This window comes from Homalodisca vitripennis, chromosome 1 (assembly GCF_021130785.1).
Source record: "Homalodisca vitripennis isolate AUS2020 chromosome 1, UT_GWSS_2.1, whole genome shotgun sequence".
Taxonomy (NCBI): domain Eukaryota; kingdom Metazoa; phylum Arthropoda; class Insecta; order Hemiptera; family Cicadellidae; genus Homalodisca; species Homalodisca vitripennis.
The window spans coordinates 105,066,242-105,138,330 of record NC_060207.1 but is presented as its reverse complement, the minus strand read 5'-3'; the positions used below and the strand labels follow the sequence as shown (position 1 = coordinate 105,138,330).

Sequence of the window (72,089 nt, the reverse complement as noted above, 5' to 3'; positions counted from 1 at the left end):
AAAAAGAAGGGACTGTAAATTAAGGTCAATGAAAGAATTGATTTCAAATTTGAAAAACAAATTTAAAGCACCAGATTCGTTAATCGAAATTGTAGAAAACAACTTTACAGGGTTGCCTTTCGAGTTATTGTTGAGTAGCCTGAAAAACAAAGGAAAAAAGTAAAAACAAACATACTTTCACAGAAAGTGTTAAGGAGTTTGCCTTAACACTATATTTTTATTCACCAAAAGCTTATAGATACTTGCGGGCTTCAAATTTAATTTTACCACATCCTGCCACATTAAGAAAATGGATTTCAAAATTTAATTGTTGTCCAGGGTTTTTGGAGGAGGTATTCATGTATTTAAGACATAATGTTAAGGAACAGGAGCACCTAAGAAATGTAAGTTTGGTATTCGATTCCATGAGCATTAGAAAGCAGATAGTTTATGACGAGCAACTAGGGAAAAATGTAGGATATGTAGATGTTGGAGGATTCAAAATAGACAACAACGAGGAGATTGCTACAGAAGCTTTAGTATTTCAAATTGTTTCTTTGAGAGGCCACTTTAAATGTATCGTAGGGTATTTTTATGTAAATAAAACTTCATCAGTTTTTCTGTCGCAGCTAATTAAAGTGGCTATAGTTAAACTAAGTGAAGTGGGCGTTAATGTACAGAGCGTGACCTTTGACGGAACCAGCACGAATCTTAGCGCATTGAAACATTTAGGTTGTAAGTTCCCTGAAGCGCCATTTTTCAAACTCGATACTATGAATTACGATATTTGTGCCATTTTGGATCCTCCACACATGTTAAAACTAGCAAGAAATGCACTAGCGGACATAAAGGTTATAGACTCCGAGTCAGGGAGAATTTGTTTTAAGTATATAGAGGATCTTAATAATTTACAGAACAAGCTAGGTCTGAAAATGTGTAACAAATTATCAGACAAACATGTTTTCTACAAAAATAGAAAAATGAATGTAAAGGTAGCTGCACAGACTATTAGTTCCAGCGTAGCAGACGCTTTACAATATTTGAACATTAAAGAACATCCACAGTTCTCAGATTCAGATTGTCTAGCAACTGTAGAATTTTTAAGAATAGTTGACAATCTTTTCGATTTTATGAACAGTAGGGATCCATTTGGAAGAGGCTACAAGGGCCCGATGAAACTAGAAAACAAAGCAAATGATGATTTAATGCTTAAAAAAGCAGACAACTATTTGTCAAAACTTAAAATTGGAGGACAATCAATTTTAAATCATGCAAGGAAGACGTTCGCTTTAGGTTTTCTAAGTAATATTAAGAGTTTTTGTATTTTAAGAGACAGATTGTTAGTTTTAGAGGATTTTAAATACTTGTTGTCATACAAATTTAGTCAAGACCACCTGGAATTATTTTTCTCCTGTATTAGAAGTAGGGGTGGGAATAATGACAATCCTAATACAAAACAGTTTACTTGGGCAGTAAGGCAACTAATGTTTAGGAACAGTGTCAGGGCATCTGAAAATTCCAACTGTCTTGAGTTTGACCCCAACTCACACTTAGGCCTTCTTGAGTTAGGCCATGGTTTATGTGTTGTAGATGACATAGATGACGAGAGTGAAATTGAGAGCGCCATATGTGTAATGGAAAATTATGATGACTCTAGTTTTAAGGATGAAATCTTGTATTATATCTGTGGAGTCATTGTTAGACGAATGGAGAAACAAATCAAATGTAAAGATTGTTGTTATGTACTCCATGCTAATGATTCTGATCTTAGAACATATACACGCCTTACTGATTTTAAATCTAAGGGCAAATTAATCAGATCAAGTGAGGGATGTATTAAAGGTTGTTAAATATGCCTATTTGCTCAAGCTATCTGAGACTAATTTGACTACTGTAAATTTAACAATGAGAGTTTGTAACCATTTAACAGGTAGTGTATTCAAAGGACATTTAAGTAACGATGAATTTACTGGAAGCCATGAATTATTGTTAATAAAATCTGTAACTCAATTGTTTTTGAAAATAATATCTCATCACATTGCAAAACAAAAAACCTTGCATGTGACGAAGAAATCTAACTTGGGCATAAGACAAAAACTTAATAAAATGATTTTGTTTTCCAACACTTAGACTAAGTTTATCATGTTTGTGAATTGTTTGTGACATGAATTGAAATATACCACAAGTAATAAGAAAACATGTAGCCTACTATTTTACCTAGACTTTATCTTGTTCTGTTGTGTGTTAGTTTACTGTCGTTTGCTACGGAAATTTGATAAGATTAACAGGTTATTGGTTTATAGCGAATTTACATACACCTCAAATGCTTAAGAAAAAAAAAAACGCTGTGCTACAGTAGTTAGAAAATTATGTTGTAAAATTTTAATCATATTAGAGGTCTACCAGCGGGCGATATAAAAATGCGCGAAAGCAAAACACTGCATAGCCTGCTTGTACGAGGAGCGTGTTCTTGCCCATCTCCGAGCGCTGCAAACGTCAGGACGCAACCCGGGAGTCGGCCCGGTTCTTGTTATAGCCCAGGCGCGTTCCAGTAGTATAGTTCGTTGGTTAGAATCATGCGGATTCAGTTCAAAGGCTGCCAAAACTTCGGGTGCCCTAGCGAGCACGGCTTCTCACTTCTCACGGGTCTAGCGAGTTCCTTTCCTTTGTTGTGGTCAGGTTGAACATGACCTGTTTCACGAACTCGACTAGCAAGTCTTTGAAAAAACGTTCCTGGAGTGATGTTCACGGTCTGGGTAACGTTGGGCATAAAGAAGAGCGGCAGCTGAGTAATTTTGGAAACATCCCCCTAATACCATAAGCATCTGGAATCCCTCCTCATTTGAGAATGGCATATTAGAACAAACAAAACTTACACTACGTACTTATATCAACAAAACTAATATCTACCTCATACCACGTGGTCACAAGAACAACTGAATAGGGAGACGATAATAACAGAGATTAGATAAGAGACCAAGGAATTGGTTCCAAAATTCTTCCAGGGGCAACTCGTGTATTTGGGATTATTAAAACATGAACACCACGGTTAGATTGCTTTTGAAACGTGTTACACTGATAGAAATCCTGTTTTTTTATTACATTATATAAAAACAAATTAAACTTAAAAGTTCAAATTTTTTCCATTTTTTTATTGGGTTTTGATATTAAAATTCAAACTAACTCGGTAAAATTATTAAAAAAATCTATTTTTGTACTACAGTTTTGAAACCATTGGAGATAGAGACAAACTTTAAATGTAGAAAATGTTTTATTTTTTAAAGACCTTTCTAATGATGTACAACACAACCTATGTTGCTATTTGAGTTTTTTTAGATTGGGGCTGTTAAGTATTTCAAAATTCTATGTATTTTTAAGATGTGTAAATTTTGGGGTAGTGTGGCGTTTGAAGATATTTTTTGATAAGCCGTCTCATCATTAGTTGTGATTAAAAATGTCGTCTCTCTACATTTGTGCAGGTAATTGCAATAAATTTACCCACAAACCCCTGATTTCTTAACGTTTTGGTGTACCCTGTACATAAGCGGCCAGATAGGTTCTTTTTTGCATCAAAATAATCAGTGAAGAAATACCTTTAAAATAATAATAATAATAATAATAATAATTCTTTATTGATGCTACAAAACAGATATAAATCCAATAACATTGCAGCATTTAATACAAATAATTTTACAATATTATATTATTAAAGCTCGTACATATAAATTATTTTTAGCAATATTAATAAATAAAGCATACATTCAGTAATATATTATTGAAGACATTTTAAACAAATGGTAACACAATATAAGAAATGAATTTATAAATAAATCAGGACATAGTCAAACCAAGCAAAATTTAAATTAGTTTCTAAAAATTTCAATATTATTGTACAACAAAAAATTCTTGTAAATTAATAGTATAACTTTAAGCTTATCCAATGTTGATTCAAAATACAATTCAAAAGCTTATTCAACATACAAATCAGGTAAAATCACTCCAATTCTGCTGACAAAAGAAGCCAAGGTCGACGAGCATAAATCAATGTTTTGAGGTAGAGTATTACCCAGCCGCATCATAACATTGACAGGAGCGTGAGCCCCGAGACTGGTGCGTGCAAACTGAGGACTGAATAACGCTTGGACTCTGGACACGGGCCGAGGCACAAGGAAGTTAAGTTGAGATAGGAGTTCACCACAATCTATGCGACCATTCATTAACTTGTGTAAGAAGACAAGCATACCCAAGTTCCTGCGTTTATGGAGGCTGTGAATGTCAAAAAGCGATAGTAATTGAGAATAAGGTATTAAAAAAGTGTACACTCCAGAGCTTTTGAAATACAAGAACCTCAAGAACTTCATTTGAATATGTTCAATCATATGAGACAGGTAATGTTGATGAGGATACCAAACACTAAATCCAAATTCCAATTTAGACCTAATCAGAGAATAGTATAGAAGTTTGAATGTGTCAATATGTCTAATGAAACTGGCCAGATCTCCATACAAATCCCAGGGTTCTATAAGCCGATTTGCATGATTCAATGATGTGTTTGAGAAAAGTACAATTTTTTCATCAAAGATCACTCCAAGATCTTTAATTTGGGATTTTTGAGATAAGAAGTTATGTCCAATATGATAGCGAAAAATCAATAGATCTCTGGATACGCCCTGGTGTAACCGCACCACTTCGCACTTATTAACATTAAATTGCAAATTATTCTGACTCCAAACCACCAGGCGATCCAGGTCACTCTGAAGCCTAATACAGTCACCTAGAGAGTTAATTTCATGAAATATTTTTCATATCGTCGGCATAAAGAAGAATCCGACTATTTTGAACACAACTAACGACATCGTTAATAAATAACAGAAACAATAATGGACCCAAATTTGAACCCTGAGGTACACCCGATTGGACTAAAAACTCTTCAGATAAACAATCAGAATATTTTACCTGTTGTCTTCTATTGTGAAGATACGATGAAAAGAACTGTACCAGGTCGTTTGAAAACCCAAAGTGATTCAACTTGTTTAGCAACTTTAAATGATTAACCTTATCAAAAGCTTTCGAGAAATCTGTATAAATAACATCTACCTGGCCTCCTTTGTCTAAGGAAGAAATGCAAAAATTTGTAAAACTAAGAAGATTGGAATTAATTGATTTTCCTGGGAAAAACCCATGTTGATTGGGAGTGATATGAGTTTTTACATGATTAAAAATTCGGTTGTACAAAATTGACTCAAATATTTTGGCTGGTGTTGAAAGAAGAGCTACTGGTCTATAATTTTTTATATCATTTTTTGGAACCCTTTTTGAAGATTGGAACGACCTTTGTCAGTTTCCAGCGTTGAGGGAAAACATTGTGAGATAGTGACAAATTAAAAATATGGTGTAGAGGTTTAATTAGAAAATCCGAACAACCTTTAAATATGAAGGAAGGAATGCCGTCTGGACCAAAAGATTGCTTTGATTTAAGTTTTTTAATAGCGTGAGAAATTTCACTCTCAGATATGTTTGGTAACAGTAAGACAGCTGATATCAGAAGGGTCAGGTGAACTGAGCGCACCGCTTATCAGTTGATCCAAGGTCAGAGTTGAAAGAATCATAGACGGACTTGAAATACGCTGCAAATGCCTTCGTTATCTCCTCATTCCCCTCCACCTCCGCCCCGTCCAGTGTCATTGATGATACACAATTATCATTCAACCTTAACTTCCTTAAATTACTCCAAAAAGATAAGGGATTATTTACTATATTATCTTCTAAGTGTGAAGTGTAATTAAAAAAATCATTTTTAATTAATTGTTTTGATTCAGCTCTGATTTGTTTATATTCGTTCAACACATCAATGCACCTCAATCTTTTATACAATCTTCGTTTTTTTTTCTTTTGTCCTTATACTTTTAATTGTATTGTAAGAAAACCAGATAGGATATTTACTTTTCTTATGTTGTAAAAGTGGAACACTCTTATCAATTGTCGAGTACAGAATATTATAAAATGAATCCACACTATTTTCCACATTGCAGCTATTCATAACAGATTCCCAATTAATATTTTCAAATGAATAATAAAGTTGTAAAAAATTAGCTCTTTTGAAATTATATTGATTTTTTTCTGTTGCGAAACATATGACCTTGTTTTGTATTAGAGCTCTCTCTTCCATTTCAAAATCTATTCCCAAAACAGGATGATATAAATCTATTTTGACCAGAGGGGGCTCTTCACTAACAACTAACGTTTTCTATATCAGTTAAAACCAAATCTAAAGTCCCTGCCTGAACAATTAAGAATATTATTCTTTAAACTAAGATTAAACATTTCTGTAAAAAATAACAACCGTCTACAAGCTTCTCCCCCTCCAGCTAAATTGAACAATGGACCAGATATAGGTAAATTAAAATCTCCCAAGATGCATAGTTTCTCATTTTTTAAAATTATATTGTTCTAATTTTTCGAAAAATGAAGTATAAGAAAATAATGCAGAGATTTGGTGGAAAATAAACCAAGCCCAAAATGACCGAAACAGTTTTTTGAAAAAGTTATTTTTATCCAGACATTCTCTCCCTCAGTTTCTAAACTAAACAGCCTACAAGATCTAAAACAGTTTTTCACAGCAATTAAAACTCCTCCACCTCTAACACCCAAACCAATTCTGTCCTTCCTATATAAATCATAGTCACTTGTAAAAATCTCAGAATTGTTGATTGATTCATTTAGCCATGTCCTCAGTAATTGCAATGACATCGTAATTATTTCCTATAACACCTAGCCTGAATGCTAAAGTTTTTGTCCTGAGACCTCTTACATTCTGATAGTAGAAACTTACATTATTAGGGCTATTCATAAAATAATTTAGATAATAAAAAATAACAATAACAAATGTTCAACACAACTTAGGTAATAAATATATAAATTATAACAATATAGTTAAACTTTGAATTACATAACAAATAAATTAATAATAAATAATATGCAGTGTGACACACCTGGGTGGTAGAAGCGGCTGAGTTGAAGCGAATGTTTATCACTGGGTAGGTTGGTGTTGTTTTATGGAGGGTTGAAGGCGTAAGAGATCCGTTTCGTCCTCGATTAGAACTGCTGGTCCCTTTTCAGTCTTCCGGAGATGAATTTTTCCTGAGCTGGTGATCCAGGCAAACTTGTACCGGTTGTTCTCCTTGAACCTGCGAACCGCTGCCCACAGGATGCGAGTCTCTCGTGACATTGCCAGGTTCACGTACACAGTCTTCTCACTTGACAAGCCCAGGTTCGATGCTGAAAATCCCCTCTTCTGAATGGCTTTGCGTCTCATTTCTTCCATGTCAATTCTTCGACAGAACTTGACGATGATCCCTACAACCTCGGTTAAAAGGTAAAAATGAGGTATAACCCAACATACCTTTACATTTGAAAATTTTCCAAAAACCACCTCTATCCCCCAAAAAATAAAAAAAAACTAACCCTTTTGGAGAGTTTTAGAGATTTTTCAAAATAATTTCTTTCTCCAAATTCTTTGAGGTGGAAATAGGGGGATTTAAGTTGTTACGAATAATCTACCTCGTTTGGTCTGGCCGCTATACGTACTGTACGGGTGGTCTGCCTCACCCCTGTATACAGTATTTAAAAGGCATTGAAATATGTGATAAGAGAATACCATTGAACGGTCTCATTGCTATAATAAACTCAATTTCTTTCACTTGCTCACTTGTCGTCCAGGCTGGATTTCACATATTCTGGATCATAATATGTTCGGAAACAAACCTGACGTGAGAAAACTTGCGTTTTTCTCTCCAGCTTGAACTAAGTGCATTAAGGTTGTCTTGTCATCTAAATATTACAGTGTTTCAGAGGTAGCTTTTAATATAAATATATAGATTATTTAATACCTTTGAGCCAATCATTTTTAAATCAGGACATTAGATTCAAGATATTAGTCACCCTATTGTTAAAATAAAAGTAACGTAATCTTATTTTTAGGAAGTACTGCTAGCGAAAACTTGTCTCTAATCGAAAAGAAGCAGATATTATATTGAATTCAATATTAAGGAAGATTTTGAATTGGGAAAACATGAGTGCTATAAATTATAGAAACTATTTTACATTGTAGAAATATCAGCACTAAAGGTATAACAATGTTTGGGACAAGAACAAATAATTTTCAGAGGTGATATCATTCAGCAATCTAAAACTACTTTTCATCCAATCATTGTAAACATCTACCAAACGGTTCCATTTAGATCATAAAATATATTTCTGTAAAAATGCAGTAAAACAGTTTCAAATACTGCCGAAAAGTGTAATTGCCACTTTTGAATGTGGGCGTACTCTCCTCAGCGACCGGTATTAATGGAAGTACGTGGAAAGTACAAATCAAGAACATATCACGCGATACAACTTTCTAGTAATATATACTTACACTACACTTCATATGATTTTTCATCAAACTAATAGCATGAGCTTTAAGGGGAGCCACTTCGCTCCTATCTTCGTAATGTTAAACATAGGTACACTTATCTCAAGAAACTACTTGGAGGTATCTTCATTAATTCTTTTTTTTCATTTAAAGAGGGCTTCTAGTGGGAACACGATGGAACCAAAAAAAAAAAATTTTTTTTTGGCACTTATACCCTAAAAGTTATATATTTTTGTTTTAACGCTTGTCAAAAAGCCATATATAAATATGTGTATATGTATGTCATTATAAAATATTGAACTCAGTGAAAATTGTGATGTTTTTTTAGTGGTTCCACATATGTTTAAAAACAAGTGCTATCAAAACATACAAAAAAAAAAATTTCATATTCCTCGACCATTTGTAGTTTTTTTGAGGAAATAAATGTACTTTTTTTGTATTGAAAACCCCACGCGCAACTTTCGGAAAAGAAAAACACAAATAAAACGGAAAAAAGTATATGTCTTTATTACCTTTTTGTCAGTACTATTCCAGTGCATAGGCTGGCTGATCTCCCTTCCTGCTCCTCATATTTCATCCTCCAGACTTCTTTTTAGTAAGTTTTTCTTCTGGTCTAATTTTTTTCTCTATATCTTCTTGAGCTTTCTCTGCCTTCTCAAATTCGCCGCCGGTCAACTTTTTTTCATTGCTGTAATAAAAATGCTGGGGCCCTGGGGACACCTCCTATTTTTCTTGAAATAACTTTGCATTATGCCAAATGTAGCCCATCATATAAAATGCTGTTAACAGCTTCCATATATGCCAAATTTTCAAAGTTTTAAATCTCCACAAATGTTCTTTTAGGTATGTAGGTCCAAATGACATTGTTGAGGGACTGCATTGGGATTTTGAGGTTTTTTCCCTTAGTACATTTGCCCAGTTAGAGTTTGGATTGGCTAGATATTGAAAAATAGGTTTATTAATAAATGTCATTAGGTTTTCAGGCAAGTGAAAATGGCCTGCCATGATCATAGTTTTCATTGGATTTTACCGGGCTTTGCGGTACTTACACCAGGTTTTCTTCATTCATCTGGACTTAGGTCCATGTTGAGGCACTTTCATTAGAAGACATCACATGGAAAAAACTCTAGCCCAAATGGCTTTTTTCATGTCTTCTAACAGAGTTTGTTGCTTGTGTTGCGTCACTAAATTGCCAATCCGTAGTATTTTTGGAGCTGAATAATGGCAGAGAATCTGTTTGCTTGTTCATTTGCCGCCAAGTCGTGAGCCGTCAGGGAGTGTTTTTAGGTCTTAGCTTTTAGAATTTTATTAATCTCGATCCCATCCGTTTACTGGGACATGGCCTATTGCATTTCTATCTTTGTTTATGGGCAGTATCACCATAGGGCTTGGCTTTCGCATACACCTGGAGTACGCCTTTGCTGTCTCCATCACCAAGGTATTCCCAAGGTAACGAGCCTCATTACAATGCCCTGCGAGCGCTGAAAAATTGCGGACTGCTCCAGCAACTTCCATGGGCTCCACTAGAACCTTCAAAGGTTTGCGATACAGCCTATCACCATGCGTGTTGTTTAGTCTATTAGTGCATCTGCAATATTTTTTTACAGATAAAATCTCCGATAGTCTAGGACCTTACCCGGGTTGATTAAAAGATGTCACTGATAACAATCCGACTCCCCATTTAGTGAAAGGTGACCCCGCTTCTGCCTCATGAGGCCATCAGCAGCTATAGCTGAGGTCTCCTGCAACCATCATTATCAGCGATAACTGGCTTCTTGCACAGCACTTTGCATTGACTATCTTACACACTAAACTCAGCAATTGAACCCAAGTGAATTGACCTCATGTTCATGATATCTCAAAGGGCGGGAGGTGAGGAGTAAGGATTCATAAAAAGCGCAAATTTTCCTCCGCAGCCAACTCTACCTTTCGCCTATGTTACGCATAGCATAAACCAAACGAAAAGATTTTAGTGGTCATAAAATGTGTTAGGCCTAATCAGGACTTTTGCTTCATTCTGATTAGTGTTAGGCCTGACTGAATTCAGAGTTTTGTCACAGTAATTAGTGTTTTCACTTCCACAATCCAGAAACAGCTGACTATAATTTTTGATGCTATGGCCCTGACAATCGTGTTTTAAACTTTGTAAACAAGTTGGCCATGGCAATTTTTACACACTGAAACGTTACTAAGAGCCTCATTTTCAACAATCCTATCAGTTTCAACTATACAGTTTTTCAGGACTCAGATATCCAAAAAAAAAATTTATTCATTCAAGTTGGTTACTGTTTTTCAAAAAAAGGACTGACCTGCTCTTAGAAGATTGCAACTTTGAGGTCTTGGCCTATCCACATTTGGAGTATTGGTACCTCGATTGTTACTTGATCCTGAGATTAACTAGGCCTAGGACTAGATTGGAGGGTTTATGTTGATTTCCTTTGAAAACGCGTTTCTTGAAAGCAGGCTTGTGAACGTGGCAGGCATTATAAAATTCACTACACTCTATAACAAAAAAAATACTCAGAAACTCTCCACTAAACTCACAAAAAAAGAAAAAACGCATAATCAATTTTTACGTAATTTTTCACTCTCTAAAACAGAAATTGTCAGTAACCAAAAACATGTATGCTACCCTAGGTTATAAGCAATGGTTTATAAAACAGGATGTTTTGTTTGGTTAGTGTAAGTTGTTTGAACATAACCAAACTGTCAACCTGCCAACCAATATCATGGAACATGACTGCAACGAAGTCAGTCACTATAACAGCACCCATTCAAACGTGATGACTGCTAACAGGCCCGAAACTGCCTGCATGGCCTATTTAAAAAAAAAATACTTTCGGACACTTCTAGGTCATCATAAAAAAAATTTAATACCACCATTGTTATAGGGAAAAGGAAATTCTCAAAACTTTAATAAAAAAAAAAAAAAAAAAAAAATTTGTAATTAATTTTGAGATTTTTTTTACGAAGTGCTCCCCTTAAAATGTCGTTGAAACCATTTATTCAAAAAGTTTGAGACTGAATTTTCATCGTAATCTCCCTTGAAGTATATATTTATAATAGTAGATATATAAAATATGTGTGTTTATTATGTATACCTTATTCTAAGAAACGTGTAACGGAAAAACAAAATTCCTTTGGGGAATTAAAGGAAAGGCCCCAAGTAGGGACTTTGAAATAATACTTTTATATGACGATGGAGGAAGCGATTTTTAGCTAAATAAAGGTATTTTATAAACATCATATTAAAATTAGATACCTGGTTGTTTTCCTTCGATGTCTCAGCAAAGAATCGTTGGTGGGGGGGGGGGGGGGTGGGGGGGGGGGGGGGTGGGGGGGGGGGGGGGTGGGGGGGGGGGGGGGTGGGGGGGGGGGGGGGTGGGGGGGGGGGGGGGTACTTAATCTTTCTTTACATTGGCAGAGACAGATATTTTGTTGAAGTGAAACAAGATCCTTTTTAAATTATTAAAGACATTTGGAATACAAGTTTTAATTTATTCAATCAAAATGATTTCTATTAGTTAAATTTAAATCTAAACATTCAAACATTTAACGTCAATAAAGCATTGAATATAATTCTTTTATATCACGTACGGAACATCATAATATATGATTCCTTTTACAATCCAATAAACCTATGAATTGATTAAGTTCATATTATTTTCTTTAAAACTTTAAAAAAATAGAAAAAATGTTATATTTAAATATCTCTTTGTCTTCTCGTGATCTAGAAAGTTTCCATGCAATTTTAAAGAATTTGTCGTTTTTTGTGCGGACATTATATGTATACACAATCAACCACATAATATTATGTACGGTATAATTAACCACGGCGTCAAACGGAAATGTTATTTTAGACTAATTGCTTTTAAACCTCACACACAGCATTCAATGTCTGAACTAGTTGGACGTAAATTAACGGATGGTTGATTCATTCCTGGATACAAAAATCAAAATACTCAGAAATGCGCTGATCTTCTGAGCTAGTGCCTTTTACAATTTAATATTTACTTATTAATATTTTTTATTTACTTCGTATATTTGCTATTTTAAACATATGCATTTAGAATGAATTATGATTTAGAATGAATAATGATATCCACTAGCCATCATCATTGGTAAATTATTTATTTACTCCATGTAGAACACGTATTGATCGCATGGTACCAAAACAGATCCTTATTTGGAATAAATAGTCGTAAATATGTGCTGATTTGTAATAAAAATCTGAAACTTGTTTATTTAAATTTGTACGATTGAAATTATCTTCAAGTTAGATTACGTTGTGGTTTGTTTTCTGATTAACTTGAGAGGCTTCTACTTCATTTTGGTTTATATTCTTTTTCTCCTCTATGCTTTAAGATTACTATACTGCAAATGGATTATTACCTGTTCAGCAGGGTTTGATATTTTAATCAAACCGTTAAAATTTTTATACAATTTAAGTTTAAAATCAAGCACTTTTCCTGAAAAATGGAAATTGACTAAAGTAACGCCTATTTTTAAAAGCGGGAAGGAATACCAAATACAAAATCATAGACCTGTAGCCGTTTTGTCAACACCTGCTAAAATATTTGAAAGCATTATTTACAAATATTTATTAAACTTTTTTAGTAAATACGTATCTCCAAATCAACATGGTTTCTTGCCTGGACGCTCAATTAACACAAACCTATAAATTTTACGAATTACGTCTCCTTGGGGTTGGACTCGTTGACCCAGACTGATGCAATATATTTTGATCTGTCCAAGGCATTCGATACAGTGGACCACTTGATTTTATTGAAAAAAACTGCACCATTATGGATTGTCAAGTAACTTAATACATTTTTTTCATTCTTATTTAATAAACCGAAAACAGTATGTATGTTATAAGGGTTATTTGCATCTAATTTGTTGGTGCAATCTGGGGTACCTCAAGGGTCAAATTTAGGTCCTTGTTTATTCTTAATTATGATTAACGATTTGTGTGACCACCTTAAAACAGTAAATTCTTTGTTATTTGCCGACCATTTAAAACTTTTTTATTACATTTCTTCAATAAGGGACGCTGAAATACTAAAAGCTGATCTGGATAATGTGTATTAATGGGCTAGCCAAAATAAAATTAATTTTAATATCTCAAAGTGCCATGTAATGTATTTTACCAAATCAAATAGTTCCATAATACACAACTACAATTTAAATGTCAATTACAAAAGTCAATTTAGTTAAAGACTTGGGCGTTACAATTGATAACGAACTATCGTTCAGTACTCATATAGAAACTTGCGTGAATGCTGCGAGTAGAATGATGGGCTTTATTATGAGACAAGGTGCGAATTTTAGAAACATCGGGTCTTTTATGGTGTTGTACACATCCTTGGTCAGATCGAGACTTGAAAGCGCCGCCATTGTATGAAATCCTACACATTTAATTTATAAAGATATGCTTGAAAGAGTGCAAAAGAAGTGTTTGAGATATTTATATTTCAAATGTTTTAATGTTTACACGTATTTAGTTCCATACAATGAGCTGTTGGAGATGTTTGGGTTGACGAGCCTGAGCCTGAGGAAGCGGGTCTTGGAGCAAGTACATTTGTGGGGCCTGGTCCGGGCTCGGGTGGATGACGCGTACTGCTTGGGGACCCTCAGCTATCGCATACCGAACTTTAACAGCAGAAACAAGTTTTTGTTTAATTTACCTCACTCACGCACAGTGATGCGATCGTCTTTTCCTCTGTTGCGGATGATGAGGGGTTATAAACGTAATGCTTTTGGGTGGATCCGACATTGATGTTCACTTTGACAGTTTGAATATCTTTAAAGAGAAATGCATTTCATTAATTTTGTATACCAGTCCTTCATAGTATATTTTTCCTTTTACAATTTCTTAAATTCAAGCTATATTTATTAAATGTTGATTTAATATTAATTTATGAATTAAAATTCCATTAATTTATGAAACTAATTTCCTGATATTGTCATTACCATATACTGTATTTGTTGTTTATCTGAATGTGTATTATTTATTGTTTATTTATTTATAGTAGTGCCTATGTAACGTTTAGAATAATATGTATTTATAGTTATTTTGCTTATAAATATTCCAGTGATACAATGGATATGGGACTTGGACTCAAACCACTTATTTAACATTTTGATTTGTTTGTACTGCTATAATGTAATTGGGTGTATTTCCTGTTTTATAGCATGAAAATAAAATAAAATAAATAAATAAATTTCAGCAATGACTTCTTGTACATTCCATTAAACACGACTGTATAATTGAATATAACTTTCACCAATGCAGATATTTTTAAGAAGTGGTCTGCCACCCAGTACGTCAGGTTTTTTTGTCTTAAGTAGTAAGTCTGCCTTTTAAGAGGCTGTCTCCTATGATTTAAAACTGGATACTATGATTGTAAAACCTAGCAGCTTCCTCTAGGTTTTAACATTAGGCTTTAATAAAACTTTAGTTCTCTAATAAAACTCTCGTAATGGCCAGGATGGCTCACTTATGGCTAGTTTATACCTTCCAGGAACCTACACAGGATAAAGTAAAAACGAATGTTCCACCGATGTTTAAATTAAATCTAGTCAACACATGGATGTCCGGGAGCGGTATATCACTAAAGGCAGATGTCAAAATATTGGGATGCAAGGGTAAGTAAATCAATAGGTCTAGTCTACTGCGGTTGATGACTGATGGAGTGGGGTTTCCGACGTGTTTGACTGCTAGCCCAGACATAAGGGCAAGTCACGCCTGACCGCTTTGACTCGCGAGACTTTTTCAAAGATATCCTCCTCTTCTTCTAAGATTAATGCTCAAAATCCTCTTTTATCGATCTAGACAGGAGGTGTCTCTTACTCTTAACATTACACATTCAGAATATCCGGCAACAGCGCAAATGCCTTTTAAGGACTATGTGCAATATCTCAACTTTTATCCCAAGAGAACAAATAAGTCTCTTAAGAAATTAAACAATGTGACCCTGAAAAGCAAAACTATTCACAGCTGTAAGGATTATTATTACGGTTTTTATAGATACAAATAAATATCAAATGCCTGCAGCTTGGACCGTCTCTTGATATACTAATGGCAGCGACGTCAAAATGTTGGTAAATATGAGTCTATTAGTGTTGGAGGATTCAATGTGCGACTTTATGTGGAAGGCTGAGGTTGTGGAAACACCTTAATAACAGGTGTTAGGTTGCCTTGACCGGCTCGAAGTGGAAAAGTGGCAACAGCGTAGCGATCTGTAGGCTGGAGAGGCTCCGTTGGTGTTGGAGGGCTCACGATGAAGGTAGTGGAAGGAACTTAAAGACAGGTGTTACGTTGTCTTGACCGGCTCGTGGTGGACGAGTGGCAACGACGTATTGAACTGTAGGCTGGAGAGGCTCCGTTGGTGTTGGAGGGCTCACGATTAAGGTAGTGGAAGAAACTTAATGACAGGTGTTACGTTGTCTTGACCAGCTCGTGGTGGACGAGTGCCAACGACGTAGCGAACTGTAGGCTAGAGAGGCTCCGTTGGTGTTGGAGGGCTCACGATGAAGGTAGTGGATGGAACTTAAAGACAGGTGTTAGGTTGTCTTGACTGGCTCGTGGTGGACGAGTGGCAACGACGTAGCGAACTGTAGGCTAGAGAGGCTCCGTTGGTATTAGAGGGCTCGTTGTACGAATTCATGCGGTAGACAAAGGTGCGACTACGGGAAGTGGATTGCCTGCTGGTGGTGCGTGTTAATTCTGTTGTTATCCAGTCCGAGTGGACGCCTTGAGGAGCGAAGAGACACATCAGTACCCGTCGCCTCATCCGACGGAGTGCTATCTGAAACATTATTGGTTCAAATCACATCATGAATCTTTTAGGATTAATAGCTTTATAATTATTTTCATTTAAACATATATAATATATTATTTATAAAACTAGTGCACAATTAGGGTTCATGTATCCATCCTTAATTTTTATGAATTATAATGCTATACCCTATTACATTGCAAACCATCCCATCTAAGATTTCCAATTCGTGGAGTTACGCCAATAGCGTGCCCAGAAAGACTTTGTGAGGAATTTAGTAGTTTCAAGTAAATTATAAAGAGTAAATATTGTAAATCAAAAATATTTGTACATTTTTCCATGTTGAATTCCAATATATAGAATATTATCCATCCATAATTTCAATAGCAATACACCATTTATAACAGTTATTACCTAGGTTTAAAACATTATCCCAACTCAAAGGATCGTCGTACTTCAATGAGGAAGCTACTGCAATATTCAGACAGAAAAGCTACATATATTTTCACACAAATTAATTAAAGTTTCACGGAAACGTTACACCATTGTAAACATATGAGCTCTAAAAAATCCTTATATTTTTATACGTAACCTGAAATAAATTCAAACTTCATGAATTAACTACTGAGTTGTATGTATTTCGTGAATTCTCAAAACCTGATATAGCTCACTACAAAAACCTGGGTATTCTCTTAGCCCTGGAGGTCCCGGTATTGTAACTACAGGCCTCATAGACATGAGTCCGGATGTTTCTAAGGAAGTGAAGTTTTATAGATCAGAAGCAATCATTATATGGGGATTATTAAAAATGAATCAGACCTACTAGAGGCCGGAAATTCTTGGAGGTTGGAGTCTTCTAAAGATCTAAACTTCACAGAGTTGAATACATGTCAGACGTCAGAATAAGCCAGATTATGGAAGATTCCATAGGATGAAAATACCCGTAGACTGGATGAAGGCTTCTGGAGAAGAGAGAGGGAGGGAGGGAGGGAGGGAGAGATAGAGAGAGAGAGAGAGAGATATGTACTACTAGCAATATATAATTAATAATAATTTTATATTGTCTAGTTTAATATATTCAAGACACAATAATCATAAGGGAAAAAATTTCGTTATCTAGTTACTCTCATACCAAATGATGTGACATTATAAATTTATAGAAGGTGTGACACTCAAAACAGTTCGTAGGTTTAATGCTCTAAAATTTTTGTCAACCTATATATAGGTTTATGTCACACGTATTTTTCGTTTAACTCGAAACTGTAACTGTAATTTTTGTAATTTGGTTTCCTCGAACAACAATAAACACCTTTAAAAACATTTGTTAAATGATTTTATTTAAACTTTTATTTTATATCCTTCCTATTTTATATCCGTTCAATTTGATCACGTTGAAGTATAAGGCAGAGTACTTTATTAGCGTCTTCTAGAACTGAAATGGTCGGGTCCACAGATGACCTAGACCAGTCCTTGTGCCGTGACATGTGCCGAGACGTGCTAGCAGAGCGTCAACATTAGATTGTGTTTGAACAGGGGCAAACTACGCATCCAACTGCATCTCCTGTATACACTGTTTAACCTTGAGTCTGATAAAACTGATTCTCAGTAATAACAAATGCCTTGCCAGGGTATTGCCTTGTGTCGGACGGTACCTTGAGTTGGTCGTCAGTTAACAATTCTAAAGTGGATTATTATATTAATGTTTTATTTTACAATTATATTTAATTCATGTACATATTCTAGTTTGTATTATTTTTATATTCTCCTTTAATTAATTTAATTACTCCTGTCCTATTGAAAAATCTAATAGTTTATTTTAATAATTGAAAGACCGTATTACATTAAAAGAGCCAATATGTTCAGGTCATCTTACATTTAGCTCCACAAGAAACATGTCAAATCTCAAACACTTGTATTACATTATTTAATGTCGTAGAGTTATGTACGAAGTATTTTTGTATTTAATATCCATCATAAATGTTCGATATATCTTGGTGTGTTTGAAAAAACAATTCAATACTCAAAAGTGTAAATTTTTCAAGGTAATGAAAACTTTTTGGAATGCTTAATAGTTATACACGCATCTTTAAAATAAGACTTCTTCCGTTATCCTGCATCCAACAATAATTTTAAATGCAAAGGTTAACATTCCTCTTATGGGGTAAACTGAAACTCGTTTCACTACAGCCGCCCTTAAGAGAGCACGTAAGTTTGTTGTGAGCAACAATCATGTCAACCGTCATCAACACAAGGCGTCAGCTGTTTGTTGATCCCAACTTCTGCAAACTTACCTTTAAAGTGGTCCCTTGCTTATGCGTTGGGGGATTTCGTTTAAAAAATTGTTTTTATAATTGTGATACAAATTTAAAAATAGTTCGCATTTTTAACATTTTTTATAGCTGATTCAAAACAGATGATGTCTTTCAACTAACAAACTACCGGCCTTTGCAAGCAAACATCTAAAGTTTGTCATGTTCTCTTATGCGTTGTTGGATTACGTTGAAAATGTACCATTGGAATTGTTATAAAAATTAAAAATAATGTTTCGTTATTTTAATTTTAAAGAACCGTATTTGTTAATATTGAAGAAAACCACATTTTTTATTTTCCTATTATTTGTAATAATATCTGTGCAAATTTTGTCATCTGAAGATTTAGTAGCTCTAAAGATATTACTTTTTTATGGAAATACATAATTGTGGCTACAAACAATATTGAAATAACTGTTTGACTCAAAGATTACAGTGTCGAGTTTCATAGAGTGTTCCGTGAATTCTCTTCACAAATTCCTGTACATTTGGCCCTATTCATCTTCTGACAAGCAATAAATGGTTTCACTTTAAGCAATTTTATTATAATTTATTTCCCATAGATAACCATGGACAGGTTTCTTCTAAAAATTTACTCAGTATTTGCACTCCTCTCAAAATATGAGTTTTTATCAAGAGATATTTAAATGCAAACAGAAATAGCACGTGTAAATTGAATTATATTAAACTTTTCAATGCTAGTATTATATAGAAAAATAATCATCTTGATTTAAGAAATACAATTAAGAATATAATTAATCAAATTGTTATATTATTTGTTAAGATTTTCCCACCTTAATTCGAAGTACCTAACCAGAAATTAATTAATAAAAAACGCAATATTGCATGGTAACATAAGCTGAAACAAATTATAAGTGAATGAAATTCGTAGAAGAATGAACTAATTGTTTAACCCCAAATGTTACTTCTAGCTGTAAAACAATTTTGTGGTGTTATGTTAATAATATTGTAATTCAGCTGATTATACCTGTTATAGAGGACAACATTTTACTTGCTAACGTAAACTTTCCTCACATTTCTCCTCATTTCAATTCTCCCCACATTTAGGTTCATATTCTCATCTATTTTAAATATTGCTGATATATAGTATAAAACAATTTATTTCCTTAATTATTTCAGTTATACTTTACTTTCATATGTAGTACACGACTAATTACGTTGTGTGACGAAGTGGTAGCAAAACATAAAGACAAGTTATCTGCCTTTTTTATGTAAGTTGTAATGAATTGGATTATTATTAAGACGTATAAAACCCACAATGGTTAATATATTCATAATTTCATGCTTAATACTTTACACCGGAATGTAGAAAGTGAGTTCACAGGTCCAAAATGCCAGTAATTGATTACAATTATAAAACATACAGGTTATGTTATTTTTCATAACTTTAAATTTAATGTTCATTGTAAATAAGTAGAAAACTAATCAATTATGACAAGACTGTTTTAGTATCCGAAATATATCTGGTCATTTGTTAATTCTTTGAATCCACTTCTTCAAAGTTTAACATTTGATAGTAAAGCGCTCTGGTGAGCTTTGATATCTATCTTACTTTGATTTCCTTCATGCGACATGCGTAGATGTAGCTATTTGTTGCAGTCTTGCCGATCATTAGAAAATTGACTATGATCAAGATGATGACCTCTGTCATATTTCCCATCATCCACAGCTCACTAAACAAGCAGTCTTTGCAGATGAGGGCGAAGTAGGTGAAGGCTGGCAACCAGCCGATGACAGTAGATCCGAGGATCATGATTGTTGTTATGATTGCCTTCAGGTTCACCTGAAAATAGATGGATTATAAACGATTTTTGTTAATTATAACATAACTCCCTTCATCAACTTCCCATGTACCACATATTATGGATATATTTTCTCCCTGACTAAATTGGAAATAGATTTTTTATTTATATAAATTATTAATTTAAAACTTTTACATCACAAGAGCAATGTTGCCATTCCAACAGAGGAATTGACAAGAATGTTTACATTAGTATCGACCTGCTCCCAAAAATCGCGAAAGTGTGTGAGAGTCATTAGAACGTAACCGCTTGCGTAAGGCCTGTTATCTCGTAGCTTCAGATATGGTTATTATCGAGTATTTTTACATCCCCAAATGCTGTTAATCCCCAATCCATATTTCAAGCCTCGGTAACAAATATTTAGTAAGAGTGTAGGGTGTGTTTGAACTGTATTGCAGTAACTGTATTGTAGTTCCACTGATTTTGGAAATATGATAAATAACTCGTCTGGATCGTCTATCTCTACAGGATTCATATGGGACCCTAAACATGCGGTTAAAACATTTTAAAATCCGTTTTTAGCGAGGACTTATGAGATAACGCGCACATGTGTAAAAATATCCTTAATTAACATGGAGTGAGTAGCTTCGTTATTTCGAAATGAGTCAGTCAGGTAACTGGCTTTGATGTATAAGTACACATTCATGTACACCTAAGACCTCATTAAGTGTATTTATGCATATTGCTGTCACAGTTTAATACTGTAACTGTCACTATGTCACAGTTTAGTGAGAGGTTTGACTTCAGTGAACAAATAGAACACGCTGTTTCCGACATTTATTTAAGATTAGTGTTACTGGATACATTTTTAGATTTTTACTGAATGATAAAATAATGTTGAGGGAAGTCATCTTGGTTGGCTCAGCAAGTAGGGTTTATTACACTTATATCACAGTTGCATTTATTATTAATGGTACTAAGACTTATAGTAAAAACATTATCGAACAAATACTTTAAGCAGTCACATTACATGTAATAAACTGGTGTACACAAGGCAATGGTGCTATCTGAGTGTTAGTCAGAACTGTTGAGGAAACAGCCAGAAATCGTTCTTAAAACACAAAATAAGCCATTAAAACATAATAAAGCCAACCTGCCTCTGCACATTGGAGGCTTTTTGTGTCTGTGGTGACTTCAAGCATTAAAGACTCACTAATTTTATCTCAATAGAAATTACAATAATTTATTGCACAAAAAGAATCTGCCTTTAACATAGAAAACAAAGCTACCATCTCGGAAGAGATTGTTCAATTTCAGCTTTAAAAGAGCTGATTTAACCTTTCTGATTACGTTAACTTATATGTTTTACTACCGCTCGGTAAAACATTTCTGCCAATATGACAAACCTTTACACTTTTATTCATTACCTGACTGGAACTCGAGCCCCGGGTTCTGGAGCGGTTGAAGCTTCTATGGCATCTACCATCCAGGGGCCTCTTCTGGTGCTTGCATACAAGCCGATAGATATGCACGTAGATGAAAATCATCGCACCCAGAGTTCCAAAAAACGGGATGGAGAACCTCGTGCGGAATTTCGCCCTCATTAAGAATCTGAAACATTGGCAAGCCAACATATGTATGAAACAATTGTGTTAAATATATATATATATATATATATATCGTAGATTTATTGTATCTTGCTAGTTTATATCTTTTCATTATTATGTGCTGTACAACCGGCGTTGTAATACCCTTGGAAGAAATCTCGATCACGCTTCAGAGAATTTACTACGCCACAAATTGTTTTCAATTGTTGGCTCTCGCTTCAACTTTTAGTTTAAGCTTTAAAAGTATAACTTTATGTATTTTTCTTTTAAAATAGTGCATCTGACATTGTAACTTATTCAGACCTATCGCTGGTCATATCATTTAGTAAACGGATATGTTCTCTATTTAATTCAGTATGCATTTAAGAGTATAAAAAGAAACCTTCATCCGCAAAATAGTAACTATGAGAAATCGCAATGTAATGTTGAGTAAACAGCCTGTGGTAGAATTTTAATTATGTCAAAAGTTTGTAATTGGTTCTGATTTACGGCACAAAAAATAATAACAGTTTTTATTTAGGAGTGCCTAAACCCAAAGGCAGCGTGGCGGGAATTGACCTGTTCGGTAGCCGATGTTTGTGGATACTTTAACATGGAAGCCAAAAATATATATTAACAAGTTGTAATACAGGAACTAACGGAATTGTAACCATGGAAAGTGGTATTGAAAGCTCCGCTAAAATTTAAAACCATATTTGGTCATATAAATGTAGTTCTAAAATAAACCCATTTTCCATTGCTGTAATTTCGGTAAGATTTTACATCAACTTAAGTAAACAAAAACCTTTGAGTGGTGAATTTGTTAATACAGCGTAAATTAACTCATAGGTAAATTTAAAAAAATAATTCGCATATTAATTTAACTATGCAATAAACAATTCAATATTTCAACTAAATAAGCTTATAGCAATCAACCTTTCCTCGTTTCGTAAAACTAGTTTTTCCATTTCATAAACATACTTCAGAGTTTTAAACAGTTTTTGTGTATTTACAATTTTTTATTACTCGAGGTTTTAGGAAGGCGGCTATTTAAAGTTTGCAAAAAAAATTGTTCTCTTTCACTTATTCTACTTAATAACACATCGTAGAGTAAATAGAGTAAAACAGCAACAGTATATTAGAATTCTCAGGCCATTTAAAAGAATATGTATACTTACGTGTTATTTTTATGTCTGTGGAAGGTTTCAAAGTAATGGCCCTACAAAGGTTAGAGTAATTAGCTAAGCATTTAGTGAAGCGTCTCTACTATAATTGGTGAACGAATTTCCAATTTCTGTCTGTCAGACATGTTATATGTACGCACTATAAAATATGTTGAACGAAGTTAGCTAGAGAGTTGAAATTTAGAAAAAAACTCTACTCTAGTACGTCTACATTGGTATCGAGGATGGTACACATCGGTTCATTAGGAGTCTAAATCTTTGTAGGTTAAAACGTGACCCTGGTTGCCTGGGTCATACGGAAACAATGTTAGCAACGAGAAAAAACACAGAATACAAAAATTTGTAAACAGAATACACAGTGAAAATTCTAGTAACGCTAACAAGCTAACCGGTTGTGTTTTGGCTCTTAACCGACTGGGATTACCAATGAAAAATGAAATTGATGGACCATGGATCTCATCAAAATCTTCTATTAAAGCACTTGTCTGTCTGTTACCTACAAATATTTTATCAATTAAAATTTAATTAGCAAGTTTCAAATGTAGCTTATAATTGGATAATAGTCCCAAAATATTCTATTTAAGTTCTTCATTTTAAAATTCATCTATACCGTCCTTAAAACAGCGACAATAGCTTCTACCTGCCAAACATGAATAGATGTTTTCCTGAGGGTAAGGCAGTTTTTGGGTATTGATGTGTGTGTGTGTGTGTGTGTGTGTTTGAAAACAGAAAATCTTCAAGGAAATGTTATAATTAAGTTATTCATTATACAATCCAGGATTGTGGCCTTAAAATTTGAGCCCATATACTTAAATTATGCAGTGCAAAGTGTAGTTATCTGATCGATTAGCGGAGTCCCTCCCACCAGTTCATGACGAAAGCATGTTTCTATGTTTTTGTATGTCCGTATTTATACAAGGAAGCTTTAAAATGCGTTTATATAGAGAGCTAAAATGTGATATGATATTCATATCACATTTTATATACATGTGCGATTAAAATTATATACATCCGCGGACTGATGTGAATCTTCCCACATTGACCCGAATTCTGGCGTGTGTTTAACCTTGTATATGATAACAATGCGGAAAAAATGGTGAACACGATAATTCCCATTATTACTTGCTGATTCATTAAACTTGGTTCATAGATACTACTCACATATAAGTGGTAATAAATAAAAAGTTCAAGATGGCACAAGTTTGACCTCGAGTATTTCCCAAGATATATGCAAAACTGTTAAGGCCGTAAAACATTTTAAATTAATAAGTAATATTATAATGTCAGGTTTTTAAAGGAAACTACATTAACAAATACAGGGTGCATTTAAGTTAGTGTCGAAAAATGTTTTTGGTGATACTACTCAGTATTATAGACCAAAATATGAAAATAAAAAATACCTATCCCATCTATCTTTTAACTACGAACCAATTTCGCTATTTTGTTAAAAAAATCATGTTTTTGTTTCAATAAAACTCAATTTCCTCCATTATTTTTTAATGTTTTTTAATTCTGAATCCATTTTTGAAATCTACACACAAAATTGTACATGGGAATAATGGAGAAAAACTGTCTTGAAAATAAGTTTGATGCAAACAAATTGCTAATAAATCAAATTCTTAAGTTTTCGGCAAAAACATTAAAAAGATATTAGACCCGAGGAATTAAATGAAGTTAATTCTGAAGAGAGGCCAATACCACAAAAAACTTGCCCATTTTGTGGGCTTTAAAATGACATAATGTATTGTCATATCTTATCAGTTTTTACTCCTGACTATCTTATCTCTACAATCTCAAGTATGAAGGAATACCCCATTTTAATGTTTTGTTTAGCCGAAAACTCAATTTCCTCTCCATTATTTTAAATGTTTTTTTAATTCTGAATCCATTTTTTAACTTGCTTATTTTGTGGGCTTTAAAATGACATAATGCAACGTTACTTTTATTTTCATCTTCTACTCATTATTAAAGAATCAGTATTGGAAAACAAGGTCTACTTAAAATATCACGGTGCCAAATAACCAGTCCAAATTGTGTTTAATTCGATAATAAATCAAACATAGGATAAACACATAAAGAACAGTTACAAAAAAGAATAATCATAAAAGTAAGTAATCTACAAATTGTTTTTCAAATTGCCTGCCTCCGTTTCTAATGCAGGCTCTCGTACGCTTCCTCATGGCCTAACCGTCACGTTCAAAGATAACTTGTTACGCACTATTTGGGCAGCTAACTCAATCCGGTTTCTTAAGTCTTCCTCAGAGTTTACAGTGGTCGAGTAAACTTCCTGTTTCATAGTCCCCCAAACAAAGAAGTCCATAGGAGATTGGTCAGGAGATCTGGCCGGCCAAGCTACAGTTCCAGCGCGACCTATCCATGTCGGGTAATTGTCCGTTAACCACTGACGCACTTCATTGCTGAAATGAGGAGGAGCACCGTCCTGTTGGAAAACTATATTGTCCCTCTGATTGTGGTCCATATCAAGTCCATCCAGAATTTGTTTGGATCAAACTTATTTTCAAGACAGTTTTTCTCCATTATTCCCATGTACAATTTTGTGTAGATTTCAAAAATGGATTCAGAATTAAAAAAAAACATTAAAAATAATAAAGGAAATTGAGTTTTATTGAAACAAAACATGATATTTTAACAAAATAGCGAAATTGGTCGTAGTTAAAAGATAGATGGGATAGGGATTTTTTATTTTCATGTTTTGGTCTATAATACTGAGTAGTATCACCCAAAAAATTTTTCGACACTAACTTAAATTCACCCTGTATAATTTTAAATTATTGCAACTAAAACCAGTCCACTTTGTGACATAACATAACAATTTATGTAATAATATACATATATATATATATATATATATATATATATATATATATATATATATATATATATATAGATAGATAGATATATGTATACATATATAATATAATATTATTAATAAATAATTATTTATTATAATTGAATTATTAATTTTTAATTATTATTTATTTGCTTATAATTATATATATATATATATATATATATATATATATATATATATATATATATATATATGTGTATATAAACTTAGTGAAAGTGACTTGTTCTTCCGTGAATCCCACTGCAACCCCAGACGCCCTTGCCAAGCTGGAAGTTCTACCCAGCCCTTGGATGAAGCGAGGTATGAACCATATCGGTGAGCTGGCATCTATCCTTAAATGCACTCTTATACCTCATGTTTATCCCGTCCTTCCATCTACGTATGTCTCCATAATTACGTGTTATGTGCAATTTCTCTATCTAACAATACCTGATAATGGATATATTTAACGGATTAACAGGTAAATTTGTGTACTTGGATTCGTCGTACTATCAGTGTTGTACTGAGTATTCTTATAAACCAGCAATACATTTCAGTTTGATATCTCCAGCCAAACAAGAAATGTACCTTCTAATAACTAACCATTTTCATGAAAATCTAAATATAAAAATGAATGATATAGGAATATTGTAATACAGGGTGTCCAAAAAGTCCCGGGTCGGTTAAATATTTTTTCCAAATATTTAAATAAAACTACAAAACCTTACACAAAGTTACTGGACATAAAAATCTATTTTATCACAATATTCAGTGATCCGCTACATCCTCAGGGGGGCGGCCCGCTAGGAGTCAGAAGAAAATCTTAAATGTAAGCATAGGTTGATATGCATATCAAATAAAAGGTCTTCATTAGTAGAGTACAGAGCCGCAACCCTGACCTCAAACGGATAACCGAGTCAAAAGTGACAGCCGTTCAAAAATGGCTAGAGTTTGCAACTTAGTTTAGTATAAAAAATGCACTGATGAGCTTTTTGATTTTATTATACTAACCCAAAACTGTTTACAATTGAATCAGTCATTTGAGAAACACCTCATGTCCATTTTTTTACCAATAATGAGTTAGACTTGAAATTTGTAGCTGGTGGCAGCACTGTTCTTGCTAATAGTATTCTAGTTTAGAACAGCTGTTAAATAATTAAACTATGTTTAATAATTTACTAATAATTTACTTACTATTATTAAAACTATGTTTAATAATTTATTGTTGTTATAGAATAATAAGTTTCATTATTTCTGAGGGATATTCCCGCAGGCAGTAACCATTCTTGCTATAGTTAGATGTTATTAGTGGCATTCTACTCGTTAGTAAAGACAGACCATAACAGTTTTTTACTCTTCATTTGTTTCAACTTAGTTTTATTCTTGTCTTTGAACGTGAGGAGAGTTACCATATTAATGATGCGTGGTTGGGGGGATTTAACACGGTCTCACAGTGAAAGTTCAACACCTATTCAATGACTCATTTCCAAACCGAAACCCAATATCAAAATCATCAGTTACAAGAATAATAGACCGTTTTGTAACTCATGGAACTGTCTCTGATCTTCCTAGAAGTGGTCGTCCACCAAGTGCAACCGATCAGGATTCGAGTGTGGAAGTTCTTCAGTCATTCATTGAGAATCCTCATGAAACGCTCAGATCGGCTGCAGGCAATAATGATATGTCCTAAAAGCTCTATTCAAAACATTTAGTATAAAAAATGGTTTCAAGCATACAAATTGACATTGCATCAAGAACCAAACGAAGACGATTTTGACAGGCGTCTTGAGTTTTGTGAAATTATGATGACCAAGTTAGATACAAATCAAATCCTTCTAAATGACATTGTATTTTCAGACGAGGCTACATTCATGTTAAATGGCAATGTAAACAAACACAACTGCCGTTACTGGACTGATAGTAATAAGCACTGGATGATAGAAGGTCACACGCAACACCCACAAAAGTTGAATGTCCTGGGCCGGCATATTACGTGGAAGGATTGTGGGGCCGTTTTTTATCAACGGAACTTTAGAACGGAGTTCCTACCTTGACATGCTCAGAAACCGTATAATACCAGCTCTTCGAAATATTGTTGGTGAAAACTTGGCTCAAATCTGGTTTTCAACAAGACGGAGCACCCGCGCACTACAGGAATATTGTAAGGGATTACTTAAATGTTATGTTCCCTCAAAGATGGATCGGAAGGAGAGGTGCCATTGAATGGCCCGCTCGTTCCCCGACTTAACTCCTTTGGATTTCTTTTTCTGGGGTTATCTTAAAGATAGGGTTATAAAAAGAAAACCACGGGATTTGGAAGAATTGAGGAACAGAATCTTAGAAGAAAGTGGTTGTTTGGAACGCGAGGAAACAGGACTACAACACGCTGCGGAGGCCTTTTTATCACCGATAAGCTCACTGTCAAACAACAGAAGGCGGATAATTCGAGCATCTGTTGTGAAAAAGCTCTCTGTAAGTAGTAATTCTTCTATTGACTAAATCATTGCAAATAATGAAACTTATTATTCTACAACAACAATTATTAATTTATTGTAAACCAGGTTTGGGTTAGTAAAGTTAAAATCAAAAAAGCTCATCAGTGTATTTTTTACATTAACCTAAGTTGGAAACTCTAGCCATCTTTGAAACATCTGTCATTTTTGACTCGGTTATCCGTTTGAGGTCGGGTTTGCGGCTCTGTACTCTACTAATAAAGACCTTTTATTTGAATATGCATATCAACCTATGCTTACATTTAAGATTTTCTTCTGACTCCTAGCGGGCCGCCCCCCTGAGGAAGTAGCGGATCACTGAATATGTGATAAAAATAGATTTTTATGTCCAGTAACTTTGTGTAAGGGTTTTGTAGCTCTATTTTAAATATTTGGAAAAATATTTAACCGACCCGGGACTTTTTGGACCCAAACGCTAGCCATCTTTGAACGGCTGTCATTTTTGACTCGGTTATCCGTTTGAGGTCGGGTTTGCGGCTCTGTACTCTACTAATAAAGACCTTTTATTTGATATGCATATCAAACCTATGTTTTACATTTAAGATTTTCTTCTGACTCCTAGCGGGCCGCCCCCCCTGAGGATGTAGCGGATCACTGAATATGTGATAAAATAGATTTTTATGTCCAGTAACTTTGTGTAAGGTTTTGTAGCTCTATTTAAATATTTGGAAAAAATATTTAACCGACCCGGGACTTTTTGGACACCCTGTATACCAAAGAATGCTTGAATAATGTGGTCTATCGAAATCAGTCTCTGTGTTCAAAAGAGAGTTTGTCCTTTTTTCAGAAAAAAGTGTCTTTAGCGATGTAAACGTTTAACTATGTTATGCTATTAAATATATGAGCATTCAAAGAATTATTCTTGACTTTATGACAAACTGTGCATCAACAGCATATATATAGTTTGGTCATGTTTCTAAGCGTAAATCGATAAATTCTAAGCTGACTTACTCGTAAGGACATGTGTTGAAGCTATCTCCTTCCAGCAAGAACATGTAGAGGATGAGTAGGAAGGAGGGCACGATCCACAAGAAAGCTATTCCATATTGTATATTCCTCCGAGTCATATACACGTTATAGTGTAGCGGCAGACGTATTCCCAAGTAGTGGTTGACAGCTAGAGCCGCAAGATGAAACATTGTCGTCAGGATAGCTCCCATTCTGAGAGCTTCTAACAGTAAATGCACGCAGGGAGCATTTAGTCTGATGTCCAACCTGGGAAGGAGAGTGAAAAAGAAAAGTCCGAGAGCGTAGAACAAGAGACTGAATGTGTCAGCACCAGCGAGGCTGAGACTGATGTAGAGGGTAGGGTACACCCTGGATCTCATAAAGAATACTGAAGACAAGACTACGATGTTGACAGCTAAGGAAATGGTACAAAACACTATCAAAAATGTTGCTGCGAAAATGTAAACTCTTGGATCTACACCACCAACTGCAATCAAAGTGCCATTGTAATTTAAATTTGAATGATTTGCATCACTGTATATTACGTCATCGAATGTCGTGTTAGTGACGTCATAGAGGGGGTTATAGGTGGTGTCATCGTAGATGCCTCTGTAGGTCATGTACTCATTGGTATGTTGCAACGTCAGGTTCTGGAACCCTCTCAGCCATCCAGGGAGACGACCGTGTCTTGTGTGTGGAACTTGTATTGTTTCCACCACCTAAAACAAATTAAATAAAATTAATAAAATTTGTCTGTTAGAATAATGACGATAAAGAATTATTTAGAATATTTTCAAAGTTATAGTATTTGTCACCAGTTTTGTTTTGTAAATTTTAACTACTACAAAAGCTAACCATTAACTCTTAAACTAACAATTGACCGCGGCTTTGCAAACGATTTCATACTGAATTACAGGTACGCTATTGGCATATCCTTTTAAATTGTAGAAAAGTGAGTGATGGCCAATATAAAATATTCTAATCTCCTGATTTGAGAATAATTAATAAGAATAATAAGTATGTAGATTTATTTTTCATCAGAAAATAGGGCAAATGTATGGTATAGAACAAAAAATTAAAAGTCCAGAGAAAATACGATGGCCATAAGTATACACTTTTTGGCGTATTTTCTCGATCGTTGCTACGATGTGTTGAATTTGTTGCTACAAGGCTGATTGTTGCTACAAGGCTGACTCAACATTTGCTTCGGAAATATAATTCATTCAAACCATTAATGTTCGTACACATGCAAAGCTGATACCACTGCGTGCAAATCAGCGGGTACGTGCTGGCAGTGCAGATATAAAAGGCAAAGTAGTTGCAAATTCAACTATGGAAAAAATAATAATACCTGAAGAAATTAAAATAGGCATTCATGATAAGTCATGACAAGAAGGCAAACCCAAAATTGGCGACGCACATATAATTGTCTGGAACCAAAAGTGCTCATACCGGTACGAAACCTACGAAATTATGTGCGAAGGCGCGGGAGTAACTCCTAGTAATATTATAAATGCGAAATTAAGTTTGTTCGTTATAATTAATTGTTGCATATAAACATTGTATTACAACAAATCTGTCATATGTTTAATCAATGTAATTCCAATTTTAAACGTACGGCTTCGCACGGGTCACATAGATTTTTAAAATCTTTTAATCGGTAATTTCTTTGTTCAGACGTTTAAAAAGCTGTCTGAGAGCGATGTCTTTGTCAATGACGACTAAGACGAATTTCACAATCAGTAGAAGATTCTTTTACTCTGCGACTATTTCTCTAGAATTTGAGAGCCGAATTTCCCTCTTTTTCATTTTCATTATTACGTTGCAGACGCATTCGTTTTGAATCTCTTGAACTTCTACGTATACTTGTACTACATCTTCCTTGAGACAAAGTTCGTTCTCTTCGTGTATCGAAAGACAACAAAAATATACAATTATTTCCTTACGACAAATGGTTCAGTTAGGTATCACAAGGCACAACAATTTTACGTCTCCGAAACTTGACACTACATATGTACTTGTATAGGTTATATTTACTCAAACAAATCATATGCGGAAACATAATCATACATTATTAATATAGTTTTTATTTCTTTTTTGGCTTGGTATTCATACCATTAAGCTACATATATTTTGTCGTATTAATTAATTCTAATCAGTTGCCACGTTTTTTCTTTAGCGTTTGAATGAATTATTTATATTTTTTGGTGATATGTAAGTAATCTTTGAAAGACCAAACTTTTTTACTTATTTGGTAGAAAATAACTTTCAATCAAAAAACACCTATTTACATTCAAATTTTTCAAACGAATAAATAATACTGTACTTAATTACCACATACATTACTAAAACCAACTCTATACAAAAAATAAACTGTTGAAGAATAAAATGTTTTTGTGTGTTGTGTTACAACAATAAAATAACAGTAACTGCTAAATTTGTGGATCTAAAACTATATTAAGGCAGTAACTCTACTAATCGGTTCTACTTAACTTTAGTTAAAGATCTTGGATTTTCATTTCGCAATGAATTGTGGTATGATACCAACCACTCAGAGCACAGGTGCCTTTCTTCGGTATAAGTCGCACAATTAAAACACTCGGGCTTTTAAAGTAATACCTATCTACCAAAAATGAAAATGGAGTTGCTTCTCTATATATAGCACAGCATAAGGATTCTTTCCTTGCTTCTTAGCCTCTACGGGAGTTATAGTATGAAACAATGAAATTATACCGGGTGTCTTAAAAGTCCCTATGACAGCTTCCTATTTTCCATATTTTATTTCATATAAGTTTTCCTCAGCAAATAAGAATGTACAAAATATTATTCGGTTGTTCCAATCACGAAGTAGCCTGAAACATCTACATGTAACTTATAAACTTTTAGGTAGTGTTCAGTAAACGGCCTAACGGAGAATAGTGAAAAGAACAACCAAATACAAACTAACAACGGTTTTGCTGCGTAGAACCCGAAAATAATTTTGAATGAAACATATACATAATCAACCGAGCATTTTTTGAGAAATTTACACTAAAAAATTATCATTAGTCGATTATAAGCTACTCACAGGTGGAACATGCCAGGATACTGTTGATGGGTGTTGCAATAAATGGACATCGAAAGGATTAGGATTTCAATCATCACATTATTATTTCTCGAATCATATTTGTTACCTAATATATCTACAATAAATCGTCAGTCACGTACATTAAATTGTCAGCAAACCTTATTAGAAACCAACTATTAGGCTTAAAAATATATAGAAATTAATTATTAATTAATACTTTATTAATACTTCTCATATAAAGTATGCCTGTATTAATGTTTTAATAAATTCAAGGTTATGTGCTTATAACATGCAAATTGGATCTTTGCTTCTAGACTATGAGTAAAGTTTCTCATCTCTAAAGTTGCAGTCGCATACAGCTGACTAAATGATCGATGGCTGAAGTTGAATTCATTGTTTATAAAATATCAGTTATACAAAGTTGGTTTAGCCTCGTTTTCATCAAAACTCTAGCAATTACAGTATGCTCGGTATTAAATTTTCTGTACGCCACCTTCTTAATCAGACAATCAAGAGGTAGTGAATTCAAATTCATTTTCATACTTTGTAATGAATTGGAAGCTGGTCAAGAGGTTATCTGGGACGTTTAAGTACAATAAAATGTTTATATTATGCCACATCTACGATACTATAATTTTGTAATTATTTTGATATAATGAACTATGTAACATAATCATGCAACAACATGATTTTTTACAATATTATGTAATACAGCAATCTGGTTTTTTCCAGTACATCTTGTCGGATGCATATTTTTCAAGAATGATTTAAATTTTTACAAGGACTTATGTGAAACGATAGGTTTTATAGGTGTTGATTTGGCAGTTAACAGCGATAACTATGTTAGATAATTAACTCTGCTAGATTTAATTATTTTCAAGGTAGTCAACTTGGTAGTAGAACTGTTTCAATTAAAATTTTTTACTAGAGCCGTTAAAAAATTTCAAAATGTAAAATAATGGATACGACTAATCAGTGTAACGTTAAACAATGGTCGGATTTTACAATATTGCATCAAAACATTCGTAGTATGAGAAGTAACTTCGATTTATTCATTGCTGAATTAAGTAGTAGACATTTGTTTCCTGAAAATAATTGTACTGACATAAATATGGATAGATAATGAAGAGTTACAGTTTTTTAAAATTCCAAATTATAAAAGTTTTTCAAATGCAAATGAAAATCAAAGGGCAGGAGGTATAGCAATTTTTGTAAAGTTGGATGTTGAAATTTTTTATATGTGAACCGATAAACTTTTTAAAACAGCAGATCTAATGATATTAGAATTTAAGTTTAATTCACAGAGGTTTTGTTTGTTTGCAATTTACAGGCTGCATAGCTTCAGCAAGGACGATTTCCTAGTTGAGATTAATGAGTATTTTTTTCGTAATAATAATTTTAAAACAAAAAAGAACGCTCTTTTCATCGGGGACGCTAATTTAAATTTATTTGAAAATAGTATGATAATTGACAATTACAATGCGTTTCTTTACTCAAACGGATTCGATTGTTTATTGAAAAGAACCAACTAGAGTAACGAACAGAATCAGTTTCATGCATCGATCACGTGTTTGCTAGATTAGCAAAACAAAGTCAAGACTCAAGTCGATGTAAAGGTAATAGACGCGAATATTACAAATCACAGGATGGCTGTTGTGTGTGTGCGGGTGGTCGTTGGGCGGGGGAGGGGTGGAGGGACAGACATCAGCTGATTCTGCCGGCCCCTCCCCACCCTCCTATCGCGTAGATTACGACTGGCTTCTTGCGCGACTTGAACAGGTTTAAATGGGTAGAAGTCTACGACGATAAAAAACCCGTCAACTGCGTTTGATACTTTTCATAATACCATCCAAAAAAATAATTTCTGAAAGTAAATTTGAACAATCAACCAAACAAGCGGCGTTTTTAAAATTAAACCTTGGATGAGTGATTGTATTTTGCAAAAAAATAAAAATAAAAAAATACACTCTATAAACTCGTTAAGCATCACCCAAACAATGGAAAATTAAAATTGCGTTATAAAAATTACAGGAATAAACTACAATTTGAAATCAGAAATTTAAAAAATTCTTATTACGAGAATACTTTTTATAAAATGTAATGGAGCTTCGAGGACTACGTGGAAGGTTATAAATGAAATAACAGGGACAAACGTCAAAACGACCTCCCATACAGTCTTTGAATATTAATGGTAACGAAATCTGCGATATTAAACAAATTTGTAATGAGTTTTAATTCATTTTTTTTGTCTATTGTAGATAAGCTAGACATAAAAAAATTAAAACCTGATAACTTTGACTTATGTTGTTATAAGAGATTTTTTAAGTTTATATAATTCAAGCAATTCCATGTTTTTAGCTCCAGTAGTGGTAGAGATGATTTAGTATCTGTTATAAGAGATTTGAAAAATAACACCTCGCCTGGAATTTGATAACATTAGCTCATCTCTAATTAAATTGATGTATCCAAAAATAGTGAATGTCTTACTGTACTTAATTAATTTAAGTTTTGAAAAGGGCATATTTCCGGATATTTTAAAAACCGCTGTGGTAATTCCTTTGCATAAGAGTGGACCGAATAATGACTGCAAAAATTTCAGACCGATATCTTTACTCTCAACTTTTGCAAAGATTTTTTTGAAAAAATTATGAAAAAAAGATTAGTTAAATTTCTTGAGCAAACCCATTTCTTCTTTAGTAAAAATCAGTTCGGTTTCAGAGAGGGCTTGAGTACTGAAACTGCGTTAAAAAACTTTATGGATGATGTACTTGAAGCGATAAATTCAGGACGCAAAGTTAGTGGATTATTTTTGGACATAAAGAAAGCTTTCGATACTGTAGATCATGACATTCTTTTTAAATAAATTATACTGTTGCGGTATCAGAGGAAACGTTCTTTCCTGGTTTTCAAGTTACTTAAATAATAGGAGACAATGTGTAAAAATTAGCAATACTTTCAGTGACTTTGGTATAATAAAAAGTGGAGTACCCCAAGGGTCAGTATTAGGTGCAATATTGTTTATAGTATATATTAAATGATCTCTGTAATTCAAATTTATATGGTAGAATAACATCATTTGCTGACGACACAGCATTAACTTACATAAAGGATGACTGGAATGATATAGAAGAAGCAATGAGTATAGATTTAAAAGCCCTTCAATGGTGGTTCTCAAAGAACAATATGTTATTAAGTCCCGAAAAAACAAAGTACTTAAATTTTAGCCTGAAAAAAGATCCACAACATTTTACCAAACAAACAAATTTTATACAATTGTGTGAGTTGTTTGTGTACAAACAAAGAGTGTCCTGAGTGTGCATTGTGTCTCAGGCTGACAATTTGAAATACCTGGGAATCTTGCTGGATAGGGAAATAAACTGGAAAAAACACATAGACATGGTAAAGAAAAAACTTAATGGTATTTTAAGAACCTTTTTATTTTCTACAAAATATGTGTACAGAGGAAGTTATGAGAGAATGTTATATATTTTCATTAGTAAATAGTAGATTAGAAATACGGAATATTTTGCTGGGGTGGAACCTATGAAACCAATTTAAAGCCTCTTCTAATGCAACAAAAGAAATTCATTCGATTAGTTAAAAGAAAATGTATGGTACGAGCCATCTCATCCATTATTTATAAGTTTAAACATTTTTTCCAATTACATATTTGTTTGTGTATAAGGTTTTAAAAATATTTTATGTCACTAGTGGTAATTTGCCTGTATTAATTAATATCTACAAAAAATAAATTAAGGCACAAAGACAAAATAGCAGTTCCAAAACCTAATTTTAACTATTTTTAGAAAGAGCTATTTTTTTAGGACCTAAAATGTTTAATACAATACCAAAAGATATAAGTAATTCAAAAAATATACATATTTTTTTCAAAACTATTGAAATTATGGTTATTAAGTAAACAGAATATAAATTGTCTTCTGCATACCATAAGTTAAAAAGTTTTATTCGGATCAAAGTTGCACATAAGTATACATTTAGAATTAACATAGATATTTGATAAACAGGAGTTTTTCTAATCAAAATTAATTTTCAACATTCTATCTGAGCTATCATGAATTTAATTTTAGCATGAAGGAACCTCTGCACAGGCTTTGCCTTTAGAGGCCCTATATATTCATAAAAGTATGTTTCATTAAAATATTTGTTAGTATAATCAATATAACTGAAGTGTTTCCTTTTTTTACTTTTAGTATATTTTTTGATGTAAGAGTCACCATGCAAGTGGTATATTTAAATGTGTGCTAAGTACTACATATTGTTAAATTGATTCTTAAGTTATTAGTATACAATTCTTGTACTTGTTTAAAAATATGTACGGAACACTTTTATGAATAAAAAATATTCTTATTCTTATTCTTATATAGAGAGAAAACCAACTAAAGAGGTACACTTATACTATGATTATAAGTCTGATTCTAATTAATTAGTAAAGATAATTCTTAAATGGATAAGTACTCATATTTGTAATGTTTTTTATTTATATGAATGCATTATTTTGTATGAATGAATTTTAATACTAAATGTTAATACGCTGTTAGGAAAGAGAACAATGTATTCCAAACTTCTAGTAAGTCCAATCACAAAACTAATAAATACAAAAGTCAGTTTGGTTGGAATTAAGAATAGCATCAAGTACTATTGTCAATTACAGCTTGTTGGTTAGACTTATTTGTTTATTTACTCCATTTGTTTAATATAATTATGAATATTTGATTGAATATTTTTAGAAGTAAGTGCAAGTTTTATTTTGTTCATGTTGTACTATTTGTCCACTTGTGATACAATCATAAGGCACATACATTTCGTAGAATATTAATTTCACGAATATAAAGATTTGTATATTCTTTTTGTTTTAGGAGAATGTTTTCAGAACTGTTGCAGGTGCTCCTCGATTGTATACAAAGCGATACTCCGAGCGTGACCATCCCACACAGAAAACATTCCAAGTCACGATTATCAGAAACGATATTGAAAAAGAAATAAAAATTATTGATGTTAAGGCACTACAAAGCAACTGACCAACACGCAGTTAGAAATTACGTAATAAAATGATTGTATACATTAAGAAACCATATGTTATCGTAATACAAGTATCACTGTTGCTCAGCTTTTTTGAAGTTTGTAAGTAAAACAGACATTTAAAAACGCTGTAATAAATCTCATGCGAATAGCCTTCCTATCCGATTATAGGACTTCTGAGCCTATCATAATGTAGTGATTTGTTTATCAATACATGTTTAAAGTACATTACGAAGTTCATACATATTTTACGAAATTTGTTACATTCTTATTTGTAATAACTGAGACCAACGTCTAAATAATATCAAATACATAACTTTCTCCAAATACTTATAAACTAGAAGGTATAGAAATGAAGTTTAACTTTTAGAAATATGATGTGTCACATGACCTAAGCTCTCGTTAATTTTTTACGAGAAATTTTAATTAGACATTTTTGGTAATGTACGAAAAGTTTGAAATAACGTTCAAACGACATACCGTTCGAAATATTCCATTGTGCTTTTGTCAACAAACACAATTTTACACTAGCAAATTTAAATATAAAACTACTGCAATAGAATAGAAAAAACTCAATAAACTTCCAAAAATCCCTGACATTTGTACAAAACTTAAGATATTTCCCAAATTTAGAACCAAAGTTTTACGGCGTTTCAGACCGTTTGAATGCTGTGCCATGATGATCTATATTGCTATTTAAAATTTATAAGATTCGAATCTGTGACCCTCATTTTCGGACACACCGCGCATTTTTAACGTGACAAAAACAATTTTATGGCGTTTGCCGTATGCGTTTTATTTGGTTTACCGTGTAACTGCTTCGTTTTCTTCAAACGGTTCAACCACGGATAATTGCAACCGGGTGGTTTGAAACACCTGTATATATAAAAAATAGTAAGTACTTGTACAATACTTGAATACAAATAAACCGTTATTAACCACACTAAATTCTATGGTTTTAATTTTTTTATAAATAAAGGGGCTTTTTTACAAAGTTATGTTTTTAAAAGATTTAAAATTTCTAAAATAAATAGAACTAACACTACATAAAAACTTAGGTGTAAAAAATAAAAATAAAATACAGTAAGTAGATAGGTGTCACTTACACCTGATTTACAAATACAAGTAAAGCAAGTTGCCACCGATTATATACTCTTTTAAGTTGTAAAATACTGTATAATGTTTAGTTGAGCTTCGCTACTACTGTCCAGTTAAACCCCATAAATGAAATCCACCATCTTCGAACTCGACCTTGCCTGTAAAGGATGCAAAAATTGAAGTTCATAGATAAGATCGTTCTCGTAGACACAATTTACTTAGGACAGTTGGAGGAATCGTAGATAGAAGCACGGACAAAGCTAACTTACCATACAAAATTAAAATTCAATTTACAAAACAATTTGCATTGTTCAAAGACTGTTTTTATAATTCCGAACTATGAATATATAAATATTAGGAGTATATGTTGTTATAAATACCACTACCTAAAGTATTAATTGATAGTATAATACAATGTCAATAAAACTAAAAATATCGTCAATTACGCATTACTTTAAGTCTGCTCCCCAGACTTGGGAATTACTCGTACGTTCAACAGCTCGTCCTAGGAATAAAAAGCATGTTTTATAAAGTAATGCTTTACATTCTTTTCAAAAGGTGCCTCAGTTAAAGAAGTCTTCAAACTAGGCTGTAAATCATTGAATGTTTTGAAAACAACATATGACATGGACCTTTTTGAAATGTTGTTTGGTATGGTGCCACCGTATTGATGACTGTATCTCTGTGTGCAATACAGGAGATTATATTTAGAGAAAGATTGCATTTTTTAAATGTAAGCATTGAGATAAAAAACAACAGTGAAGTCAAAGTCAAAAGGTTTTCGTTAGTAAACTCTGCCCGCCCACTGTCTCGACTACCCATGCCTCATATCACTTTAACAACTTGTTTGTAGTTTCAAAACTCTCCCAACATATTATTCGCCAATAATTTAAACTCATACGTTACTTTACGACAAGGTTTAATAGTCAACTTTTACCTTGCAGCCAACATTAGAAGATGATTATATTAATTTTCTGATCAGTAAGTTATACCGTTTATATGCGTTACCTTATCAATTATTAAATTACTGTATCGAATTTGTCATTGATTTCTAAATATAATTTCGTGAATGATTAGAAATGTTACGTCTATAATAAAACATATTCTTGTAGAGTCTATACTGTAGTACTTACACGATATTAAAATATTGATTACATAACTTAATCAATAATTATTTGATACAAATGCCATGTTTGCATAAGTTTTGAAGTTTTTATGTAGACAGAGAGGTTCTCATGTACAAGATTATAATTTTGTTAGCAATGTTTAACTCGCTGTGAACCAGAATATTTAGATCTTTTATCACTATAACGGGCAGATAAACCTAATAACTTCTTAACACGATTGATTTATCCAATATACAATACACGTGCTGTTTAAAAATCATTGCGATTCTGTGTACAGTTTGATCTGAGTTCTGTTTCAATCTGTTGACTTTGTACAGAAGACCTGCATAAACTACTTTATAAGGAAAACAGGTGATAATTCTAAAGCACTTGCTAAAATGCCTAATCTGTGAGCTATTATGTACTTCCAACGGGGTTCGGGTATTTGTTATTTATTTTGTTTATAAAATAAATGTTGTTTTCGACCTAGTATATTAAAAAAAACTATAACGACTTAGTACCACAGTTTTAAAAATACTTCTATTTGGAAAATACTTAGTTCTTTACAAACTGACTTTATATTAAATTGTATAATAATTACTAATATTCATAAACTTTTGTAATTTTACAAGAAAGTAAGATGTTCAATTTCAATTTTAGAACTAAGTATTCCATAATATAAATATATAACAAATAAAAAGTTTCCTCACAAAACCATAATTTCGAACAATTTAAAATATTTAAGTTAAGTTTTGGATTTAATTTAAATATTACAATTAAAGATTTCTCAAAATCCATAGTACACGAAACAACTCGAGTCTTATAAACATATATAGGAAACTATAATAATTATTATTGTGAGCTAGCAAAAAAATAAACGTTTAATTCCCACCACTAGTGACCATGCTGAATATTAACATTAGTGTTTTTAAATTACACTTTACCCATTAACATTCCACCGCGTTTTAAATTTATTGACAGGTTTAAAAAGGTTTGCTATTCAAATTACCTCCACACACATTCATTGATAGTTGACATAGCCGTGCAGTCAAACAAACCTGACCGCGTTCACAGTTTCTATAATGTGTCATTTTTATGCTGTTTTTTTGTATGATTTCATTCATTCTTTTTCAACCGATAGATCTCGTAATCTGTATAAAATCTCGAGAATACAATAAGACTTGAAATATCGCATGCAACCTCAGTGAAGTCTGTTACGAACACAGTATGGCGTACTTCTGACTTGTAATCGTAGATACACACAAATATGAAATGAAAGAATAAAAATTTAATTTATAATCTTAATATTTTTGTAATCTTGGTATAATTTATTTGGACAGCACGTTCTGTTAAGGATTTATATAATGAATATAGTGAATTGAAATGTTTTAGGTAATCAAGTTGACTGTGCTATACTAAAAGTTCAACGTGTAGGATGTGACAATGCTAGAATATTGTGTTGTGTATGTATCTCAACTTAATGATACACGTGCTCAGGGAATCAATCAGTTTCCCTGTTAAAGTAAGGGTTTATGTAGGAATATATGCAGAAAACTACAGATAATATAGTGTTTGGTGAAGGTACATGCAATAGATATTACGTCGACGTGTACTTGGATCCCGTCTGCATCTGAATTAACGTTTTAGCACTAGAACTATTGTCCAATAACTGTTTAGCTATAATTCATTAAGTTAAACTACTACACAATAACTGTCTAGCTATAATTCATTAAGTTAAACTACTAAACAATAACTGTCTAGCTATAATTCATTAAGTTAAACTACTACACAATAACTGTCTAGCTATAATTCATTAAGTTAAACTACTAAACAATAACTGTCTAGCTATAATACATTAAGTTAAACTACTAAACAATAACTGTCTGGCTATAATTCATTACGTTAAATTACCAAACAATAAATGTCTAGCTAGAATACGTTAAGTTAAAATTCTAAACAATAACTGTCTAGCTATAATACATTAAGTTAAACTACTAAACAATAATTGTCTAGCTATAATACATTAAGTTAAACTACTAAACAGTAACTGTCTAGCTATAATACATTAAGTTAGACTACTAAACAATAATTGTCTAGCTATAATACATTAAGTTAAACTACTAAACAATAACTGTCTGGCTATAATACATTAAGTTAAACTACTAAACAATAACTGTCTAGCTATAATACATTAAGTTAAACTACTAAACAATAACTATCTAGATATAATACATTAAGTTAAACTACTAAACAATAACTGTCTAGTTATATGTATACATATACATTTAGGTAACAGCTTCACTGCGGCTCTATACTGAGTGCGACCATCTAATCTCCCTACTCTTCGGCGCCGTAAGGCGTCTGCCGCAATTAAACATGGAAATTCATCTAAATCTTGGCAACTGTGGTAAAACCATTTTTAATTAGTTTGTAATTAACTACTTTATTGTTTATTTGGAATTAGGTTTACTTAAAAAATTAACTTTTAATTCAATGTGCTGCATGGGTTATTTTTGCTAACAATAAAATAGTATATATAAGAGAGTATATAAACCTCTCTAAACTCTTTGGAATATTATTAACAGAGAGTTAGTGAAGCGTGTCACTCAGGAAAATTCCAAAATTTACATTTATGTTTATCAATGTGTCTGTCCACACGATATCTTGGGATTGAATTGACCTAAAGACTTGAAATTTTGCAAGAAGCTTCAGTTCTATAATACAGGCAACACCGAGTTTGGTAAGGGTATATGTTACTACTTAGTATTTGGCTAAAATCAAATCCATGTTCTTTTAAAGAAATTTTATACATTTGTACAAGTTTTTATTTTGTAAGGTTACAATATTGCTTCTAAATGTTTAACAGGTTTACAATTATATTAAAAAGCTAACGTTAAGGGTAATTTAGTGTTTTTTTAATAAAATATCTCGACTAATGACGTAACTTCAGTTTTATATTACGAGCTGACAACTTCATGTGAAATCTACCATTCTTCCGACTTACCCGAATACGATTTAAAATTTGTTTACATATTTTAACACTACTATGGAACCTAACTTGATGAAAAAGTGTTAATAATAATATGGAAAGATATCTCGAGAAAGATTTCATCTGTATACTTAGTATTTTTGCAGGAAACTTCGTTTCTACGAAGATGACAATGCTTTCTAAGATGCATGTACATATTTTGCAGTACATATAACATGAATTTAATAAAAAAGAAGATGTGACAGCACATACATAAGTAGTAATACGTAAATAGTACATCTCAAACAAATTTAAATCTTATTTAAATCGAATCATTAGGAATCTGTAGGTCTTGAATAAGACACTATATTGCATTATATAGGGTTTCATAGAATGACGCCACAAAGAAGTGAATGTAAATTACTCCTGACAGCTGACCTTATTATGCTCAGTTATTATCAGCGAGTTTGCTGTAAAATATTTTACCATCACACCTCGCTACACCATAACCTCCCACACAGTGAAAGTATCTCCTACTTTTATTACTAGTATTAGTAATACCTGTGCTAGTTACACTTAGATCATAAATTAAAAATTGTTAGTGATATATATATATATATATATATATATATATATATATATATATATCAATAGCAAAAATTAAGCTGATCCAAACTTTATCTTTTATAATGAAGATATAATATTATATACTAGTTCTTTATGCATGAGTATGTATTTAATTTAGCATAAAAAATATTAGTCAGTAATTTATATGATTTAAAGTTTATTAAAACTATTTTAGGCCACACAGTAAACAGACGTTTTACAAATAGTGTACCAAGAGAATGTTTATTTACATTACAGTGAAAGATCATTATGGAGGTCCATCGTTTACTTTGGAGGTTTACTGGTTTATTTAATGTTGAAAAGGATCATTTTACCAACATTATACCAACAAGTTTTTGTTTATTAAAAATGAAGAAACAAAAAAAGGATCTGGTATCAAGATTGTGACATAAAATACTGTTGGCGAGAGAAAAGAAGAGACCTGGCCCGTGCCGGCGCACAGCTGTGTACTAGTGTGTTGCCGCCCGGTAATTTCAGGCGCTTCGCCCCACAGCCAACCCTGCGAATTGTTTATCCTAGCAATGGAACAGTGAAACAATAATGGAATTACGAAACAGGGCGCGGCAACATACTAGAAGTAACGCCTGCAAATTTCAGATAGGCCAGAATCCAGGTCTCTTCTTTTCTCTCGCCATCAGTACATGTAGTTAAAAGCACTAAAACCAAGCTTCAAACATAGAAGTTATGAACCAAATCCATTGGCAAGTGCGTTCATCCTTACTGCTATGGTCGGTCCGCCTATTACTAGTTGCCAAGATATCTCTTTTTCTCAAATCGAAGGCTCAATGGAACATTTTATGTACAAAGTATAAAATAATTATTAATGTTTTCATCTGTAGGGAATCAAAATATGAATGCTAATTTTGCAATGTATCTTCATTATTAAAAGATAACTAAATATATTTTACAATCAAAATTTTATTAATGGGAAAAAATTATTTACGTAAAACGTGTAAACAATATTAAGATCAAAAATAACTTAAGTACATTGTTAATTAATTTTTATTTAAATAAAACAACACTACAGACAAGGAGCAAATTACTTAAATATAAGTTTCAGGAATAAAGTGAACAATTTGGTGATATAACCAATGTAAGGGATGTCGACGTCTTTTCAACCTAAAAACCTTTGTAAAAGGTTTTGTTATATTATTAGTTTAAGTGTTGAAAATGGTAGTAAATGTTGAAAGCCCCCTCCACATCACTCTCCATTTTTAAGAATATTATGATTGATCATAATTATATTCAAACAAAATGAGATCAGCTTTTATTTCTCACATACTAAAAAATATGTGTTTTAACACAGCTTATAGAAATATTAATATCATTCTTAGAAATACTTTATTTTTTTTCATACAAATTCATGGTTATTTTTGGATTTCAAACAAATAATCAGTTATTTCAACGATTAGTTTCTTTAAAATTTGCAAGAAGGTTCCAGATCTCGTGAAATAAATTCATGAGACAGTGCTATGAAATATATGAATATCTTAATAACGTCTGATGAAAGATATACCAATGAATAACTCAAGAATTGCCACGTAAGCTAAACTTTTGTTTCGTAAAAAGCAGTATAAGTATATATTTTTGTAATGTAAAAAATTATTTAGCCATTATAAAAAAAATATACGATCAGATATACTTTATAAAAACTTGGAATTATAGACCAAGCATGTTCTCATATTAATTTATTACTCGGTTTTATACTGCAGTAAATATAATCAATAATACCGTTTTCAGTTTACGCAAGCGGATTTTCTCTTTTACCTTACTATATATTATGGTGATTCGGAAGTCACCTTTAAGCCGTTGGTCTTCAGGTTAAGTGTTAGAGAGTGTTACCTAACTGCGCCTGGTAAAATAAGACTTCTTTACTTTACTATCTGCAAACACAGCAAGGTACATTGTCAGCATGCCCTACCTACCGCAGTACACTTGTTTCCAGCACAAGCGGAATATCAGCGATACTCTGAACATTTTACAATTGTTGTACTACTAAGCTTTATGTATATCTTAACAGGGATTGAAACTTATAGTTTATCTGAACTTTAAAGGATGTACGCTTTTAATAATCCAACATTGCAGTAATGAATTTGTATATTTGGTATCATTTGTATGTCGATAATGGAAACAGAGCCGTGTACACTGCGAGTGATGTAAATCAACGACGTATTCTGACATTGTAGAAATCAAGGATACAAGTGCTACAGGATTTTTACGGAAATATTACTTGACCACTTTTACACATTAGCGTTACAATGGCACTAAATATACTGCAATAATATTACATTTCATCATAAATACTAACGTTCACTAATTTACTATATTTATTTATATTTAAAAACATTCTTTTTATGATTTTGTTTACACAAAAATAAACACCCATGTCGAGTTATTAATAAAGAGTAATAAAAATAAGTACATGCAGTCGAAATCAATTTTAAGACCTTTGGTTCTTTACAAGCCGGCTGTGTATTACAATTATTATCGGATAAAAAGTAATATAAATTTCATCTAAATTCTTTTTAATACTCAGATAATTATTTGAGTCCGGTGCATTCTATACAAGTTCATGCGAGTTTTTGGCGTTCCTCCTCTCTTTGCCTTATGCATTCTATCGAAGAAATATAAGATAAACAATGAATAATAATTCTTTTTTTTTCAATTGTATTTAAATTTTTACAAATAAACTTTCATGAAATATAAAATTAATGAATTAAATAAATAAGTATTAATGATCTCAGCTAAACAATAAAAATAAATTAACTTATATCTAAATAGGTCTCAGTTGTAATAATTCGTTCAGTTTTATTTTAAAACTGCCCACATAAATAATGTGTTTTAGTCTGTAATTAAAGATCATTGAAATAGCTTGGGGACATAGTATGAGAAACCCTTCCTCCCGATTTGTAGCCTTACTTTAGGAAGTAAGTGGTCTGCATCCTGGACTATATGTAGCCTAGCGCATGGCTAAACTGATAGTTTCATCACATTTAATTCTATGCAATATTATTTTTTCTTGTATATATTATTCAACTAATTGCATATATTATAAAAACTAAACTAAAATCCTATTTTGTATATCCAATAAATCTACTCAGTTGAATTAAAGAGGGCATGTGTTGAAGAATTATTAGTCGAAACACATAGGCTATTTTGTTTCGGGTAAAACTCATCCATTGTCAATATCGACTTACAGAGAATATTCATTAAAATTGAGTTCATATGGTAGGGTAATTAAGATTAAATATGGTATAATCATCTAATAAAAAATATTCCAAATAACTAAATAGCTGCCATCATACAGAGGTTGTCAAAAGTTTATTTATTATATTATTAAACTCCATTGACTAAGATATTACAAAAAATACGCTACTGTAGACCTCCTAAGTTGAAAGTGCCTGAGTTCACTAATAACACGTACTTAGTGGAGATTCTTCGACATACAGTGTAGAATATAGTGAAGAAAGTGCCTTTACAAAATGTTTTTCAATTTTGCAGATTGCAATTTAAAGCAATCAATACATTTTAATTTAAATGAAATGAAATTCAGCCAGTTCCCAGATATTTGTACTATATTTCCAGTAACCCAGCACAATTCCCAGCACAGTTCGTGCACACCCACAGTATGGACTGGTAGCGCTAATAAGGACAGCTGCTAAACCAACAGCGCATGCAATCTCTGTATCTGAACTGCCTCCCAGCGCCTACTGCTTCTGATATCTAGTTAATGGTTTTAGAATTAAAACACTTTTAACAAACAAACAAGGTTAAAATGTGTATACTTGTTTTACTTCTTCATAATAAAATTCCATCTAAACTTTGTGCTTTAACTAAAATTAGCCCTTCCGATTCAGTCGAAAGATGTAGGTAGATTTTGTGAAACCTGAAATATTATTGTATTTGTTTCAGCATCCCTAACGCTAGTAGTTGTGATGGAAAAATTATCACAGTATTTACGGGTACTTAATATCTCTAGATCCGTTTCAGATACAAAACATTCATTATAGGAAATATTTAGGGAATTCCAGAACACATTTTTTCCAGATACATGAATAACGGATTGGTGATTTTTAAAAGTTTGCACGGTATCCATAATAAAATGAAGTAGCGTAAAAACAAGCTTGGCGAACTTAATCGAGATATTTATAAGACCAAACTTGTTTGAGCATACCTAACATTCATAAATCATGGATTTTTAACAATGTATTATAAGTGTAAACGGACACCATACTGATACACGTTAGAAACTTATTTTATATGATAGCCAAAAGTCTATTAAGTGGGTAGAACTCGTAGAAACTCTACTTGGTTGTTCTAGTTCTACCGTTTTCCTTATACAAATAGTAGCCATTGTAAACAAGTGTGTCAGGAAATGTTCTTGGGAAACAAAATAAATTTGAAACAGTCTTAAATTTACTCTTTGTTTATTATACAGTTTTAGTGGAATTATTCTTCTTGTACAGCACTTAGGCGTTAAAGAAGCCCATTTGTTTTAAATGGGTTGGAAATTTACATTTATGTCTATATATCTGTCAGTCAATCTCTCATGTCTTCATGAACGTATAGAATTGAAATTTTTTTTGGCTGTTCATCTCGAGATCGATGTTTGTACTCGAGATATATGTCGAGATTACACATCACTCCATGAGATTTAACAGAGCGTTCGCAATCATCGCAAAAATAAATCGCAAAATTATTAATATAAAAACAAACAGCACAATTTAAACATGTGATATTTAATAGATTACTTGGTAAGATCTGGATGATCTATTGTATCATTTTATTTTTTATATTATAGACAAGATAGAATTCATTGACGGCGTTTTCCCTCTAGAGAATTAAGCTGAGTTTTAGCAAAGCCTATAAGGCTTACTTAGGCTGAGTTATAACTCAGGGTGATAAGTTATTAATGTTAGCTACAAACATTAAACATTAGCCATATATTTCCGTACATTTTAATAGATCCAGACAAAAATGTTTACAGTTTGTTCGCCACTCTTAACTTCCAAAATGTTTCCAGGTAGTAGCGATTCATCTTGTTTGAACTTTTTAACTCAATTATTTTCAAACATAATACCGAAATAACACTTTTTTTCATAAATGCTATTCTAAACTTTCTTTATCCTTGCACATATTCAACATCTTTTAAAGTTTTAGGTAGTGGCTTGTCATATTTTGAAAAAAAATTGTAATCAACTTGTTCTATTTCCTCATTTATAATGCGTAGAGCAAAACAAAAAATACTATAGAATCATCATGTAATTTAAAATTATTATTTTCTTACATTTTGTATTACATTTGGACGTTTCCTGGTACAGGCTATATAAAGTTTAGAGTAGTATACATGAACATTGCAGAAATAATGGCAAACACTATAAAGTGCTATAATTTCTAGCTGATTCACAGTTAATCACGTACTATGCTATTATATAACCGTACACTTTCTTTACAAAAGTTTTTTATCTGTGTCTAACAATAAAAACATCCATTGTATCCGGTAAAGCTGTTATATTTTATATTTGGCAACATAAACTAAATAGTTGAGTCTTTTTAGTTGCCATGCGATTTCAAGCAACATTTATTTTTCCTCATTTTCTAAAACTCATAATGTTTGAATATGGTTAAAAATTTAGAAAAGGCACACTTATATCTCTGTTGCTATGCATTATGGGCCGCAGATAAAACGGTAATATTCAGCATACCATGAGTAATAGTTTCTAATAATTCACACTGAATGTGGGGTTTCTTATAAGAAAAATAAATATTAAATGTGAATTTACACGTTTAAAAATTCGTTGGCATCGATACACTAAAATCTAAATTTTTGAAACAATTATGTGTTAGAGCCGAATTCATATTTATATATCCCAGTTTTAAACTTTAGCCCAATGTTAAAAGTGAAGCCTCAGATGCGCGGCTGGCAGCTAACTACCAAGCCTCTTAAGCTACGGAACTATTCTAACTAAGCCAAACAGAGATCTTAATATTAAAAGCAGACAGGAAATAGAATTCATACTTTAAATTATTGTTACGAAGTAATATATAATATAATAGATATTATATTATATATTACAATATAATATATTATATATATATATATATATATATATATATATATATATATATATATATAATATAGTGTATAACATACAGATTCATGATCAATGAATAATTATGTTATTACGATTTTAGATACTCCGATTAATTTTGATAAATAAATTGATTATTAGAAGCGAATTGCCAATCACATGTTTTAAGTAAAAAATACTAAATTCATTAACTAATTACTGATTACGATTACGTAATTTCCTTGGTAATTTATGTTAAACTTTTTACTCCTGCTTTAAAACTATACATTTTTTTCCATCAAACTCACGTTTCCGCTGGTGCCGACGGGGCAGAGCTCCTTGTGCGAAGGAACATGATCCCAATATTCTAGAATGAATTGCTCCAGCATCATCTGAAGACTCCCTGGCTGCGGCCGCGCATACGCCACTAGAACTGTCCATCGTACGGTCATTGGTGTTTGATAATAATAATCACCGTGGAGGTTATCTTTTGGCAAGAAAAATTAGATTTAAGATTTATCGTTGACTGAATTTTCACATCAGTACTTGATTGGAAGAATAGGTTTCTCAAGTTCTGTGAAAAGTCAGATGAGATAGTGCGCGTATGCATAAAGTTTATGGAAATGGCACGAAAGAATCAAGTCACATCACAGATGGCAATAAAAAATATATAATATGGATTATCCCAACTCGTTAAATGTTTTGTATACATAGGCTATTATTACATAATTTAACTCGTCTCATTAAGGCTTATACTATGCAGCTTGACCATATAATATTTAACAACCAACTAAATATAGTTGGTAGTCTTCCAATGCCTTGTACAGAGCTCTTACTTGGTTACGGAGTTATCAAAGAATACTTTTAGCAAATAAAATGTCTTTAAAAAATCCAGCTAAAATTGGTGAGAAATGTATTTAGGGATACAAAAATAATTATTTTTAATTCAACTACAATAAAAACGTAACAATAACATTTATATGTTTTGAACTGAAATGTTTTAGACTTTAAAATTAAATTAGTTCCTGATATTGCGGCTGATTTTCTAATTATCCAGAACAATTCCGGTCACAGCAGGTGCTATCCCACAATATGGCCAGCTGCGTCTATAATGGGGCCGGTTGCTAAGCCAACAGCACATGCAATATCTGCATCTGGATTGCCTCCCAGCGCCTCCTAGACTGTGTGCGTCTTCGAGGCTGGAACCGCACATAAATGTTGTACAGTAAGCAAAATTACACGACCGATAACAATATTTGTGTACCTTGCGTATTGAGAGTACAAAAAAATATTAAATTTTTAAATATGCAATATGTTTAAATATTAGAAAAAATTCATTTAAAATTAATAAACCAACTTTTATAATTAGTTTGCCAACTCGCCTAACGTTTTTTTAAAAACAGATAGTGAGAAATTTATTTATTGTTCACCCACTTCTAACTCTGTAAAATTGAATTAACGACATTAAATATACCATACCTTGTCACAATCACTGTTTTATAATTGTATTTTACACAGTTATATGAGTTGAATCCAAGAGAGATTTATAAGGTAGAAAATATGTTTCCATACTTCCGTTATCAGTTTCCAACAAATGCACTTATGCTAGACATGTTGGGCTGGACAACGCCAGTAGGCAAAACTCAGGACAGCGACTGACAACGGCGAGACGGACCAACGCACATACACAATGATACAAATATTTCAAATTTTCCAACGTGTCTACGCCATTATTTTACTACTGTGTATAAATAGTCACATATTATCTTTTAGTTAACATCACTTATTTTCTGACTTATTTTTACATTTTGTACGTAATCTCATATACACTTTTTAAGCTGTAATTCATCACATATTTGCCTATTTTTTAAAATGCATGTGCTTTCCCATTCTTACACCTTAAATTCTTTTTAAAATTTCATGGGGGATGGATTGCAAACCTCGAAACATAACGTTCTATTTTTGTAAACTGTAATGATGATAAATGTCCGCTACCAATCGTCGGCAATAACAATATAAACAAAGAATGTTTGTGATATTAATATTTATATTATTACCGAGTAAACACTGTTGTTTTGAAAGTGACAACCAAAGATGTTCATATAAACATTAAAAATAACTTGTAAAATAGTTAAAAATTAGCACAATAAAAACAAAATGCAGTTAGTGTACTAAATAAATTGTCTTTTCAATTGTTTATGACAATGTATTTAAAGTGAATTGTTTGTAATTATTCAAATAATTGTATGATTAATATAATAAAAAATGAAACTCTATTTTAAAATGTTCTTCATTTAAAATTACTTTAATTTTACAGTTTCTGATCCGAATTTTGTTTATCATTAGATAGATTTACTGGACTCCCCAGCATGAGATACTGCAAACAGCTACGCCACAGCGTGTTACGTGCACATAAATATTATTCTAGCAAATAGATTAAAGCGTTATCTATACTATTATACATTATAAGTTAAAAGTATTGATACACTCTGTTTAGTTTTTATGGGTAAATATGGAGGAATGGAACTCGGTACACCTTTCTAGAAAATAGAATTGAAATTGTTAGTCACTGTTTTAACTTTTCATTTTCATTTCCCAAATTGGGATTTTGGGAGGGAGCTCAAAATCTTTAAATCTAAAAACCCATTAAATGACATCTCATTTGAAAGTTCTTTATAAAAGAAGAAGAACTGTGCAAGTTATAAAGATCTAGTGGAAAAACAGGATTTTGTGATATTTTACCTTGGAGTGTTTAAGTGAACAAAAGCGTATTATGATCCCGATGATGTAGGTATACGGACACCGGGTTAGATCTTATGATGAAGTAAGGAATTAATTTAATGAAAATTATCCCAATCGAAACGCTGTACATAAATCAGTAGTTCTAAAACAATCCAACGTTTCCCGGATACGGGCAGCGTTAATATCCGTTCCAAATCTGGGTGACTAAAATCAGCTACAAACGAATCAGTGTCACTTGACGTTTAACAGTCTGTTGTAGAAAATCTTCTTCATTGCTCAACAAGAAAATTATTATCCTCAAATATTAAGTATATCCCAAACATTAGTTTGTAATGATGCGAAACATTGATAATAATACAATTAGATTAAACAACATTACTTTGACAGGTGATGCAACGTTCGAGTTAAACGTTAACGTTAACAGACACAATGCTCGTTATTGGGCTGATGTTAACCCTCATTGGATGAGAAAGCAAAATAATCAGCACCCTGAAAAATTAAACGTTTGTCTTTGTGTTGTGAGGGATCATTTTGTTGGGCCCTTTTTTATTAATGAAAACAATGCCGAAGTATACCAGGAAATATTACAAAATCAGTTTTATCCAGCTATTCAAGTAGCAACCAACACTATGCCTGCATTTCCGCGAGTATTTAAACACAATTTTCAAAATATCCGGTCAGGCAGAAGAGCAAGTATCGAATGGCCACCACCGTTTCAAGGAAACAGGATTTTTCTGGACATTTGCCATCGTTCAGTGAAACAAGAAATCAGAAACACTAAAAATAACCTTCAAACAAAACACCGTTTCAAGTTTCTACAGCAGGATATTGTCAAACTTTCCTAGGACAGCAGTTAGAACTGTGATATTAAAAACATAGGTTATTAAGTTTTAGCCTTTTTATTGCTTTAACATAATTATAACTATAACTTTAAATTTGAAAATATTAAAACTGCCCTCCAAAAAGCCCATTTTGGGGAAATGTTTCGCTTTTGTTTCATAGAGGGGTGTTCTGAACTTAATTTTTTAATCTTTGTGCATTAAAGGTTGAGCAGGATCCATCCATGCTTTTAACTTAATTAATTTCAAGGAGCTGCCATTTTGTACTGGGTTGAGATTGAAAGCTCTAGTTTCCATTCTTATTCTTATTTTACAAAGACCTTTTAAATGAGGTGTCACATTTAAAGATTTTGAGCAGACCCACCAAACTAACGTTTTGGGGAAATAGGCAAAGTTGTAACAGTGTATAAAAAGTTCATTTATATTTCCTAAAAAGGTGTCGAGTTCCACCCCACCATTTTTATCCATAGAAAACTAAACAGAGTGTATCCATAGGCTACTAACTCACACTATAAAATCTAATGGTGTCTGAATGTATATTCCTAAAGTGTGTTTGGTACTCAATCATGTAAAACCTACTAGATCATCTATGCTGAAATTGTACGTGGGTCTTTGGTTTACATATAAGCTGATTATAAAATCCCTCCTGGCTACGCCCCACTGGTCTCTAAACTTGTTAAAAATCCCATAACAAAGTCATTAGTGCACTCAGATGTTATTAATTGAAAGAAGCTGTTAAATTATTCAATGATCTGTGTAAACATTGTATTATTGTGACCATACAAATATACGCAACTATTATAATCAATGTGTTTATTATTTATTTTATATATATAAAATTGTTGTATATTAAATATATTATAGTCTTGAAAGCGAAGAGAAATCTTGAATCGCTGTTGAGCACAGCTTATTCAGATAAAAGAATTGTAAGGTTTAGGAAAAATATAGGTTTTATCAAATATTAAATATGCAGTGCTTTGTTAGTAGTACTGTAATGCAGTTATCAAAAACAAATTTACTAACTCTTTTACTATAAATTTAAAGTCTGTTATAAAATCCATCCATCTTAAACACTATTGCTTAAAATTAAATCTAGAATGGATCATTAATATTTGAGGAAACTTATTATCCTCAAATATTAAGTATATCCCAAACATTAGTTTGTAATGATACGGAACATTGATAATAATACAATTAGATTAAACAACACTACTTTCACAGGTGATGCAACGTTCAAGTTAAACGTTAACGTTAACAGACACAATGCTCGTTATTGGGCTGATGTTAACCATCATTGGATGAGAGAGCAAAATAACCAGCACCCTGAAAAATTAAACGTTTGTCTTTGTGTTGTGAGGGATCAGTTTGTTGGGCCCTTTTTTATTGATGAAAACAATGCCGAAGTATACCAGGAAATATTACAAAATCAGTTTTATCCAGCTATTCAAGTAGCAACCAACACTATGCCTGCATTTCCGCGAGTATTTAAACACAATTTTCAAAATATCCGGTCAGGCAGAAGAGCAAGTATCGAATGGCCACCACCGTTTCAAGGAAACAGGATTTTTTCTGGACATTTGCCATCGTTCAGTGAAACAAGAAATCAGAAACACTAAAAATAACCTTCAAACAAAAACACCGTTTCAAGTTTCTACAGCAGGATATTGTCAAACTTTCCTAGGACAGCAGTTAGAACTGTGATATTAAAAACATAGGTTATTAAGTTTTAGCCTTTTTATTGCTTTGTAACATAATTATTGTATCTACAACTTTAAATTTAAAGATATTAAAACTGCCCTCCAAAAAAGCTTATTTTGGGGAAATGTTTCGCTTTTGTTTCATAGAGGGGTGTTCTGAACTTAATTTTTTAATCTTTGTGCATTGAAGGTTGAGCAGGATCCATCCATGCTTTTAACTTAATTAATTTCAAGGAGCTGCCATTTTGTACTGGGTTGAGATTGAAAGCTCTAGTTTCCATTCTTATTCTTATTTTACAAAGACCTTTCAAATGAGATGTCACTTAATGGGTCTTTACATTTAAAGATTTTGAGGAGACCCACCAAACTAACGTTTTGGGGAAATAGGCAAAGTTGTAACAGTGTATAAAAAGTTCATTTATATTTCCTAAAAAGGTGTCGAGTTCCACCCCACCATTTTTATCCATAAAAGAACTAAACAAAGTTTATCCATACTTTTAACTCACACTACAAAAATCTAATGGTGTGTGAATGTACATTCCTAAAGTGTGTTTGTGTGTGTTACTCAATCATGTAAAACCTACAAGACCGGCTGTGCTGAAATTTTACATTGGTCTTTGGTTTACATATAAGCTGATTATAAAATCCCTCCTGGCTACGCCCCACTGGTCTCTAAACTTGTTAAAAATCCCATAACAAAGTCATTAGTGCACTCAGATGTTATTAATTGAAAGAAGCTGTTAAATTATTCAATGATCTGTGTAAACATTGTATTATTGTGACCATACAAATATACGCAACTATTATAATCAATGTGTTTATTATTTATTTTATATATATAAAATTGTTGTATATTAAATATATTATAGTATTGAAAGCAAAGAGAAATCTTGAATAACTGTTGAGCACAGCTTATTCAGATAAAAAAATTGTAAGTTTTAGGAAAAGTATAGGTTTTATTAAATATGAAATATGAAGTGCTTTGTCAGTAGTACCGTAATGCAGTTATCAAATACAAGGTTACCAACTCACTTTTACTATGAATATGAAGTATGTTAAATAAATAAAATCCATCTTAGTCGCCTTTTAACCGAGGCTTCTTACATGTGTGTATGTAAAACGAATATATAATTTTCTTTATCAGGAAAACAAGGCAAAACCAACCATAGAGCAAAAAATTACTAAGATCAAAGTAAATTACCAATGCCCATAAAATAAAATGTTTGTAACATTTTAAATCTACAATGGATCAGGCTGTTGGAGTATTTTTCAGTGGCAACTATAGTACAAGGTCCCACAAAAATATTGCTTAAAATTAAATCTACAATGGATCAGGTTGTTGGAGTATTTTTCAGTGGGGGGTTGGCATATCCCTGGAGTGATTAGAATGAATATATCCTTGGTGTGCCTGTTTTTCCAACACGAAACTGCAAGTGGAGCCGAGGGTTACTGCTAGTTTAGTATAAGTCTATAGAACTAATAAATTTGATTACAATAGGTCCAATCAGAATTAAGTAACCTCTAGGTATTGTAAGCGGGATATGGAATTGTAGGAGTTCAACATTTATGGGTATTAATTTCAATTATATTCTCCATAAATATATCAAATAAAAAATAACACTATTGAAAATTATACGAATCATTTTCTTCTGTTTCATATATTGTACAGTAACTAGTTGTATTTTTGCACATTTTAATTGTGTATTTTACCAAAGTATTTAACAGAAGTTATCTTCATACTATCGCATCAGCAAAACAACCATCCGGAGAAGTTATAAACAGTAGAAGAGTTAAAGCCACTGTTGATGTCACACGTCATAAATCTCACCCCTGATTTATTATCAGTATCTAAATCTCATTGACAGGTCCCAGCGGTTGGTTTATATTTGTGATTACTTTACACAAGAACGATCAAATTTAACATCGATACTTTAAGTAAATAGCAAGAGTATTTGATAACCAGTAAATTAACTTTTTGAATCGTTTAGGATACTTCTAGAATTAACAAAACATGCTACGTTGCCTTCAATATATTTATTTTATGAGATAACGTGTAAACAAATTATACTAGACGTTGAGCCGCTACCATAAATGTAATTTAAACTTTACGATTTGCAAATGAAACCATCTTTAATCTAGTATATTATTTCTATAACATCACATCACATGACACGTGCAATAAGCTGTAACAATTTTAAATGCAATAAAGAGAAACTAACTAACTTATTTAGCTAAAATCATTGTCTGTACCTAATTATGCCGAAATTGGTTAATAAATTTTTAAACACGCCGTTCTTTTAAAAAAGTTATGACAAATACTGATGATAACGATGTACTTTATAAGGATTGTTTGTAAACTTGAAAGGTGATTTCATGGTGTTTTGTAACAAACATTTAAATTTGAAATGTTTCGTGCTAAACAGTTCATTATCTCACTAACTTCATACGAATGATTCACATCATATGTTGTTCCAAAAATTTGGATTTTGATTAATAAAACTCCTAAAAGATTGTGTCTGTTATAAATAATTATTTATTTTTTCTTAAAAAGTCAGAAGTAAAAAATTAGTATTTGCTTTACACATAAACGAGAAAGTTTCAAAACAATCACTACAGTTTTCTACTTTTTAGATTTTTAAATAACTCTTGTCAAATTATCTATATTAATTATTTTTTATATTGAGTAAACAAAAGAAAATGTTGCAGTCCTGCTATAGCTTTTTAATAACAAACATACAAAAAATAAATTTGAATGCGTTTTGCTCCAATTCACCTTACTTTTATTGCAGCGTATGGTATATGACGTTGTCTCAGATTTGACTTCTACAATTTGGAGTCATGTTCATATAAAGAAATCCAAAGAAAGTCGGTGACGAAGACGCTCAAGACAAACTTTTACATCGTTTCGACATAAAACACACTTATAAATAGGTAAAGTGACAGTCTCATTGTCTCATCAGTTGCACAATTGAGTGCACTACGATATTTCTGACTCGATCTCTAAGCACGGTGGAGCAACACATTCCAAATCTCACATACCAGGAGTCAAGTCTGAGACAGCGTCAGATGCCAGACGCTGAAATAAAAGAGGAAGGCGAATAGAGCAAAACTCTACATTCAAATTGAATCAATCCTTCTTACAATACCAACATTATGTGCAGTAAACTAATGACGTATTTTACGACAAATATAATCAATATCAATAATTCGAAATTCAGCATCTAATAAAATATAATTTAATCTTTTGATAAACACTTAAATACTTAAATTTTGTGTGGAATACTAATAGTGGACATATAAAGTATTATATGTAATAACTAAAAAGCAAATATACAACTAAAAACAAAACTTTTAATCTTGGAACAGCTGACTACACTACATTGGACACTAATCTAAATAGTGCAAGCACTTGTTGTTTTTAAGATCTAACCAACAGCGGAGGCTTCTGCCTGTTTTGGTAAACATAAGTATCCAGAAATTTATTAAAATATCGTTAGTAAGCAAAATTGTAACCTCCGGCCTTCATATAGTCAGTACAATAAAAAAAAGGTTTCCAACGCAGAGTTGATTTATGAAATACACACTTGAAGACATCCACATAAAACCCTAAATTTGTTATAATATAAAAAGCAGCTTTTTGCAGTACTGTCACTGGGAATTTATCATAATATTATAACATACCCAATATTTGATAAATTAGGAACTATCACATTTTTTAGTTTTAGGATTTATACCTACAAAACAAACAGCCAGAAACGTTTTTTAAATTACTATAAACGTTCGTATGGAATAATCTTCTCTCAGTTTGACATAGAAAATATGATGTTTAATGATATAGGGACTTGTGAACAGGGGCTACAAACTTTTGGCAAAATTGGACCAGGGTGGAATGAAAAACATGCGAAGAAGTTCCATAATCCAGTTATCAAAAATAAATTGAACGATCTAATTTCTAGTTCATCAAGAAAGAAACGTGTGGTCTTGATAGCTGAAAGACTAAGTTCTTCACAAAGTTCAAAGTTAAAGTCAAGCTCCAATACTGCTTAATAAACACCGGGAGGTAAATTTAGTCGTTACAATTAATATCACATATTTTAAATTGACCGTTAGAAAACAAATCTCAAAATACACAGTTAATATTACAGACTTTGCTTGAAACATACTTATAGGCTTCTTACTTATTGTTTATATATAGTTATATATGTATAATCGTTTTGTTAATCAAGGATTCTGCGATTTGATGTCCACCTTCCACAGGGACAAAGATCTGCCTGTGAAGCAAACATTTTATGATACTTAGCTACCAAGTAGAGTTTCAAATTATAGTTTTATATGCACTGAATACTTATTTAGTCTCATCAAAGTCTATAACACAGGGGTGGAGGTTATAACAGTTAGCCAAACACTCGTAATACCCAGTGATACGCTTTGTAACATGTGATAAAATTTAGCGCTGTCACGTAGTAACCTTGGGGTCTATCTATGAATGGTATTGCAATTAAGTTACATTTGTGTTCTATAATTGTAGTAAAACGTTTGTCGACTGATCGTTCTAGTCCAATTACATGTAATTTGTTTTTATTTTTGTTAATAAACTAATTACGTTGTTTAAACCTAGTCACGGTGAGACAAACGTGTTTTAAATCGTAATTGTTATAGTTTTGTAACATTGCTATTTAGATTTTACTACCAATGTCTGAAAATAACCACATGGAACCTCTTACCAAACAAGACATCCAATAACTTACTTTGTCAAAGCTGGTATTCGTTTTAGTTGACAAAATACGACTAATCACCGTCAAAGAATGGGATAGAATAGGGCTAGTATTACTTTGACTTCTATTAGTGTACTTAGAGAGTTTGGTCTTTTTAGTCCTTTCCTCTCACCTTAGCAGAATTCTTCCAACTTGAGCGTATCCTAAATTTTGATAGGAATGAATAATTATTACTTCAATGAGAGTTAAACTGTGTGTTAAAGTGTTAATTTCTGCTTGATAGCTAGTAAATTTCATTTTTCAGCAATTCTTTTGCTAACAAAATATACTTGGGTCACCTTGGCAAGAGGAGATCAAGTCATTGTAACCTACGAGCTTCTATTAGTTAATATTCTGCTAAAAATGTATGAATTATGATTTTTAGATTAATATAGTCGAGTATTATGAGAACACAGTCTCACTACGTAAGAAGTTTTGTGAGTTCTCAATACTAATTTTTCTAAATGGATATTAACATCCTATATAATTGGAAATTTTCTAAGTATATTTATATATGTTTATCAAGAAGTGACATATAAATTCATAGCCAGAGGTAGTACAGAGATGGAGATAGTTAGTATTAAGTATCGTATAAAGATCACGATCACTCATCCAACTACTGTACTAAAGAAAATCCTTAAAAGAATGTTTTACTAGCTGAAAGGGTGTAAGATAAACGTCTAGTACGTAGCACTCATATATTTTGCTGAACATTAGAAGTTGACTATATTAGTAGAATTTATGAGGCAACAAAAGGTGTCATAACTTTAAATAAAACGATCATACATTTATTTAATAGTGGCTTTGGCGTATCTTTATAATGAATTGTCCATTGTAACAAAGGGAATTCACAATAAATCAGGCTTTCCCAGGCACACTGAAGATTGAAATGGTGGGTAATTACGTAGCACTCGTTACGATATGTATTTACACAGAACTTTGTTTGTGTACTTTTATATTTTTATGTTTCTATATACTCGTATATTTACATCCATTCCTGACAACAGTTTAACCCGGGCCTCTTCAATCTCATATGTTTTTTAAAACATTTTCTATTCCTGTAATTGCAATTTTGTAATTTTTGTATTCCTGTATTTACGTAATGTTTACAGTTTTTGAATGTTTGATTATAAAATCATAAAACTATTGATTTAACACGTGTCATACCAATTGTATAAAACCTCTTAAAATTCAAATATTTAACATTTTATTATTATTATTATTATAGAGCACTTTCAATCATTGAATAATAATTCAATGATATATATATATATATATATATATATCAAATATATATATATATATATATATATATATATTTGCTAACGAAAATTGTAATTGAATTATTTTGTTCGAAACATTTAACCCTCTAAGTGGCAAGCGCCGTCTGAGACGTGTGATTCACGCCGCCGCGAAGTGGCAAGCGCCGTCACAGCCATCGCTTCACATTTAAGGCCGTTCCTCCGCAACCGTCCATTATTTTTAGGCCTAGTTTGAACTATCGTATTCTCCATGAAATTTCCTATACATATCATATAGTATAGTGTGTATTCATGTTACTAATGTTTGCTGGCTTAAATGATTCCGACGGTTTTCGTTTGACCTGGCGGCAGACGAGAGAACAGCTGTCTACTCGTCTCGTCACTGTTTTGTTTGGCGACTTTGCGTACTGTTATTGTCAGTATATTATTGTTTATCTCGTTGTTTGTGTTACCGGTAAATGTTTAGGTTATTCGTTCGTCATGGAAAATGTTGGGGTACTTTGGGATTATACCAACTACACCAGTATGAGGAACACAAACAAATAAATTTATAAAAACATTATAGAACGAAAAAGCAACTCTTCAATTACAAACTTATAATGATTATTAATTGTTAATGGGTTTCCTGTGACGCCCATAAAGCAGCAATATCAAGGATGAGTGAGTCTAGTGCATTTCCTTCCGCCTTCAGCAGCAACTGCCGACCGCAACGCATATTTTAGATGTAGGCAACTAGTCATGATCTTGTAAAAAACGAATGGCCCCCTCTTCGCTCCTGGGTAAATCCCAAATTCTCATAGTGTCACCCATCACTAATCTATTACACACACAGTAAAACACGGAAGTACAACAAAGCGACGCACTCGACAGACACTTCGGCACGAAAAGTAGAAGAATGCGACGCACCAGCTAAACGGGCGGCGAGAATCTGTAGTCACGTTATCTACTAGATCGCTCGACTTTGACCTCTGTCTGAGGATGGGGAGGGGTTTGCGATAAGACAATTCCTGTTTTATATTTACGAAATATACTGTGCTATGACAAACCAAGCCACTATTATACTATCATAGGCCCTACACTACTGGGAGGAAAAGACAAGCCCCTTCTAGTGACTCGGGAGTAAAAAAACCCAGTTTATACATAGATTTAGTTTTTCCCATCTAACGTTTTTGTTCTTGTAAATAGAAAAAAGTTATAAGAAGTAATTTGTTTAGAATAAAATTGTGTATATTCTGTGAATTTGACATTATTTTGTAGCTCCAGTAGTTTCAAAGTGACGGACAAAAAATTTTGTAAAAATTTTTTTACACATCTACAATGATATTAATCTGAAAATAATGGTAAGGCACCAAATATTATATTTATTCTAATTCTATAGTTTATAAGGAAAACAAAAATATATAATGTTGCTAGGTTATCACTTAGATCATATTTTCTAAAAATAAGTTTAACGATCACGGCAATTTACCGAAAAACGGCCTGCCACAGACCACAAATGACCGCCACTTATAGGGGGTTACCAGAATTTGCTTGGTAATACTTTTTTTAACATAAAAAACAACAGCAAGAATATAAAGTTTATAAAATTCCATTCACCTAACGTGGAAAAAGGGCAGTTAATACAAATCAACCCTTCAAACAGAAGAAATTTAAATTACGTCTTAACACTCTAAGTATTTTGTATAAAGTGTACCTTTAGATTGAAAAGTGTCACTTTTACCATTACATTATTTCAATATAAAGACCTTTATTACAATGAATTGATTATTGAATGAAATGGAAGAACTTATGAAAATCCAACTCACGGGTTTTAGTAATCTAAATAACTTTTACTTTTAATCTAAGTTAAATTTTTACTGGTTTGGTTAAAAACACGAAATGGTAACAGGCCGAATATGGCTGGGAGCTTGTCTAAATTGCATTTCATCGTCGAATCTGTAATGTCAGCACCCACACGTTTATTTGAATACTTCTCTAATACGTTTTGCTCGCACTGTCGCCAAGAAAAACTGTAGCCATTTACTTGCAATATGCTACCCTACTTTATAATATTTACTACACTAAACTCCACTTCGTATTAAATGTATTTTATTGTTAATATTTAGGTTGTTTTTGTTTAAAACAATATGGAGACATATCACAATAACTACAAGTATATAAATAATAGTTATGTCGGCTTTAAATAAAGTAATTGTACACATTTTACTTGACTTGACTTAATTTAAATAAAATTATCGAGTATTTTGATTTATTATAATAGTAAGATTTTTATATAAACTAACTATTTAAATAATTTTAACGATTTATTTAATAGTCAAGATTGATATTACCGCAAAACCTATCTTTTAAAATGTAATCCAAATCGGCTTACAGAGGTTCTGAGAGATAGTTCCAGTCATACTACCATTGGGAACAAGTAATGTATGTGCCGCATTGTACCGATACGTGGTAGTTGTATGGAGGTCTAGTAGGAAGTACTAGACAGGGTGAAACGTTGGTATAGGGAAAAAAATAATTTTCTTTTTTAAACATTCTAATAGTGAAAAACATTTTTCTTTTTGTGTGTGAAGTAATTCTATAAAATTTTATTTTGCTAGAAACACGTCTTGAGGTGCTGCAAAAACCTTGAAAATAGTTTTTGTCTATAAATTTTCAAATTTTCTAGAATTTTATTTTTTATGGTATTTTATATTTATTATTTCAATTTAATTAAAACTAAGCCAAAATCATGAAAAAAATTTAATTTACTGCCATCACCATTTTATAGGCCCACTTAGTGGGTATTACAACTTGAAAATAAAAGATTTTTTAATGTACTTTTTCTGCTAAGCTGTAATGAGATATTTGTAGATATAATATTGTGATGATGTGTCTTTGCCTAACATTCTTTTAATAATTTCTCCTTTTGTTTTTATATTATAGTACAGTGATAATATTGAACCAAATGAAAGAATAGAAACCTATGCAATAAAGCCACATTTTATTCATTAAACACACTTCTATATATATATATAAAAGAAAGTCGTGTTAGTTACACTATTTATAAGTCAAGAACGGCTGAAAATTGGTAGGGAGGTAGCTAAGAACTGGGAAAAGGACATAAGATACTTTTTATCCCGTTCCCGACTCAGGATTCCGCCTCACTGGTCTCTAAAAGTTACAGAAATATCCGTAAGAAATGCATTGCAGCAAACATATGTTATTAAGTGAAAGAGCCTTTTCAAATTTAATCAGCTGTTCTTTGTAAACATATATAATGTGACAAAAGAAATATATGTTTATATCATTTAATTACTATTTTAAATTTCTTTACACTTATAGTTTGAAAGCATAGAGGAAGCTTAAGAGAAACAGAAAATTTTGTTTCAACTGTTTCTGCAATCACTGTTAATCATAGACTTTACTATCCAGATAATACAATTCAAATTTGACGTAGAAATTCACATTTAACTGCAGTATTTATCTAATATAAACCATTCTCGTGCTTGATCAGAAGAGCAATGCAGATATCAAAATTACTATCTTACGTTGGCTACAAATATAAAGAATGTTACAAAACCAACCTTAGTTGTTTTTTTTTGACAGAAGTATGGTTCTCAAAACTCTGTGTGTACATATTCTCTCAATCGAGACAACAAAGCAAGCTCAATCATGGCATCGGAGATATAACTAATTTGATCCAGAAGTGATACACGCGCAAAGCCTAAAATAAAAACCATACGCAATTTCGCTTAACATCTGAAGCTCATAATCATTAGACTGTAATAATATGTACCTAAAATATGCCTATTTTCGTTTCAAAATTACATTGAGTGCCATCATTTATTACATTGTATGTGCGCTAATGAATTCCAACTTTTTGACTCCTGTCCACGATGGTCTAATATAGTTCAATTGTATACAAAAATCATGGAATATTGGAGAAAAATTCCAGTTATTTCACAGGTGCATATTGAGACGGTTTTAAAATTTAAATCTTAAATAGATCATAAGCTTGGAGTATCTTTCAGTGACTATCATTTATCTCAGAAGGGTAATAACGACATTCAAAAGAAATATCCCTCCTATGTCCCAATTTTTCTGTAGGAAATCGTGTGCGAAGCCGTGGGTATATGATTGTAATTGGTATTTTATTGAAAATGAAGAGTTTTCGTTATAAAATACTACGAATTTATTGACGAACTAGCTGTTACCCGCAGCCAGTTGCGCATAATTGCTTTTACTAAGTAATATAAGGACTTCGGTTCTTAAGATTTGCGTGCGAAGCCGTGGGTAACAGCTAGTATATTCATAAAATACAAATAATAGAAAAATGAAACATTGTAACAAAGCTAAATCAATATTCAGTGTTCTCAATTATACATTTTAGTTAAAGTGTCTCTTTGTTTAACATTTTGGCATCATCTTGTGTGAAGCAATTCTGGCTTTGACGAATCCATTTCTTTCTTTGAGACCACAAACACAGAGTGATGATTCTCTTACAAGCTTGATTACTCTTTCCACTGTTTGTGTATGGCAGGTAAAACGTGGAAAATCAATAGAATACATCAGGCCATCTTCTCGTGATTCATTTATGTACTTGGCTAAGTCCTCATCAGTCACGTGCTTTGTCATTGGCGGTTCTGTGGTTCTGTTACGTTAGTCCAGTTGATAATGCCAATGTATTGTCAGCTTTGAAGTATCACAAACTTTAGGTATCACAAACTTCCGTACCTCATTCTTATGTTCTGACCTTTCCTCTACTAGACATACATTTTTAATATAGCTGATTGCATCCAAGGTCATATTTATCATGTCAGCTAATCCTTCTACATTTAATAATACTCAAAAGTTACAAAAATTTGAAAATACAAAAATTTTTCCATACCTAACACGTGTCATATTTTCATACCAGATGCCAATAAATATACCCATCCTAAACTCTTAACTTATTCATGTTATTATTTTTTAAGCCTTTAATCATGCCGATATTGATGGTAAATTTGTTGATGTCAGTTTCCTCTTAAATTATGATCTTACTTACGTTGGAATCATAAATGTAGCTGGTGAATTTAATATTAGTTTTTATTTATGTTCATCTTCACCATAAAGTCAATAATATGAGTTTTACATTTGAATACGTATTTGAAACCGACTCATCTGTTAAAAACCAGCAAGAAAATAATCAAATTTAGTGAATACCAGCTGAAACAGCGTGTGTAAGGCTTGAATCAAAGTCTACCAAATACTCGTACGATTAAGAGTTGGCTAGAATTATAACACCCGCTTTATTAACACCGTTCTTAGACGACCTTAAAGTGTTGATAAAATGTTAAATCTTGCAATATTTTTCAGGCATGTTGTTGGATAACCATGCAGTCAAATAATACTTTTGTACCATCAATAAACTTAATATAATATTTGAATGGAATCTAACGATCAGTTTTTAAACTTGACAGTGAACTGTTCGTACCGCCGGGAGTGCAAATCCAACCACTAAAGATTTGTATGGTAGTTTTCCCTGTAATTGATGAACATAATTATATTACATTAGTTTTGGACAATTGCTTTACAGTAGAACTTTGGTAAAATAAAGCCTTACAATGACTTTCAAATAAAATATTATTATGTAGTTAGAAGAAAGGAAACCAACCGAATCAATAGAAAATTACATTTTAGTATACATATTTACCATAGAATACTTGTACATATCAGTAAGAAATAAGAAAATAATATAGAAATAGAATATAGAAGTTAGTTCATTATAACAATTTTCTTTTTTATATTAAATGTAGCTTTAAACTCTAGTCCAGAATGAGAACAGAAAAATATGAGAACAATATTCCAAACATCTACATACTTGGCGTATTTCAAAACATTTTATTGTTGATTGATGAATGGTTAATGCTAATAGGATATTAGTTTTCTTTTTACTTTATCTACAGTGTTGGTGACTAATCAAAAAAAGAAAACGAAAATAACTGAATGTAATACAATTTATTTGTAGAACAATCGTTTTATTAAGGATACAGGAAAAACATAAAACTTATTTCTACTAATTTTAAATTTTTTAAATTTTTCATTTTCTGTTATTTTTGTTTATTTCGATATATAACATATGATATCTAAGTTGTAATACTAGTTAAATAATCGTAAACTAGTTATATTTCCTTTTAAACAATATATTGCACGCTCAGATACACGTCAAAACACAGCCTGGGCAGATGCTATTATATATAGCTGTTATATAGTTCTTTTTTTGTGAATGTTAATTATAATTATAATTAATTCTTATAAACTATTAAATTGTAATACCTCGACATGTAATGAAATATATACATCCAGTCTTAGATGACCTATCAAATGAAAACTTTCCTAAAAAATGTAGGCACGAACACATTTAAAGTAATAATGAGTAAATTGTGTAATTTGGGAAACGTATCCCCAAAACTGTGTTTTTGGGCATGAAAGCTTTGGTGTGTATGAAGCTATTGCTTCTTTTGGTAATGGCTACTTTGTAAAGTGTGAAATCATAACAAGACTAAGGATAAAACTTTGACATAATACATTGCGAGTTATGAAATTTATAGAATTTGCTTTTCCGAAAAACACAAATGTATGACAAAGAAAGCACGTCAAGCCATAAAGCAATTACAAATGAAACTTGACGTTTAAGAAGAAACTCCTTATGGCCTGACCTATGGTGCAGGCTTATTTTAAAGTAAGAATTGCTTAAAACAATGCATTTGGTAATAACTTACCCAACTAAATTTCATCGAGATTATCCAAAAGTAAATTTTTTAGGGATTCTCCACATTTTGTGCAAACGGTCTTGGCTTTTTTTAAGTCGCTATCAAGGATTCGACCCTGACGTCAGTGATTGCCATTAGAAGAAAACTACATCTTTTACCTGTCGTTGTTGTTTATTACAACTGACGTATATAGAAATATCACATACCACCTCTTAGATTATTTACACCTCATGGTTATTTTAAAACTTAGATCCCTGCAATAAATAATAACTCACTGCTACAGAACTGATTTCACATTGCCCCAACACGAACATATTCTTGAAGCCCAGACACAAACAGTTTCATATTTTATAGCATTACTGAAGTAACATAAAAAATAAATTAGCGATGATATAGTGATTACAAAACTAACCAGTTACCATCATGAGAGTGGCTTTCTTTTGTGTAGGCTACAATATAAATTCGTCAAACAAGATCCAGTAGGTTTGGTAAACAGATGGAAAACATAAATAAAAAAGATACTTAAATCCAAGCTGACTTTTTAGAACCATCATTTATTTAAATCGGTAAATTACTTGACACAAGTGAAACAAAAATTCAACCACTACTTTCAACATAATATACTACAAATGGAGAAACAAAACAATTAATGTTGTTTTAGTGCTGTCATTTGTCAGTGATGCAGGCAGGCTTTGTAACAAGTAAAGGGCGCGTGGGACGGAAAAAACCCAATACGTCCTCCTTTCACCCCAATCTGATCAAACCCACTAACACAATTGTTTGAGCTACAATTTGTACCGTGTGGATTTATAAATCTAATATAATTGTTACAGCAATGAGAAATTATAAAATCTAATATCTGCACTGGCTGAAAATGTTATTTTACAAAAGAATAGTGTTATTTTGAATTTCATTTAGCTTTCTGTAACGCCATATAGTTATGCTGAAGTTCTAAGACTTCAGCCTAATCAGTCTAGAGACCACTATTGACTGACATTTTTGTTTCTAACAATATCAAAAATGTTAGAATAGCTCCTTTTAACACTTAAGGAGCCCCACCAACGCCAGCATCCATCCTCCGCAGAATACTTATCAATCTGCCTCTGCACCCCAATATTTAGGCGTTTCAGGTTAGTGGTATGCTGCTCCTGGACATCCATACGGTAGTCAGATTTAAGTGACATTTAAGGATTATAGTTTTCTTGTACCCAGTTTAGGTTCAACTGGAAGATATAAACCAGCCAAAAAATGAACTCTCCTGGGGAACTAACTCTGGAACAATAGGTCTTATGAGTAACCTTGTGGCAAGAAGAACAACATAGAATGAAAACTTTAGTAACGAATATTGCATATCTAACTAAGTTATAGCAAAAATTGTTATAATTTTCTAAATAGCAAAATAAAAAATAAGACAAACCCAATTTTGGAATAAAAAACTCAAGGGGTAACATGAACCATAATCAATGTTCTGTATATATAAATTCTTCATGCAAAATTTGAAGAGTATAGGTCAGTTTGTTTTCAAGACATCGTGCGACCGACAGAAAGATGAAAAGAAATGAAATTTTGCCAGTCCCACGTGTGATTGATTTCGCTAACGCTCTTGTCAATAAAAATAGGGATATTGACATTTTTGTTTTATACTGCTATCTAAAAAGCTATAAAGAACAGCTGATTTCAATAACTTTACTACTACTGAACATAAGCAATAGGTTGATAAGTACCTCTTTTAGAACTTAAAACTATTATCAGTATCACATATTTTCGGTACAGTGTGATTTCAAAAGAAATTCAAATTAGACATGGAATAAAATTATATATTTAAAACATGTGGAATATTTAGGGTTCACGATCAACGTGGTACAAAATCAATAACAGTATAACCGCTTGAGTTCCGACTGCACAGTAGAGAGCTTTTATGACACACTATAGACATACAATATTGGCTCAATTTTACTTCAATCACTAGATCACATTCAATTGGGTCGTTTGCATCATTTAATAAACCTTTACATCCTTTACAAAAGTAGTTGGTGAGATTGTAATTTACAATAGTCTATTGTCTATTTTATAGATACTACATGAAGTAAATATTAAAAATATTCTTTTGGATATTTACCTAAGCCAGAAGAAACTGTAGTACAAAGGAAAATATTTTAAGTAAATCCATTTAAATTGTCGGCCATTTTAAACGTTTAGAGGTTATTTTAAGTAAACATTTTGTAACACACAAATTGTATCACACTAACATAAAATAACACTTTGCTATAAATTATTAAAACGAAAATTCTGTCTAAACCAATTTATGGGTTAGCAATAATATTTCTAAAAATAAAATATACGGCAGACAAAAACTCCTTCAAGAACACGACATGTAAAGAAAATTTCACAGAATAAACAAAATAGTTACACGATCTGTGAAGGAAAGAGACTGGGAGCTACACAACATCGTAACTCTCACATGTCGCTTTCACACTCAATGGCAAGCTATAAAGGCATGATATGGTCTTCACTGACTCTCATTAACCCCAAGGAGAGATACTCGAAGCTACACAACATCGTAACTCTCACATGTCGCTTTCACACTCAATGGCAAGCTATAAAGGCATGATATGGTCTTCACTGACTCTCATTAACCCCAAGGAGAGATACTCGAAGCTACACAACATCGTAACTCTCACATGTCGCTTTCACACTCAATGGCACCAACTATTACCACACTTGGCAAATGGCTAAATAATGGGACCGACAACTTAGTCAACCATCAGTTAAAAATCAGACTCCATTTGGTGATAATTCTGAATAACGATCTAAAAGTGAAACCTATAAACTCAAACACAGCAGCAGTGTTTGAGCCATTTCTAATTCTCAGTCACATTATGGTTTTAATAAGTTCAACATAGAACGAAACGATAAAAATCTGATCTCGTTCCCATATTATCACCATCTTATTTTTACCGCGCCGATCGCCATTTACTATTGGCCACTTGTCAGTTGCCAGTGGGTTTCTATTGTGTACATACATGTTGAGACGTGTATTCTTAATTTAATTTTGTAATAATATAATGTCTGTATGTATTTTAATTTCATATCCTAGAGATGAGTGCATAATCACATAGCATAATTATTGTGGACCCTTGTTTATGTGTTTCAACGCTATGGTATGGTGTTTATGCTAACCTAGGTTGTAACTGTGTATAGATTTTGTTACCCACCTGAAAAAGATATCAGATTGCAGATCTTCACATGTATTGTTACTGATGTTTTGTATCACTAAACACTGACAATTGCACAATGAGTTATAGATATTTTAGTATATTTATTGTTATTAGAAGATATTTACTGAAACAACTTTTCAAAATAAATACAAATACAAATAAATACTTTGACTTTTGCACTTTTTTGGAAGTTTTGGTTTTATTCTTAATGATATTCCATATGGCTTTGGAAACATTTTCGGAAGACAGAATGTTATTTGAGACACATATGCATTCGCAGCTAGTATTTCTTGTCTATACATCTTTATTTATAATTTATAAGGGTATATTTCTGAGAAAATTTCTGGTTTTCTCTTGGAACTAGTATTCCTTTTTGTAGGACAGCATTGATTAAGATGAAAGTTAATGTAATTACTATAAGATTGAAACTGCTGTTCTACGGGTTCTAATAAATTTATAAAATTCCATTTTTCCTTTGTACGAGAATCATTTAGAAACGCATGTTTATTTGGCCTTGTGTCTGTCTCCTACAGTTTGTTTTAAATTTGGGCTCCTTCTGGATTTTTCCCCCCATAATTATGACCTCTTGGGTGTAGTGGATTGTTGTAATAACGACAGACACTGTGAACTTGTGGAATGTTGGAGCTGACGCTGTCAATAGCAGTCTAAGTAGTTGGCGTTACTCTTGTTGGAGGTTTAACGAACAACTCCAGGTCGATGGACCGCAGCTTATCGATGAATCTTTTTGTGTTCGAATTGTGTTTTTCAACGCGTCGACATTGAAATCGCCCATCAGGTCATAATTCAGCTGAAGGTAGGTCACGTCTGTCAGTAAAGATGCAACTCGTCGAGCTTGTTGGTTGTGAATTGGGCGTTTTTGTGGAGCGCCGGATTGAATGTTAATTTTGAAATGTTTAATTCGTTTGTGATTCATTTGCATCACCAGTCATTTTGTTCTGGTACCGGAAATGGGGTCCCTGAAATATTGCTTTTTATTTCAATTTTGCATTAAGTTTGAATTTGTAAACTTGTTGGAGTTTCTAAATTTACAGGTTTCTTGGGTGGAAACTTCTTGAACGATACGGCATAGGAGTCGTATGGAAGTATGAACGGCTCAGCAGTCTCGTGGGGCTCGACCACGAGCCTGCCAGCTTCCGCTTGCCATTCATGGGGAGGTATTTGCCAAGGGCTGTTGATTCCGTTGAAGGCGACCACGATCTGTATCTCAAAGCCAGCGCTTGGTTAAATGTGTTTACTAGCGCGGTCCCCAAGTGAATAGGATTATCAGGCTACAAGTAGTAGTGTGGAAGAGTAGCGATGCCAATTTCAGTGTTGGTGACCCTAGTCGCGATGAACTTCTCCAGATGACGATTAATGTTACTCTCCTTGCCGCCAAGCAGGTCATTAGAGCCCGCAAGTAACATCTCGCAATGTGAGTTGTGTGTTGGGGAGGGGCTCGGGATGTTGAGGTTTCCAGATGCCACTCGCCGTTGTTACAGGATCCACCAGTCCGGTGAAATGAAGTTCGTGGCTGTCATC

At 32.5% G+C, this 72,089-nt stretch overlaps 3 protein-coding genes across 3 annotated transcripts in view; 1 reads left to right on the top strand and 2 right to left on the bottom strand.

The window, feature by feature from the left end:
- The window catches only part of LOC124374456, a 1,040-nt gene extending 877 nt beyond the window's left edge, over positions 1-163 (top strand). The window contains exon 3 of the mRNA XM_046832695.1: positions 1-163. This exon is cut by the window's left edge and continues 89 nt beyond it. Within this exon, the coding sequence (XP_046688651.1) occupies positions 1-163 (163 nt within the window).
- Positions 164-14,272: 14,109 nt separating this feature from the next.
- Positions 14,273-20,278, bottom strand: LOC124353650. Its single transcript, XM_046803593.1, has 2 exons — positions 20,059-20,278; positions 14,273-16,206 (listed from the first exon to the last, which is right to left on the bottom strand). Exons 1-2 carry the CDS (start codon positions 20,257-20,259, stop codon positions 15,949-15,951), a joined length of 459 nt encoding a protein of 152 aa, XP_046659549.1. The 5' UTR covers positions 20,260-20,278; the 3' UTR covers positions 14,273-15,948.
- A 1,048-nt stretch (positions 20,279-21,326) lies between these two features.
- On the bottom strand, positions 21,327-49,759 carry LOC124374363 (trace amine-associated receptor 3-like). The gene is made up of 4 exons (XM_046832613.1): positions 49,616-49,759; positions 29,334-30,049; positions 21,676-21,859; positions 21,327-21,359 (listed from the first exon to the last, which is right to left on the bottom strand). Exons 1-4 carry the CDS (start codon positions 49,757-49,759, stop codon positions 21,327-21,329), a joined length of 1,077 nt encoding a protein of 358 aa, XP_046688569.1.
- Positions 49,760-72,089: the final 22,330 nt, after the last annotated feature.

Coding starts and splice junctions, on each gene's coding strand:
- LOC124374363 (XM_046832613.1), bottom strand. CDS start 49,759: ATGACCGTACGATGGACAGTTCTAGTGGCGTATGCGCGGCCGCAGCCA. Junction 30,050..49,615: donor CCGTCGGCACCAGCGGAAAC/GTGAGTTTGATG, acceptor AATTTGTTTTAG/GTGGTGGAAACAATACAAGT. Junction 21,360..21,675: donor GGGGCTCGAGTTCCAGTCAG/GTAATGAATAAA, acceptor TTGTGTTTTAAG/AACGATTTCTGGCTGTTTCC.
- LOC124353650 (XM_046803593.1), bottom strand. CDS start 20,259: ATGATCCTCGGATCTACTGTCATCGGCTGGTTGCCAGCCTTCACCTAC. Junction 16,207..20,058: donor GTCGCATGAAGGAAATCAAA/GTAAGATAGATA, acceptor ATAATGTTTCAG/ATAGCACTCCGTCGGATGAG.